General features: G+C 35.7%; 2 protein-coding genes across 3 annotated transcripts in view; one reads left to right on the top strand and one right to left on the bottom strand.

Annotated features, from left to right (window-relative positions):
* The window catches only part of LOC145678702 (uncharacterized), a 15,591-nt gene extending 505 nt beyond the window's left edge, over nucleotides 1-15,086 (bottom strand). Inside the window, exons 1-7 of the mRNA XM_081749131.1 lie at nucleotides 15,078-15,086; nucleotides 11,234-11,370; nucleotides 10,308-10,374; nucleotides 7,185-7,350; nucleotides 6,483-6,673; nucleotides 4,666-4,831; nucleotides 2,107-2,246 (exon numbers count right to left, since the gene is read on the bottom strand). Coding sequence (XP_081605257.1) covers nucleotides 2,107-2,246; nucleotides 4,666-4,831; nucleotides 6,483-6,673; nucleotides 7,185-7,350; nucleotides 10,308-10,374; nucleotides 11,234-11,370; nucleotides 15,078-15,086 — 876 coding nt within the window. The remainder of the gene's footprint in view (nucleotides 1-2,106; nucleotides 2,247-4,665; nucleotides 4,832-6,482; nucleotides 6,674-7,184; nucleotides 7,351-10,307; nucleotides 10,375-11,233; nucleotides 11,371-15,077) is intronic.
* Nucleotides 15,087-26,995: 11,909 nt separating this feature from the next.
* On the top strand, nucleotides 26,996-63,671 carry Sar1 (Secretion-associated Ras-related 1). 2 transcript variants are annotated; one of them, XM_081770189.1, is made up of 6 exons: nucleotides 26,996-27,131; nucleotides 30,731-30,779; nucleotides 37,887-38,006; nucleotides 49,078-49,143; nucleotides 51,723-51,958; nucleotides 62,675-63,671. In XM_081770189.1, exons 2-6 carry the CDS (start codon nucleotides 30,737-30,739, stop codon nucleotides 62,789-62,791), a joined length of 582 nt encoding a protein of 193 aa, XP_081626315.1. In that variant the 5' UTR covers nucleotides 26,996-27,131; nucleotides 30,731-30,736; the 3' UTR covers nucleotides 62,792-63,671. The 2 variants fall into 2 exon arrangements, with proteins under 2 accessions (XP_081626315.1, XP_081626324.1); XM_081770198.1 differs by lacking the exon at nucleotides 26,996-27,131 and adding an exon at nucleotides 27,336-27,357.
* Nucleotides 63,672-72,089: the final 8,418 nt, after the last annotated feature.

The following is a 72,089-nucleotide window of genomic DNA, read 5'->3' as shown; positions in this document are numbered from 1 at the left end:
GCATTCTTCTATACTAGAAATGTAATGTAATGAGGTCATAATTGACGCGAGTCACTTCTACGCGATATGAAATGTCTTGAAAACTAATATAGGTTAATATGACAGTATTTCGAATGTATTATTATACCCCTTGAGTTGTACATTTTTAATACCGTTCATTGTGTTTGTATTATCCGATGCAATTAAGAAAAGTTCTGGAAAAATTAAGTAAAGTTCCTTAGAGGAATCTACCTTTTAGTATAAGGTTTGAGAATAATCACAAAGAAAACAATCTGAATTATTGCACTTATAAACTTGACAGTAGTTACGTGAATAGATAACTGCGACATCAATAAAATTGTCCTAAGCTTACACTTAATGGTTTACATTTACAGTAATAAATATTTCAATTAAATGTGGCAAACTTGGAATCACATCCAGACATAAAGTAAGCACGGATATTTTAAAGATAAAATAAATTTAGATCCTGTACGTCAATGACCGCAATTCTTGACGTTACAAATCTCCAGGAAGAAGAAAGAAAAACCTTTGCGGAAATTTGAAAAGCAAGGATGCTACAATATCAATGAATTAGTTTTTAAAATAATGATCGCGAAAAGGTTGGTGCCGTTCCCCTACGTGCTGTTTAGTATTTTTATAAGATTGATATTACACACATATCATTACCTCGAGTATAAACACTTCTTACTTATTTATGCCATAAAATGAAGAAAGGAGTGCTATCATAGTTCCAATATTTGAAGGGTTGAATGAAGAACATTTTTAAAGACACTGGGAAAAAGCTGTTTTGAGCCAAGTAAACATTTTATCCATGACCATAAACATATTTAACCTCTACTTATGTTTCAGAAAGTTTACCTAGCATTCACCGAAAGTTTTACAGCATTTTTACGTTTACTATTGTTATTGGAATATAGGGTTTCATCACGGGAACTTCATAAGGCATAAACCTACAGTGGAACCGAAAATACGAATAACATCCTAAAATCCCCTCCCCCTTCCTCCCGGGAAATCGAACGCAGTCGCCCAACAAAGGAGATAAGTGTACTAGCAACGAAGGAGTAACTTTTAGGTCGGCCTTAAGTTCGTCACGTTTGAGGGATGTCGTCCCTCGGAGAGCACACAATCCGAGAGAGGGGAAGCAAGAAAGGAATGGATGGGGAAGGAAGCGGTCTGGGACCTGTGTGTTAGGTACCATCCCGGCATTTTTAGCATCATTCACTGTGTTTATATTAAAAAAAAAACTCACTCAACCCAGGAAAAAACACTCAGGATGATTGGCCTGAAAAAGCTGTTACACTTCTTTGATCGAGTGATCCCACCGGGAATCGAACCCAGAACCGCTCGCACCAAAGGCGAGGGCGTTAGCGACTAATAAATATTGTGTTTTCCTATTTTATGCATATTCCTTTCTATCTACACAACTTAGGTTCACGATATCTTCGTAAGATACAAATCGCGTCACATACACCGATACATGCTTTACTAATTGCATGAAGAAGAGTCATGTATATTGCAAAATATGGTTGATAGCTCACTCCACCAAGGGCGTGCTGTCCCGAGGGGGCCTTTTCTTAAACTTTTTTGTTTCCATGTACCACCAATATGATCCTCTTGATATGGTATGGTAATCATATCAATTGAGTGCACATCAAAGATGGAGCGGGTCAGTGGCTATGGATCACGTGGGGATAATTTTGAGTATACTTTAGTGGATCTTGGGTTACATTTACATGTTCCACTGTTACGTATGACTACCCTAACCAACAATAACAACTGACTCATTGTAGTCCTCAATATAACACATTCCACTTTGATCCACTCTCGACATATTCGGTCAGTAGGTCGAAGTAGATCAGTAGATCATGGTGACACGTGGTGAGTCAGAGTGGATCGTGGTTTGATGAAAATGGTGTTTGCTTACACAATATTTTTGTTTGAGCATAGCAGTTTTTCCAGAAAAGCTGATTTTTTTTGTTTGTTTGTTTGTTCGATAAGGTTTCGTGCAATGTTCTCCATTCTCCAATCACTAATTAAATGTTAATGACATATTTCGTGGTAATCAAGTGTAGATATTAATACATTATATTACATAATGGTACATACTCTGACATGAAAAAGGAATCCTTGCTGTGCCTCGTATTTGGAAGGTTTCCATAATCCACCTCCGTCTTTCCTTTTGATACACGTGGTCACAGATGGGAAATATCTTCCAAGAAGTATTAATATTACGACTGTTCTGGCATCTGGAAAAGAATGAAATATCAAGAACATTTGTAGGTAATTAATTTACGCTTATACAGCGAGGTCCGGAAGTGGGCGTACCTCTTAATTGGTGTTTTCTGACGGTTTTTGGTTTTACCTACATTTGTTTGGTAACACTGCTTGGCATTGTCTGGCAACATTGCTATCCATTTGTTTTCTGCTTGGTAACAGTTATCAGATCAGTTCCTGGCCGCTGGATTGGAAGAGGTTGTGCATCCAGCTCTTTGCCAGGCCTCCAAGAAGTCCCGATCTGACGATATCAGACAATGCTCCCTGGGCTTTCATGAAGCAACACGTAAGAAACACTCGATATCACACAACGCAGGAATTACGAGCAGCTGTGGAACACGCCTTCATCCTCGTTGACTCCGGAGTATCTCCGCAAAACATCTGCCAGAACTTTGTGCAGAATTCAGTTGTGTTATGACATGGATGGTGATCATACCTTTGTTTACGACTCTTACGACTTTAAGGTAGCTGTGTACAGACATTCTACCATAACTAACACTATACTGTTGAAACTAAAGGGGGGTACGCCCACTTTTGGACCACTTTATACTAATTTATTTGAATGTAAGTGCTAACTTTCTGACTGCATTCATTCTCATACCTGCAGAGGTTTGCTCTGTGATACGCAATGAATACTGTATATTACTTTAAGTCAATAATCAAAGAAAAAAGGAAATTACGTTTTGTAAGCAATGGACAGCAGTCTGAAAAAAAAACACACACAAAAAGTATCATCTTTTGTAACTACACCCAGATTCGGCAAAGGGATAATGCGATGTTTCTTATATGCAAATATTGGGTCCAAATAATGGTGAAAACTAATCTTAATACGATACTTATCTATCGCCTATAAGTACGTGTATAAAAGCTGTACATGAAGTATATTATTTCAAGAACCAAAGGTTAAAGTCAACGTATGTATTTCTCTTTGGGAAGTTGCAACAGATACGGATAAAAAGAGAGAAATTGAATAGCTTAATGAATCAAAATAGACAATTAACAACAAGTTAAAGACTATACGCTGCGGAAAAGTTCTTTCGTCACAAATTCTAAACATTAGTTTCATTCATTGCTACAAAAGGGATTTCATATCTGCTTATTAACCCTACTGAATCTATCTTCTTCATATACTGTTATTCAAGTAATTACTGATTTCAGGGATGTAAACTGGTCACTGAACTCAGTATTTCAGACTCTTTGGGAGATTAAACGAAAAATGTTCAATTACTACACAGCAGTTGAAATATTTCTCGTGATCTGAGCTCAATAATGAAACAAAAGAATAACAGAGCTTTTTTAAGTGCTCGATATGTTGTCGATTTACAATTATCATTTATTTTTCTTCTAGATTTTGATTTATTCTGCTCGGACTTACGACTAAAAGGAGACAAGGGAAAATTGCCGGAGCACCTGTAATTGATCTTTTCTTTGCTTACGGGAGTAGGCTGAACAGTGTTGCGTTTTAATAATTATAGTGAACAATACTTAATGAAATAATAAACAATGTGTACACCATTTCTCCACAGTCAAAACTTACTTCCATGCACTTCGATAAATTTTATTATAATTAGCAATTTTTAAAAAAGGGGGCAGGAAGGACTCGTAAACCTTATTCGCCTTCTGTGCAGATGGTATGGTAAAAATCAATACTGGATAATGAAAGTGTAAGTGTAAAGGCTAATATGGAACAGAGAAACAAAAGAGAACTTCTTCAGAAGGGAATTGGGAGGGGAGGGGATGAGAGTACAATGCTGTGACACTTAAAATGCGTCTTGATTTGTATACTTCAACAAACTTTTCTTATTAGATTACGCAATTTCTAGTTTCTTACTCCGATTATTCAAAGTATTCAAATGTTCTCGGAGGGAGTGACCGCCCCTCCCTTTAATCCGTCCGTGGTGTCATTCGTTTGGCTTTTCGCTACTAATTCAAAATGCTTTCCGAAACAAGTTGTCTTCTTGTGACAGCAGGGGGTGGAAGAAACAAACAAACCGTGAAAGGAAGAAAGAAGTGGTTTTGGGCTCTTCCAGTCCAGACCATTCTAACCACTGAGAAGTGAGAATCACAACGTGATTTTTCTGGTAAGAGCGTCCTTTTTAAAGCAGCTAACAAGCAAACAGATGGTCAGCCCTCTTCCCTCTGCAGCATACTTTTTATTCTCTGTTGCCAAACTTACTGAAGAATATATTGCAATTAATCTAACGCATGTAACGTAAATTGGAGACCGTGGTTGGATTTATATGGGTCTTGTCTATTTGTATTAAAAATTTCAAGTCATTACCTACAATACTTTGTTAGAAATTACCATATTAAAATTTACATGTTTTCAAATGGGAAGTTAGAAACATAAGCGAAGAGGTAGAAGATCTCCTTAATAAGAAAAATAATTACCTTCCCTGATGTTCTCCTGCAGCAAAAGTTCTACTAATGTGGCTCCGTCATTTGTTGTTTGTTTGGTCGTGGTAAGTATATGCTGAATCTTCTTTAAGTCTGCATTCCACGTTGAAAAAAATGTTATATCTTTCCCAGGATATAACTGGCCAAAATCAATGTCGATCTGAAAAGTAAAAGAAATTGTTGTCACATATACCTAACGCTGTTTGATGATATAATGTTCTATGCTTTCTTCTCTTTATACAAAAGTTTGGTAGTATAGTTTTCTTTGAAGTTCATTAAATAATCTTTGTTTCAACAGAGCGTTTTTAATCAAGTTATGAACATCAATGGCATTCACCCCACTATAGTATCCATTTTCAGAAAATACTATGTCTGATTGAAAAAGAAATCCCAAAGTAGGCATGTAAAAAACAATTACTTAGAGTGGAACTGATAAAATACACGCAAATATAAAACAAACTTCCAAGCGCTTTCGCATTTATGGAGTCGTCATACAGGGACGCAAAGACGAAAGTGGAATAAGAAATAGAGAAAGACACAAGGACCGCACCTATACCAACAATGATTTCTCCACAAGGTTCTCTACTTTCACGTATGAGTACTTGACAGCAGTCACGTGATCACATGACCACCATAGCACCTAGCAGAAATATGGCAAAATGAAATGAAATCTTTGAGTTTTACGTCTCACGGTTACGCCGGTTAGGCTAAAGGAGACGGTGATGATGAGAGATGAATGAAATGGTGGAATGAAGAAAGTGGGAGAACCCGAGAAAACCCACGAGCACGGTGTTTCTACACCACAAAGTCCACACGGCGGGAGCAGGGTTTGAACCCGGGACCCCAAGCACCGGAGGTGAACGCTCTACCACTGAGCCACCGCGCCCCCCCCCCCAGAAATATGGCGTAACTCGTCTTACTCTGTATCTTTCTTCTTCCACTTTCGTCTTTCTCTTCCTGCCTAACAAAGCCATAAAAGGTGAAAGCTCTTACAAGCTTTTTTTTCTTTCTTAAATCTTTGCGCGCATGTACTGCACGTGTATTTTATCTAATTTCTGGTAACTGTTTTATACATTGGTTGGTTTTTAATTACACAAAAACGCGTCTTTAACGTAAGCTTACATAATTCTGAACCTTCTGCCGCTGATGCTGGTATATTTGTAAATTAAAATAAACTATTAAATGTTTTCATAGGAACATTATCAACAAGAGTGAGGATGTGGGGCTGATCGGGGAGCGGGCTGGGTAGCGTAGAGGTTAACTTATTGGCATTGTACGTCGAAGACAAAAGATCTATTTTCGGCCCACTCGCACTTTTTCACTCTGATTTTTCATTATTTCTGAATCTATACAGGTTTTGGTGTACTGAAAATCCGGTTGATTTTCTCAGAATTACTAAACGTTCTACCTGCTACAAGATGCACCATCTCGTCCATCAGCTTACTCACAGGAAAAAATTAGAACCGAAAAACTCCGAAACATAGTGCAAGACAGGGTACAACTTCATACACCGAAAAACATTTATAAACTCTCTCGCCTCATGCTAGGTGCTTTTTTTGCAAAGAAAAACTGCCGTGTTCGCAATTTATATATAGCATCAACATAAGACCCTTATGTTCATGATTTTTTTTTAACTCATTAAATTTTGTTACTCGTTTTTTTTTTTTTTTCATTTTCCTTTAAGTACAGTTCGTTCTGTGATACGGAATTACACTTCTATAAAATAATATAAAGGTATTTTCTTTCTTCGGTTACATTCATAAAATAATAATAGAAAGATGTAAACTTCTTAGCAATATCACTACACTTACAAGTGTGTATCCAAGAGGCTGTTTTAAAGCAGGAAATTCCTTGAAGTAGGAGCTGATATCCTTCTTTGACTGAATGTAATTTGCTCTCCGATTTAATGTCGTTTGTTTCCACAGATCACACACTTTCTCCCATGGCTCTATATTATTTCTCAACCACGTGAGAGCTTCCTCGGCAAATTCATCAGTGGACTCTGAAAATAAAGGACACCATCTACATAATTCAGTGTGAAAGAAACGTACATACTCAGTATACGTAAATACATATGTATTAATTTCTAGGACAGAAGTACAAGAAATAATATTTCAATAAACATGTGAAACAGACAGTATTATACTTCTGAACACAATTGTCATATGAGGTGTTCGGAACATGTATTTACAAAACGTCCCGTTAATATATGAAAGCAGTGATAGAGTTTTACACACAGATGAACAGCAGATATACTGATTGCACAAATTCACGGAAATTTGTTGATTTATAATGAAGGTAGTGCCCTTGAACTGTGAATCTGTTGATTGACCATAATACGTGAATATGTGTAACCATGTAAAAAATCGGCACGCATCTCTTTTAGGAAGTTTTGTACCCTTGTCTGAATATAAGATAGCATAAAACACTATGCATCGTGATTTACTGATAAAATTATAATACAGAATTTATGAACATGAAAGCAAATAAATGAAAAAGAACTATGAACGTACCATCTAAATCGACTTCGGTAGAAGTTGTAGCTGCACACCGGTTTCTCAAAGGCAAAACACCACTTTGCCGCAAATACCTTCTTGTGTTGCAATATCTGTCCCAAAGTTTCCCTCTTGCCAAAACCTTCTTCCCTTGAGCAACTTTATAGGGGACGTAGTAAGTATGCTATTTGAAAAACAAATCACTGTTATAATATACAGTCCTGATATCCTATTGCACAACACAAAATTACAATTAAACTATATTATTTCCACAGAGAAACAAAATACATGGAAACCTGTTTAAAACGAAACTTATATAAACCGGAAATTTGCCGAAGATGAATAGTTTTTAGTCCCGGCAACTCTGTCTGATTTGCCATATGGTAAAGATTTTTCTCTTAACTGATTGCCAGCTCGAAACGTAGGGGCACTGTAGTCTGTCTGTCTCTGCGTTGGCGTTACTACTGAACTTCTGTTTTCAATAGTTAAGATCTTTCGGCCGTGAACAAGAATGGAGATAATGTTTCTGTTATTTAAGTTACCTGTTTCCTGTTTTTGTTGATACACACATAAGCACTTTTCTACTGTCAAAACTTTCTTTATAAATTAAAGACTTACTGCTTGCTACTCCGTCATTACACATGCATTTCCAAGAATTCGGTCATTTTTGAAAAAAAATGGTAGAAATTTAGACCAGTTGTTGAAAATTTCCATTGTTTCTGCTGCAGAAAATGTGGTTTCAGTGTGGCGTGTTTGTGTGCCCAGTGTTGTGTACAAATACGGCAAAAACAAATGTTATTGTTACTTTGGAGGACACAATACGATTATTGAAGAGAGAATAAGAGACAATGTTTGTAAAATATAAAGTTCATTTCAAATGTTGCAAACGCAAATTTCCAACACTGAAACCCAGAAAATGAAAACAATCCTTAAAAGGCGGTGAAAATGTAAAGAGGAATGTGAGAGGAAATACATAATAAAATAATACATACTTGTAGTTTCTACTTTAAGCGTCTGTCTTATTCAAATAAGTTCACTTTGTAAATTGAGTTTATGTTGTAAATACATTTTTGTGTTAATTAATCTTTCACCTCAACCATTTTAACCTAGGTATAGTACTACGAGATTATTTTTACCAGCAGTTATTGTTACAGAACTTAACTTTTCGAATTTGCACACAACGGAAAATTATTTTGTTCCTTGACGTTCCGTCTTATACAAGTTTCACTGTATATATATGCTGTAAATTAGACATATTGGAATTTCTTTTTTTTTTTCTGGATTCCTTTAGTACTTCAATAAAATGAGCATTGAAAAATGTATTCTGATAAGTTATGGAAAACGTTCACTTGTAAGTTAAATTGTAAATTTCTCCTTGTTCTGAAGACAATGATAAAATAAATATTAATACAATTAAGTCTAATTTTCAATGGGTGTTCAGAAACTATACCGGCGAAATCGGAAGATGATAGTTAATATAATTCTAAGCAAAAAAGCTTCTACACATATCCGATTCTCAGCGGCCTGACACCTACAGGTTGGTAACAATTCTGTACATTTTTCCAAAACAAAAATGTATTACTCATCCTGTATTTTTTCTAAAGGTCATCTATGATGCATTTGAATGGTGACAGAATGGCCTTTCCAAGGGTATATGGCACGTGACGATAGTTGCGTTGGAAGGAGCCTCATGAAGCTAATTTTCAGAACAAAATATCTTTCTTCCAAGAGCTTCAAGAAACACGGTTGCCAACACTGTCGCCAAATAGGAACGACAAAAAATTACGCATCAACTTCAATTTTTATGCTGAATAATGTCGCAAATTTATATTATATATATATATATATATATATAGGATGGTGCATTTAAAATTTGCCACCCCTATATCTTCGAAACGACTGCGAATATGAGAAAACGCTAAAACACGTCCATCATTATTTTAAGGGGCTTGAATTTTCAGCTATAAAAGATCCCCCTAAACACCCCATATAGCGGTATCTGGAGTCAACTTGAAAATTTTAAATAGCAAAGGGGGTCGAGTGATATATCGTTGGAAAGGTCTCGACAAGAGAAATATTCTACCTAGAGTTTCAAGTCCCTATGTTGACTCCATCTAAAATGGCTCGGGTTCACATTCTTTCCAACGATATATCACTCGACCCTCTTTGCTATTTAAAAATTTGAAGCTGACCCCATGTACCCCCATATGGGGGTACCTGGAGTGGACCGTTTATAGCTCAAGATTCAAGCTCCTTAAAATAGTGATGGACATGTTTTTGTGTTTTCTCATATTTACAGTCGTTTCGAAGATACACTGGGTGCCAACGGACTTTATGGACACAAAATGGGAACCCCCGCCATTTAGGATAGGGTCAACATTGGGACTTGAAACTTTTGGCAAAATATTTCTCTTGTCTAGACCTTTCCAACGATGTATCACTCGACCCCCTTTGCCATTTAAAATTTTCAAGTTGACCCACGTACCTCAATAGGGGGGTACCTGGGGTGGACTTTTTATAGCTCAAAATTCAAGCCCCTTAAAATAATGATAGACGTGTTTTTGCCTTTTCTCATATTCGCAGTCGTTTCAAAGATATAGAGGGTGGCAAATTTTAAATGCACCACCCTGTATATATATATATATATATATATATATATATATATATATATATATACTACAGTATCAGAAAGAAAAATAAAATTGTCCTTATACAATCGAACTACTTTTATTAAAATGAAGAAAGTTTTTTTCTTCCTCCACAACTTCCCTTCCAACTCCACTATCGTCATATATACATCAGTGGAAAGGTACTTCCATTGCCGTTCAAATACGCCATGCGTCATCTCTTTAAAGTACATACAGGATGAGTAATAAAATTTTGTCCTGAACAAATTTGTATAAAATATTTACCAACCTGTAACTATCAGACCGTTGAAAATTGAACATATTCTTATGGGATCATTTTTGCTTAGAAGTACATCAGCTATTATCTCCAAAAGTTGTCAGTATGGTTTCCGAACAATCTTCAAAGAATCATAAAATACTCCACGACTTTTAAATTTTTTCCAGTGAACGCAAAGAAAAACGAAAAATTAGCAATATACAAGAATTCCCTCACCTAACTGAATTTTACACAAACCTTGTTTTCAGACGGAAACAATCGTACAATCGCCTCACTTATTGAAATGAATGACTGTCTACTGATCCTGTAAGACAGAAAATGAAATTTCACAAAGCAATTCCCATAGAAGCTTGAATAAATATTAAGAGACGACGCTCCATTGGGGAGGAAAAAAAAAACACTTGTTTATAAATTTTAAACTGACACACAATCATAGTATTCGTCTTGCGAATAAAATCAGAAAAACACACTGCTGAACAAGACTGTACTTTTAATATAAAAATATATTTACACGTGACGTTTCGATCTTCTAGCCAAGATCCTCATCAGAGTGTACGTCTGATGAGGATCTTGGCTAGAAGATCGAAACGTCACGTGTAAATATGTTTTTATATTAAAAGTACAGTCTTGTTCAGCAGTGTGTTTTTCTGTTTCTTATAAATTTTGTAACACTGGCACTAAAGAAAGAAGTGAATGTTTAGTTTCATTAAGTCAGGCAAATAAATGAACTGTAATATTTAATACAACTCAACGTGTTCCAAGTTACTGTAAACAGTTATTAATCAATCCAAAGGGTGCTATGCAGTCATCAGAACACTTTCAAATTCCAACTGATCCATATTGTTGTGTACCACAATGAGCAACTAACGAATTAATGTGTTTGAACTTTTGCTTTGATAATTTCAATGCATTTTGAGACCAAATTAATCCTAAAAACACAACTACAAACATACTTGTAATATAGATCATAAGTGAAAAATACTGTCACGGTGATAAACGCAATCAATACCGTCGAATATGTGCCATGTGAAAACGAGATTCTACTCGGAATTCTTAGTGAAGACGATAAATGTATAGGACAGCAATTACTTAATATTTAAGACTATTGCATTTACATTATCTTTAACATACGATACCACAAAATTTAACGAAACGATCTGTACCTTTTATCTGCGCCAATATATCGAACGATGACATCTGTTAATAAACTGCGAGCTCTGCTATTAAGATGTCCCAAATTCTTGTGCGTAGATAATACTTCTTTTCCTTGCAGTGAACTATTCAGAATCTTCTGCAAGTCCTAGAACAAGGTACTTGTGATCATAGAATTTGAAATAAAACAAAACTTAAACAACAAAAGCAAAACTATAAAATAATTTGATATCACTTATGTTAAGATCACATAAACGTGAATACGTATAACCAGACGTATTTTATTTCAAAAATTTACAAAAAGAAACTCTTGTTTTCTACGAAAAACAAAAACGAGCATGAGCATGTATGTGTAAAAGTACACATATGTCCCAAATTTCGTCGAAATGGGTGCAGTATTTTTTTTTTTTTTTTTTTTTTTGATATCTGGTGATTACCTGAAAAAGAATTTCATTTTCAACGCATCACAACTTTGACAATTTTTCACATGGAAATTTTATTTTGATGTCACTTGCAATCTTTTCTACCAGAAAACAAATGTTTTAAATTTCATTCATATCTGTTTCGTAGTTGTTGTAAACGAACAACGCCGAAATGCCATTTTTTGTATTCTAGAAGCGTAAGCACTAGTCGATCTACTTTTTAAAGCCTTGCTTGCAGGGCGACCGTCCTGCCTGATAACGTAGAGTTGGTTTTTAGTTTAGCGTCCCTTTCAGCAGCGAGGCTATATGAGACGTGGACCTACTGATTAACGTGGATTCTGTATATTTTTCTCTGAAGGCTATATGTATGCCAAGTTTCAACTTTCCACGTCAACTGCCAGTTCCATTATTTTGTCAGTTAATGGCACGATGAAAAGTTTGAAACTTCCGGCTTTTATCCTAACTTAACGTACGCTCTAATGCAACGTGTGAACCAGATAATTGCTAAGGAGAAGTTCTAGAACACAGGTTCCCCATATAAATTAGCAAGGTTGGTTCCTTTCTGTACCAAAATTTAAATTTTATTTCACAGAATATTGCTAGCGAGCGTCAGCAAGTGAAAGCGGGTTAGAAGACCGCAGGATACGTTGTTTTCTGTTTTTATTACAGCTAAATGGGAAGTGGGACATGTGTTCTAGAACCTTGTAATTTCTATGACGTTTATATTTTCTTCTCGCTTATTACAAAGCTAAGGCATTACTGCCGCATCGCCGGACCAGTATTAGAATCGAAAAAAAGTACCAAAATGTACTGTATACGGATATATTTCGTTGGACTACATTAACTTACATTAGATTACCTCACATTAGGATAAGGGCATAAAAAACTACAGTGCAAAAAACACAAACCAACTTGTGCTAGGTGGCCACTAAGTGCACGAATGCTATCTAACCGAGCCAAGGTAGGGCGGAGCTAGCGGACCAGCGCGGTAGTGCCCCCGAAGGGAGCAGGCGCGTCAGCGACGATGTGTACACGCGTAAGCGAGGGTACTGAAAACATCTGGTTTCCGCAATCATATACATTTCAATAGCACTTGCCATACTCCTCTTCGCGCCACTACATCATAACAACTATATCTCTCCGCGAAATGGTCCATCCGCCTCCACATACAGTGTCGCTTACAACATCAAAAATAACCAATTTCTTCATTTTTACTATTCCCCTTACATGACTTTCACTCATTCTTGCTCATAAACAAACAAACAAACAAACAAAAAAAAAAAAAAAAAAATTAACTGACCCGGCAAATTTTCTAAAACTGTTCCGGTGATACACCAGTTAACCCCAAAGCTAAATAAGCTCCATTTCGTGGGAACAATCACATACAAAATTATTATGAATACTTGACTAATTTCAGTAAACTGTGAGATCAACTAAGCTTATATATTAGTTTCATTAGATCATGGTCCCTTGTACGAAGGTACTGAATGTTTAAACTTAGGTCAAGCTTCAGTACTGCTGAATGGGCTGACTGGTAAATAATTTGTGAACTACTGGTACATCATTTGAGGAATTAGTTGACCTCTGACCGAGTCTGATCGGGTTAGATCACTTCTTGAGGTCAAAACCGAGCACTCAATCCAATCAGCGCCCCACCTTTACTTAGTTTTAAATAGGGACTTTGTTTACTCCACTTTAATTTAACCTAAATATATTTAAAAAAATGAACTGGTTCAAACAAAATATCGGATTTAAAAAGAAAATGGTTTCTGCAAAACCTGTTATTTATGTGCTTTGAAGTTTGACATCACCATCATGAATTAAATTAAAAGTGCAAAGGTGGTGTCACTTAGTGTAACACAAAGAGAAAGGCCTTCTGTAATAATTTGAAAGCGACAGAAGCACACTTAAAAAGCATTAAATCGTAACCTATCGTGTTTTCTTTTTGCTACACATACCTAAACTAGCCTATATAACCATACTTTCGCTCGCTGTCGCTTGTTCAGCATTAATTAGTAAAAATTAAGGGTGAATTATTATTAAAATTCTTGATCCCATCTGTACTGTTTGTAGAAAGTAATAAGGGCACAAAGTATAACAATTAAGGGGTTAAATTCCAAAGTTGGACGTCCGTTTTCAGCAAAATTTTGAAACTTGCACGGAAGATACGTATAATTTGATCGTTTGTGTGCTTGATAATATATAAAGATAATACAACAACACTCTCTCTATTTGTTATATATAATTGGTTATAAACATGGGACTACTAAGCGAGCGAAGAGAACTACCTCGCGCAAGGTAACCGAATAGTTGCATTGTGGGAAAGTAACGAGCATTCATAATATCAATATTGCGGGTAATATACCGAATCGCTGTACGGGATGTGAACTGACAGTGTTGAATTTCGTGAAGCTCCCGTCGAAGGGTACTTCTATTATAGATCCTAACGTAACCTAACCTAACCTACACTTTCTCCCAACTCGCGAAATTGAAAAATTATACATTTTAATAGCTTTTACGCAATTTTGGTAGAAAAGTATCGGACGTCCAACTTCGGAATAAATGCCCAATTAAGTAAAACTCAACGTAGAAATATCAACATAGGACCACTATGATCCTCAAGCATCGAATCGTTCTGCAAAAGCTTAAGCCTCTTCCAAATAGTACGAACTCTCATATTAATAATAACCTTTCTCTTAACTTTTCACACAAACATCTTACAAGAAGTCTTAAATCATTATTATACCTTATATAATTTCATCTGTACATTTTCGGGCTTAAGTTTAGATTTGCCCCTCCAGTTTCCAACCTACGAAAATGCAGTTAAAACATTAAAAATTGTTAGGTTAGGTTAGATTAGGTTACCTGGTAAGACTTTAGTTAGACTAGAACCGTGACTGAAACAGGTTCTAATATCGTAATTCCGAGTAAAAACGGGCTAGAAACTCTAAACTTACCCTCAATTGCGTGAACACATCGTGTCTCTATTTTGAAGTATTTTGATTTGGTGATAATAAAAATAATATTTTGGAAGCGTCATAAATGCTTAATAATACACTATTTCGTACAAGGGACTTTCGTTGCTTGTGCGCAATACAATTCAAATAAACATTTACAAATACATATCTTCAATTTACATATTGAAACTTACTGACTATCCACTTACCTTGAAATTTCATTATTAGGGTTTCTAAACCCCACTCTTTTAAGATATTTTCGTAATTCATATTAACTATAGAATCCATTATGGCGGCTACATGACAACTCGTAAAAGGCGGGATTTCGCATAGTTGCCATAACAAGAGTTTTATATTGTAATAGCCATTCTAACCATAATGCTATCGCTATTTTAGCAATACTAAATAATCTGGTTATATAAACAATATGCATGATATTATTAACCATACTAATATTAGCAATATTTTTTTCTTACCACAGCCATACTAAAAAAATAGGTGTTGTATAAATAACAAATCAGTATTTATACATCAACTATACTATAGTCAATATTAATTTACCAATTAGCAATACTCATCAACAATGCTTTTATTGTCAATTCAGCTATACCATTTTTTAGAGTGTGGGGGGCCAACTTCAGGCACGTTATTTACTGCCGTCTGTCGTCTGTTGTTGTGTAAGTCACAAATGGAATTAGCCAATAATAATAATAATAATAATAATAATAATAATAATAATAATAATAATAATAATAATAATAATAATAATAATAATAATAATAACAATAATAATAATAATACTTTCAACTTTGGGTAAGATCGGAAACAGTAAACCAAAGATACAAGATTCGATGCGACAAACCAACTTCGCAATCGGAAAGAAGGTCTTCCTTTGTCTTTCTTTAAGTATAAGTTAATAATACATTTTAAAACATACATTAAAATACGCAATTATATACGAGGGTGAGTTGATAAGTTCTCGGCCCGACCCAGAAGGACTTGAGCTGCAGGCATGAAAGTATGAGGCTATTCAACATAGTCCCCTCGAAGGTCAACACACTTGGCACTTCGATGCTGCAACTTCTCCAACCCCTCAAAAAAAAAAAAAAAAAAAAAAAAAAAAAAAAAAAGATTTTTCAAGGTCTGTAAAAAACTTATCCGCAGCTGTTATCACCTCTTCATTACTGTGAAATTTCTGTCCTTTCAGTGCTGTTTTGAGTTTTGCAAACAGATAATAATCAGGAGGGGCAAGATCTGGCAAGTGAGGTGGATAGTCAATGCACTGAAACCCTAGGTCTTTCAGAAAATTCATTGTTCTGCCAGCCTTGTGGATGGGAGCATTGTCCTGCAAGAACACGACACCTCGTGTCAACTTTCCCCGGCGCTTTTCTTTAATAGCGTCCTTTACCTTAATCAGCAGACTACAGTAATACTCCGCAGTTATGGGTTGGCCCTTTGGAAGGTAGTCTGAGAGCAAAACATCATCATTATCCCAGAATATTGAGGCAAGCACCTTCCCTGCGGACTTTTGTGTTTTGAATTTTTTTGGGCCTTGGAGATCCTGAGTGGCACCACTCGCATGACTGCTGTTTGGTTTCCGAATCAAAGTAATGCAACCACGTTTCATCCTGGGTAACAAGCCGATTCAAAAAATCGTCCTTGGAGTTCGCAAAATGCCGTAAAATCACCTGCGATGATCTCACACGTTCGCGTTTCTGATCCGCGTTCAAACATTTCGGAATCCATTTCGCAGAAAGCTTGCGCATGTCCAAGTGATTATGGATTATTGACCCAACACATTCTTTGGACATGTGCGCTTTGTCAGCTATCTCCTGAAGCGAAATCCGTCTGTTGCTCAAAATCAGGTCTTGAATCTGGTCCACTTTTTCCGGAGTTGACACTGACACTGGCCTACCATACCTGTCACCATCTTCTGTTGAAAATTCACCACGCTTGAAGTTCGCACACCATTTCTTCACAGTGGAGTATGAAGGGCATTGTCTACCCAATGTGTCTAGCATGCAACCATGGATTTCCTTGGGCGACTTCTGTTGGAGGAAGAACTTCATTATACCTAGCAACTCCTCCTTGGTGAATATGACATCTGGCTCCGCCATGGTTCATTCAATTACCTGTAAAATAAAAACCGTTCATGGTAGAATCGTGAAATTTGGTATTTAAACATATAAAAGACCAACATTTCACCATGACATCAATTACATCAGGGTAGTACATTCGGAAGGGGTTCGGGGCGATAACTTATCAGCCGATCCTCGTAGTATTTCGAAACTATGTACACGGGTGACGAATGCTAGTTTTGTTACCTACGTTTTTACACATAAAAGAACATTTCCAATGAAATGAAAGTCAGTAACCTTAGTTCTCGCATCCATACTAGAATAAAAAAAGACAAAGGAGAAAAAACAATATTTGCTAAGTATATGAATGTCAATGATTTGCAAATTCAGATCTATTTCTTTAAAAGGAGGTCGGAAGAGTTGTTCATGTTAGCTCAATGGTAAAGCGCGAGAGTGGTAATCGTAAGGTCGTGAGTTCAATTTCTGATTGGGGATGCTTTTGTCTGAAATGATCATTTAACATGGCTGTACAATATTTATTCTTAAAATATATTATAAAAAGTAACGTCGTAACATTGCGATAACATACGAAACTTACTCCATGTAAGCAGAATCTTTAATATCACTTCACTAAAGGGTGGGGGCTTAAGCCGGATGAGCCCCCTGGCTTTGCCACTGTCTGAAGTGTGACTATTCATTTCAGCGGAAACTATAGATTTGACACTAATATTGATCGTATTGGATTACTTTTATATATCACCTCATTCCCACTTGCTAGAGTGTTAATGGACGCTGAACGTCACTATTCTAGTGATCCCGGAAACTATGAATTTGACACTAATATTAATCTTATTTCATTGACACATTTCCGTGTTTCTATATCAACTAGGGCGCTAGGGGACTTTCCCCCCAATTGGACATAGACTGAACTTGAAATTTAATGGCATCAGGAGTGCCACAAATAAACTATTGGTTCGACACTAATATCCGTCGTTATCGAGTATTTTACGTCACCTTTTCCTCCTCATGGATGGAAACTTGGACTTAAACGGCATCTAGATATCACGATTCATCTCATCAATCCCGAAAGCTATGAATTCGAGACAAATGTCGGTCATCTTTATGTCATCCTCTCGCACTTTCTTCTAGTGTGGTAGGGGATATCACCCTTACAGTATTTTTTTCAGATAATATAACAAGTTCGGCTAAAATTGCTCCAGGCGTTCCAGGGTTATGCTGTAATATACATACATACAAACACAAACATATATACATTTATATATATATATATATATATATATATATATATATATATATATATATATATATATATATATATATAAGTGGTATTTAAGTTATAGTCTGCTAGAACGGTTTCACATTATAAGTTGTTGTCACTATAATAAAATATTTCAGTTGAGAAACGACAATATATAAAACTTTCTTTATTTTATACTACAGTTTACGCAGAAACCATATTTTCCTTTACAATTAAAATTAATGTATATTATTACATGGCAACGTACTTCTAAAATTCGCTTGAAACAAACTTATTTGGTATTCATGTGATAGTCTACGAAATAAATAATGAAAAATATTTATTTAAAATAAGTAAGTATCATTTTCATACAGAATCAAAAGTTGCTTATGGTACCTAATGTTAATAATATCTTTAAAATAAGTATTTCAAATGGATAGAGATTTATAATATACTGTAATATATGCCAAGTAGAAGCAACTATTGCACAGTTAAATTCATTTGAGCATAATTGTACAGTGGAGCTGCGAGAGACAGTTTCTCCGCAACGTAATGTGACGTATCAGTAGTCCATCGGTGGTGTACACGATGAAAGGCAAATGATTCCTACAACGAACGAGGTTCCCCCTGCGATACACTAGTGCCTAGACGGAAGCATAGAGTAATTATATAATATAAGAGTTCTCAATTGCTCTTTCCGCTAAATCTGTGGAGACCGTGGCACAACCACTCAAGGAAGTTGGTTACCACCAGGGGTGTAGCCAGCAAGTTTGTGTAGGGGGGCCCGTCGTTTTTGAGAGGGGGCAGGTACAATGTACAAAGCCAAAAAAATGTGTTGCTGCTAGTGTTTTTGAGGCCTGAAAGAAAGGAAAATTTTGGTTTCCTTCTGGAAAACTAAAAACACTATTTTAGCTTCTTCTTCTTCTTCTTCTTCTTCTTCTTCTTCTTATTATTATTATTATTATTATTATTATTATTATTATTATTATTATTATTATTATTATTATTATTATTATCCATAAATTATATTCAAGATAGTTTTTATTATGCTTAATCAAGAACTACTGCCCGGGACCAAACACTATACTTTTGTCCATAACTATAAAGGTAACCAAGAAAGTTCTGTACCTTTTCGTGGAGGTCTGTGTTCAATTGGACCTCACACCGTGAGTTGAATGCGACTGGAGATAAGGCAAACGTCAGTTGTTGTTGTGGGTATATCCAACATACTACCTGGATGTGGCAATTCAGACACACCGTGAACTTGCGTAAAGACAAAGGGAACATGGGATATCCACAAAGCGTCATAAGAGCATGTATGCTGAACGAGATCAAATGGAGGTCAAACGCCGCTGTAGCGGGACAGAAGATATGCCAGGCCTTTGGTGAGGACGCGGACATTGCAGCGATGGTTTAACAAGTTTAAGGACGATGACGAAACACCCGACAACACCACGTGCCAGAAGATCAACACATGTACAAAGAGGAACTGGGACTACAATTCAGTGTGTGGAGAAACCATTCGGCAGCACATCCATCAACTTGTGAAGCACTACAAGTTGGATCGATGGGTCTCTCATATTTTGACTCCGGGCCAGAAGGCAACGCGGCAGTCGCCTGTGTTTATTTACTGTTTCGGAGCCATTTCTGGACAGGGCATTGACATGTGATAAAAAAGTGTGTCCTATACGAGCTCCACGGCGCCGTCATCATTGGTTAGTATCCCATGAACCGATTTCAAAACAGCCGAAACCAACACTGTACCAGAAGAAGGTCCTTTTGTGTGTTTGGTGCATCGTGCATCGGGAACTGCTACCAGCTGGTCAGAGTATCAATGCAACTATGTAGTGTCAGCAGTTGAGCTGTGCTCAACAAAAACTCAAAACTCTGGAGCCATCGCTTCTGAATTGCAAATGAGTCCTCGTTTACGGGACAACGCTAAGTCCCACGTGGCTAAGATGACTCAGGACACCATTTTCCGCCTTGGATGGGAAACAATATTGCAACCACTATATTCCCCGTGTATTACACCGTCCGATTGTCACCTGTTCCATTCTTTGGACAATCACATTAGAGGACGCCAGTTCAAATCCCTAGTAAAAGTCCAAAATGCATCTGATACTTTCTTCGTTTCACGGCCCACCAAGTTCTACCGCGATGGATTCCATGGCCTTCCAGAACGTTTTCAGAAGGTCGTCGACGCTGATTGAGACTGTTTTTGATCTTCCAGTTAGGTGACATATCGATGTTCGAAGGTGGTGGGTGAAAAAGCAACAAAACTTTTCTTGGTTAGCTTTATATTTAAATTTAAGACCTTGTATACAGAACCTATCTACACAAGATTGATTTTCTTTGAAATTTCACTTAATTTCTTTACGGTTTCCTGACAAATATATTTATTTATTATTCGTGACTAAGAAAACATAATTATTTTATTACACTGAGTAGAAATAAAAGAGAGAGCGAATGAAATACAAGTTGAATAAAAGCATTGTTTCTCACCAAATTTTCCATCCTCTATGTCTTTTAAAACACTTGTTAAAGCATATAAAAATATACTGTACTTACAAAGTTTAGTACTTTGTTTTATGGCTGTATTTGTAGTACCTTGTTAAAACGTTTGTCTTCAAACTGTCAAATATAAATCGCAGTAAATTGTGTAATCTGCTGTCACAAAAAAGTATCCTATTTTTTGATCGGTATAAGGAAGAGATACTATACTATTTTTCGATCAGTATGGAAAAACAATATTTCTCCATACTATTTTACCGTAAATTATTAATTGTCAATAAAGTTTGTTACTTTTAAATGAATGAGGCGAGATAATTTTACTATGATGTTTTAAAAGCTGGTCATTTGGGGGGGGGACAGGAAACCATTTGAGGGGGCCCGATGGCAACACCCCTGGTTACCACGAAGTACTAAAAGCAAGAACGAATCAAATCATTCAAAGCGCCTGAGTCTGATAGAATTAGCGAATTAGCTACTGCCAGTTGCAGACGATGCAGTTAGTTACAACTATAGCCGGTAGTGTCGCAGAATCACTTTCGTTGCATTGTGGGAAAAATAATTTCCATCAGTTATATAGGAAGTGATTCATCAGGGTAATCAGTGGACGGAAGGATCTCTTCAACGGTAGAGATAGTGTGGTGAATGTGTAAATATAAAAGCAATGAATAATCGATTGTTAGATTGTATTTGTTCCCGTATTCCTCCATCGCACGATTACAATGGGACATCTGCAATAATGTAGGAAGAGATTGCAAGTGATGATGCGAGTGGTATTCAGGGGTGAAAGTTGTACCATACTCTGTAGACTTGCAGATATTTGCGGAAATTTAGCATGTAAACACACTTACTATACATAACCACACCTTATATTCGGTTATTCGGACTAGAACAATACAACACATACTGCCGTCAATTCGGTGGTCGTTCTTTCTCAAAGAAACTAATCAGGTGTTGTCTTTTGGTCTCTTTGTTTCCTTCTACAATCTGCAGGACTTGTAGAAGCCTCCTTCGAATTGTTTCGTATGACATTTCTGGAATGACAAGGAAAAAACTGTCATTAGCCTAAATACTACTCGCAACAATATTACCTTACTCACATACAAATATGCCTTTCAAACCAGATCGGGCAAAGACGGGCAACTCTCGGTCTTTCTTTCTAACAGATAACAAACATCCCCTACTATCACATCCAGCATATAATAGAACTGAACTCGGTTGGACTCAAAACTCTACAGAAAATTCAATATCAAGTATACCAATTTTGGTTTTCGGTCTTTTTTTTTTTTTTTTTTTTTGTTTATCTACATATCGACTGGTATATGAAAGCATATTAGAGTTCTACGTATGTGTCACGAACGACGAATGGATAACAATGTTCTGTACAGTCATTGTTGGCGCCTAATAACAAAACATTATTTTGTTTTCACATCATGAACTTTACGTCCGCTACTGGGTTGGATACATAGCCTTCTCCTACGACTTTAATCTTTCACAATGGTACTAACTGTAGGCCCAACCTTTACGAACTGCATGAAATCCTACCTACAGTATTTCGGCACACCTTACGTCTTTCCTTATTAAATTTGTATGGTCTTTCATATATCTGATAATTTCGAATTTTGAGGCCAGGTTTGGAGGGTGTCTTTATCACTGTGCAATGTTACACTTTCTAAATTGACTGGGTTGTGGAAACTGAAAGACTGGTTGCAGAAATGTGTTACTTTGCTTGGTAACTATGTAGAAAATGACTAATCATATGTCTGCATTTGGCCCTTCTCCCTCGGCTCCTTCATAGTTAGGACAGAAACTTATTGACCGCTCCTCGTATGAAAGCATGTCTCGTCTCGAAAAGATGTGCTCGTCTCGTGTCGAATGGTTCTGTCTCGTATCGTTTACAAGACAGGCCGAGACGAGACACGAGAAATGTCTCGTTTCGTGGTAACACTAGGCCAACAAAAATTAACTTATGTCAAGTTGTTAAAATTACAACTGTTAACCAAGTTTGGTTTGGTTAACAGAGCACAGCACACAACACGACTACAACCTTCCAACAATGACTGCTTAGTTTCGACTAAACCAGTAACGAATATTACTACGACAGGAATATTTGTCAATACCGTCGGTACAGTCGAAAGGTAAATCTTCTCCACTTATTCTGAAATACTTTTTTCAGAACCTCTTGCGCCACTTCAACAAATAAGGAGGCCTATGTGACTTTCCGATTTCAAAAATGGCTTAGGTTCAAATAATATAAAACAATAATAAAAAAAACTAAATTTTATTGTGAAACCAGCATCCATTCAATACTCAGTACCGAAAAAGGCTCACAAATTTCTGTCTTTGTTCGAAACGAGAAAAACCATGAAACAATGGTTAGTTACTGATGCAATTGCCATTATGAGAACTTGTACTCCTATAACAGGATTTTTACATATAGACATCTCCACCAGCCTCCGGAATGAAATCTTCTGAAACACTGATCTCGATGAATGCTTTAACATTATACTTAGTCTGGAGCGCTATCAGAAAATAACTAAATTTCAATCGATTGAAAAATGGAAATGAAGGCTGTTTGTAAGCATCATTTAAAAAAATAGCTTTAGGTATTCCCTCTTCTTTGTAGGATAGTCCTCATTTGAAATAATAAACGCTGGCATACATTTCGAAAGCAAAAATTTATTCTGAATTAATAAATTTTTAAACAAATTCAAAAACTGTGTTTATATTTTCGAGACACGAGACGAGATGATACATCTCGTCTTGTCTCGTACCTCGCCTCAAGGAGTTCTGTCAAAGGGTTTACGAGACGAGAGACAACAATCATTAAGGTTCAAACTGTGACATTGTGTATCAGAGGCCATGGATCAACCGATCAGATTGCATCAATGATCTTAGACAATGACTTGTCCCTAAGGCTTGCTATAACGAAATATCTTAGGATTTATCTTCGGAAAAATGTTACGACATATTTCGTACGAAATACTATCCTTTTGTGCCACACACGTGAAGATTTTTCCTGTCTGACCTGATTACATGTTTAAGAAGTTCAACTTTTAATAATGCACTTTTCACGAAATATTAAATTCACAGGTGCAGCGGCCACATATTTGGATTTCTTGTGAAATGTTCTTTCAAAATTATATGACACATTTCTTCCGTAACTTCCACAAATTGGCGAGATCTAAAATAGGATAGCACCGGGATAACTACACCCATGTTTTTTTTTTCAATATCATGAGATAGTTCTATTTAATGAAAGTACAAAAATTCTATTTAATAAAAGTACAAAATTGGTGAATTCCTATGCTAACTATACTGCACATTCTACCGATATTGATACCAGGCACTATATTGTTATATTGTACACCTCTGAAAAGCATACTTTCTCTCACCTAATGTTGCTTAAATCGAAATTTTACGAATTTTCTTTCCGAAATAAAGCGTACTCTAAACAAGAGAAATCTCATAGGATGGTTCAGAACATAGGAAATGACATGCGATCTGAGGCCATACACGTTGAGATTTTGACCCTAGGAAAAATTGCAAGAGATTTCCTACGATTTATCCTTTAGTGTAGAGTGGCCTAAGTTTCAAAGTATTAAGACGGTTTATAAGGTCTAAATTCGCAACTTTAAAATTTAGGAATTTTTTACCAATGAAAGGACACAAGTGATACCATCTAAATTTACAAAATGTGTATACCCAAGTACTAAGGAACGAATTTTTATTTTTTGACAATTCCATTTTTTTTGGGGGGGGGGCAAATACCAAATACACACTTCCCGAAATTTAAGGTATCAGTGTCCAGTGAAAGACGATGGGACCCTATATTCATCCATATGATCATATGTTACAATAAAGCATTGCCTTAACACGTTCGGTAATGCTTTATCAAGGAGGTATAATAGGTGAAAAACTTTCGAAATTTGAATTTTTGATATTTTTACCCATAAAAGGGAACAAGCAGGATCAACCAAATTTACAAAAATACATATTTTGATCCTAGAGAACATTTACCAATATCTTTCTCTCTCTCTTTTAGCAATTTCCAAATTTAAGTGGTGAGCAATGTACTCTTCCCAAATTTTAAGATGAGTGTGGCAATGTAGCCATGTCTTGTGTGACCCCTATATTCAAATATATAACCATATAACGTGATAAAAGCTAGCAAAGAGGTTAATTAGATCAAAAACCTTTGAAATTTGAATTTTTAGCAGTTTTTATCCATGAAAGGGTACGAGATGGACTGCCCAAACTTATAAAGATACATATCCGGTCATACAGTGTTACATTGAATTTTTACATTTGGCAATTTCCAATATTTAAAGGAGGTGATCACATGTACCTTTCCTAAGATTTAGTGGTGGGCCAAGATTCCCCTTCTATAATCAAGATGGCATTGACCTCTACGACATGTCTCTCAGCCAATCAGCACCTAGTGAGCCATAAGCAGGACATACTGCAATGGAGAGATTGCCGTGCTGGAGATCGTCAGTTTTGTACTCGATCTCACTTTTGAAATAATTTCACTGCATTTACAATCTTGCTAGCCTGTTTGTGTGACATTCGATGCTTACTACTAAGCCGGCGCCGTCCATTACTAGTAAAACAAATATTAATATTCCAAGTCTAGTTACAGGAATAAGTTAAAATAATTACCACACTGAAATTCAGCACGCTATGATAGTACTATATGTAGGGTTGCCATATGTCCATATTTTGTACGGACTGTTTGTAGGCCTATTTTTGGGTCGGTGTCCATGTCCGTATCGTACAAAGCATGAAATCGGAAAATGTCCGTATTTGACAGCTTTTGGAGCTGCCCGAAAATTTCCGAGTCAGGAATCACTAAAACCTTGGGCGAAAAGAATTGTCTTTTCATCATATAACTTACATTTTAGTTACTATTAATAAAGTAGGTTATGTTTTTAACAAATGTATCATTTTTCCATTCCAGGGTTCTTTTGGTTAGATTTAATATACGTAATTTAATGACAAGATTTATTACATTTGTGTTAATGAAAGAAAATTGCAAAACATGTTTCCAATAGTGTTTTAAGAGTAGGGCTCGGGCCCCCCTCTGGCTCACGAAAATGAATACGTAATATAGCAAACCCCACGTAATTTAAATATCAGAAATACAAGACGTAATATAACAACCATGGAGATGGGCCCCTCCTAGAAAATTTTCTTCGGGAGCCCCTGTCTATCACGAAAGAAACAATGTAGAGAAAGGATTTTAAGTAAGATAGGTGTTCCAGCTTCTTTTGTCCAGAACTGTTGCTGGCTGCATTAATCTTCCGTCACTTGCCAATCGTTGACGATGATTGGCGACGTCTTCTTCGTGTTTGTTGTTTGATGTTTGTTTACAGCTAGCAGATGGTGTTGGGAGTACATGTAGAATTTTGCAGTATACCTAGTGATTGTCACGCTGGTGCCTAATGCTGCAACCATTGGTGTAGAGGTAAATGGCACAATCTAACAGCTGGCAACGAAAATATTTAAGGTTGTTATGGAACGAATCCTCAAGTGCCTTAGAAAGGACAAAATGCCACTAAATTGAACAATCTTACTTTTACTTTCATCTATTAAAGACTGGCTGTAATAGGTTCCAATGAGAAACGAGAGGACGGGACTTGCTACTGCGCATTCAAATTCCACCTGCCTTCCCAGCTGCTCCCGGGTCTAGATGAAATGCCCGCTCTTTGTATGGGGCATATAAGGTTTATGCATACTATTTGAAAGTAATGAAATGAGCGAAACAAATAACAAATAACGAGTGAAACAAATACCCTTTATGTTCTTCTGTTATGTGAGCCTGCTTAATTCTGTAATATCGGTTGCATACCAACAAGGTGTGCTTACTTTTAGATACAGCCACTCGGATCCCAATCCCAAGTTAAAAATGAAAAAGCAGCTTCGTACGCGATTAGATCTTGTGAAACTATCCTGTACAAAACTTGGTGCGTGTAGAAAAAGACACATACATTATTATTATTATTATTATTATTATTATTATTATTATTATTATTATTAGTAGTAGTAGTAGTAGTAGTAGTAGTAGTAGTAGTAGTAGTAGTAACATCAGTAGTAGTAGTCAGGGGCAGGTACTGGGGGTCCGGAACCCCAAATCCCTAATTTTCAGTAAATTTAGCCTAATTTCAGGGGTGATTTTACAAATTTTGATATAATTTATCCTTATATTGAATTTAGACCTCCCTGAAAATCTTTGGACTCCGAAATTAATTTCTGTGTACGTCTCTGGTAGTAGTAGTACTACTAGTAGCGCTCAATGGTAGTAACAGCGTACTTATATTTTTATTCAAGGTTAATTTTAAGACCAAAAAGATCAAGGTCTGAGATGGTGTGAAAACCTGAAAAATATACATAATCAAATATCAATATGTAATTATTTTTGTGCATTGTTTTGAGAAATAGATTGTTCAAATTATTATATTGCATTCTTCAGTGAACTTTAAAAACATATTCACAATCCAGGTAATCTATAATTATAAATAAATTTCCCAAGTCAATTTTCGCATGACGATGCTCAACTTTTGTTTCCACCCGGATATATGTGACGTCATTGCTTGCCAACTGTTAGAAGCTGACGAGCTTGTGCTGGGGAGAAGATAATTTGGGAGGTGTTAACATCTTTTTATCAGCAATATTATAGTTAGAAGGTTAGTTGTACATTAAAGGTGAAATTAATTCAGAAATACAGTTAGGATTGTCTTTCACACTACATAGAAGTACCTAACATGTGAGTGTCTGTGTGCAAGTCGACCATACGAGAGATTCAGCATGGTTGTTTTACATAAATTTTACAGTCGTTATAATTTTTATTATACATGTCCGGAGACCTCGTCCGAATTTGGTTCCATTATAGAACTGGTGTGATGCAAATAGGTTAGATAAAACAAACTAAAAAAAGCAATACAAGCAAATGAAACTGCCAGGACGGATGTAACGAAGTAGCTGAGTCATAGTAGTGTGTAATATGGTAAAACGTTTGTTTGACTCGTGCGTGTGTGAGAAATGCGCCTTGAAGGATTTAACATACGTAACAGCCAGGAATACTCACTTGATAAGAAAGCGAGTATTTTTTTCTTTCATACAAGTAACCGTTTTCATATACGAGGTGTCATTTCGTAGGACCTTTGCTCTTATCTATTGGTTTTAGTTTTCTGTGATTATATGGGGCTTTTCTCTGTGTATAAATGTTTTTGGTATTCCTGCAATGACTATGATGAAAGAAATGCACAAAAATTCATTATTGAATGTTACCGACATTCTAAAAATAACCCTACAAGTTGTCTGGTATATATCGCTTGTTTGATACAACATATACCGCTTATAAGTATAAACTTGTATGATCATTTTAGTTCATCACTGTGATTAGTGCATCAAAAAGTTCGTTACATAGGTCATTTCTGGTAGTTTATTTATATTCAGTCTGTTGTTCTAGTTTACGTAACCGTAGATGCTTCATGTGTTATGTGGTTCTTTCATTTGCGAAATTCACCCCTAGTAGCTTATGAAATATTTCTTTTGGGAATAGTTGCATTTTTAAGTGCACAATAACTTTAGGAGGCCTTAACCGTTATGAATACGGGCTGCAGACATATACATCAAAACGCGAGGTAATAGTATATATGAGAACCCCCTGATCTGCGTTTCTTCTGTGTTCTATTACCACTTCTACATGAAATACCATAAATTTTCTACGTAGTGCAATAGTAAGAAGTATCCATGTGCACAAGACATGCGATATGCATTAAATTCCACCACCCCCAAACAGTCTTAGATAAAGTACAAGGGCACTACACATGCAGATATAAGGTACAGGTACGTTCTTTTTTATTTTCGTATCAGTCGATAAGTAAATAAAAGTCGTTTTGTTACCTCCTTTGTAAGTTCGTACATACTCAATGAATAATCCCTAAAAGTATGAACGTCCTGCTCCTTCGGAAACTGATGCAGCTTCTTGTATACTACATCCGGGCAGAGCACTGGTTGGTAGGGCAGTTCGGGTGTTGCGTCCGTAGCGAACAAGTGATTCAATCTCTCTGAGTATGCGCATAAACGAAGATCAGGGAAACACATTGTGTTTCTATGTCTTAAATGTTGACTTAATACAGTGCATTCACGGAATTACTGCGAGTTGAAAAGTATTCACTTTACCTTAGGTTTTTGAACATTATAACAAATGTCACAGGAAAGATCCCTATGTATTTTGATTACTTATACATTCCTCTTCTGAAGCAACATTAGATATTTCTTCGTAAATTTTAAGAGTCGATAAAATAAAACAGCACCTTGTTCAGTTTGTTAATGAAAAAACTATATGACTTTAACATGCTGTTGTAATTTATAGTGGGTTGATAACTGCTTAACCAAGTAGGACAAGGAGTACTTATATTAGTTGTCAAGGAAAGTAAATTTTCACCCCGGAAGAAAGTGTATGCCTGCGTATCTAGTTCGCAAACTGGAAAGATGATTTATCTCATACGCTAAATACAAGGCAGTACCAAGCATACAGTGACTCACCACGTATGTGTATGCCGACGAATACTACTTGCCTAATTTTACAATTATTATACACTTGTACTTGTAGAACTGAATGTTCTCCCATTTAAGAAACGGAGAAAATAGCTCATGAAACCAGAGTAGCTCAGGTTAATATAGAACATTTTATACAAGAGAAGAAAAAAAATCTTTTACTCGACACCTAGAGGAACATGATAATGGAGGTGAAAATTCTAGAATAAATGTTAATGTTACTGCTTTTTTCTTTGGGGGGGGGGGGGGGCAGGAAGAATAATCCGTGTAGGGTAGATTTAGGGAATGTATCATGGATAATAGTATACCCTTAGCTATGTCTACGAATTTATCGGTTTGATTTTCGTCCTGTTTTATTTTAGCACTAAGGGATACGTCAAATCATCCATTTTTTTTCTTTTTCTTTCTTTTTCTTTTTTTTTTTTTTTTTTTTTTAAACCCACCATATCAACTTTTAATGAAACTTATGTCACTTGTTAGTAGTACAACGGTCATAACCTGTGTGAAGTTTTTCCTCCTCAGACCAAATAGTTTGGAGTTGGCAAAATATGTACTACATATGCCCATCTTCCGAGATTCTGCTTTGAGACTGCACTTTAAATTGAAAATATTATGGCTCAAGTTGTAAAAAGCATAGCTACTTAAATTTTCTCAGCAACAAAGTTAGTAGATTTTAGAAAAAAATATTTCAAGATAGATAGATTTCATCAACTCCTATCCTTGTTTTAAAAACTAGGGTGAATTGATTTAAATCAAATTCCGAAATAAATTAATTTAAAGTGAAATAAGTAAAATCCCGTTTCTGTTCTGTTATTTCGATTATGGAATATAATAAATCATAATGCAATGAGACTCAAATGTATGTACAGCACGGGTTAAGTTCCAAAGTTGGACGTCCATTTCCAGAAAAATTTATAAAATTTACAGGGGAAATATGGATAACTTGATCGTTTGTGTTCCCGATAATATATAAGAATCTCGAGAAATCTCTCTATTTGTTATAAACATGGGACTATTCGGCAAGCGGAGGAAACTACTTAGCGCAAGGTAACGGATATTACATTAAGTGAAACAGTTGCAAACATCATATCCCGTTGGTTGCAGCATTAAGAGCTGCCCGTGGGGGTGTAAAAAAAAGACTAAAGTGTCATAAAGATTGTAGTGTTAACAATTTTCTTCATTTACTTTCAATAATTTACCTACCGTTTAGCGATAAACTTTGCACAAAGCGTGTGATGATAAAAAAAATATGCATTAAATCTAATTTCTAGATTATAAGGTCCCTCAATGTATAAAAATCAGTGTTTTCATATCATGTTCATATATGTACTACAGTACCACAACTTGAACATTAGAGAACTATTAAAAGATGAGTTGAACAGTGTGACCAACGAGGTGTATAAAATAGGGCTGGAATTAACAATATAACAGTTTTTTTCAAAGTTTTTTTGTGACAGGCTGTATATGCGCTTTGAAACTAGTACGTATGGAATATATGGCGATAATACAGGAAAATAAATACAAATGAGGATTACTTATTTAAAAAAAATAAAAAAAAAAAAAAAAGTTGAGTAAAGCATCCACCTGGCAGTCGAGTATTTGTATTCTTTTTCCGCATCAGTTCAATGGTCAGATTTTTCTGTATTATTCTACCTTATATTTTGCTTTGTGCATTGCATTGTATTCAAAATCACGTGTATTTATTTCCTTTTTCTTTCAGAAAACAATGTTTCTGTGGGACTGGTTCACAGGTGTCTTAGGATATTTGGGTGAGTTGGTGTAACTAGAGTTGATTTAGAATACAAAGGGGAACGAGAATGTCTAAATTATATATACTTAAATGAGGGACATTTATGTTCAGTGTAGTTGGTTTCTAAACGTGATCTATTTTAACGTCGCGATAGTTTTAAAACATAAGATGGTTTTCTTTTCAACAATATTTTTAATTAGCCATAGCTACAAATTCTGAAGACAAGATGGTAAAAAAAGTGAGTCAGCCTCGTTTTTTTTTAATTAATTCGTTTCAGTACTATTTTAAAAGTGGTTATGTGGATCTGCCGTGTTTATTGCGTCTGTAAAGGTTTTCCTGAACGGTTTGTCATTTATAGTGTGACCTTTGTCAGCAGGTGAAGTCACTTACATGAAGATCAAATCTGTTGATGAAAAATTTTGTTCTTTAAATGCAACAGTTCTGAAATCGAAAATTGAATAATTGACCTCTTGGTAAAACTTGTAATTTTGTACTAAATAATTTTTTGGAGAAATCTCTTCCTTGAAAGACGATGGAAGTTTTATAGATCTTCCAAAAGCACGAACGATGTTTGTCTCCCATGTGTAAGGAATCTGCAAGAATTCTTTTCTACAAAAACAAGCCAACTTTTAAGAAGAGCTCAAGAGGTCAACTTTCAGTTACAGAACCGTTGCACCTAAAGAGCAAGACGTTTTCATAAAATGACTCGATCTTCACGTGAGTAACTTCACCTGTCAAGGAAGGTCACAATATAAGTGAATAAAACCGTTCAGGAAAACTCTTGGACGCAATAAATAAGATAAATCCATACTACCACATTTGAGATAATATTAAAAATGGATCAGTTTCATTGTATAAATGAACATTCATTTTTAACGTGGTGTTGAAACAGTACTATTTCAAGTAGAAAATAATACAGGAAGATCTTTGTTTTGTTGCTCATTACAGGTTGTTTCTGGTTTTAAATAATTAATATTTTTAGTTAAAGTGATGTCACGCAATTATATCTGCCTAGACTGTTGGAGATGTAATAACGATGTGCAACTGTCAACATCTTTGCTTTGAAACAGTTGCAAGCACGGAGGGTCAGAAAATAGTGAAAGAGTTAAAAAAAAAAAGTGAGATAAGAGAAAAAATCTCCTCAACTAATATTTTGGGATTCACTTCTAACTCCTTTTGTGTCTTTTATATGACACTGGATTATAGAGTTTGGTATTTTATATTTAACTGTGATCCTTGGTGAAATACCAGACACCTTTAGACTATTGCATTGAGGACATTCTGTAAGTCGTCTGTATTGGATTATGGAGGCTTTTTTAAATTTTGTACCATTTTCTTGTATAACATTATTAAATTAGTTGAAATGAAGTAAATATATTATTAAAAGTGCAAACATTAGGTTTCAGGTGTGTGTGTATTTCCACACTTGTTTACAAAGACAGTAGTTGCCCTTGTTCTGAATTTTGCGGTACACGTAACCCATGTGGGGAAAATACTGGGGATTATAACACAACTTTGGCTAGGATCACAATAATGTGAGAATACGTACACAGCACCAGTCCATTCTATAAACTTTACTACTAATGATAAATCATTGATTTAGTTGCATGTAACAGAAATAGCAAATTTTATTGTTCGACAGACGGACTCTCGTTGAGTATAAATATTAAGAATTTCGAGTAATTGTTTAAGGATATTAATTGATACATGTTTAAAATAAAATAGTTCAAGAAAAGATTCTGAAAAGTAAGATGGATTGCCAGTGAGTTGCCTCATCTGCCCTGGAAGATGTCTGGAAACACAAAACAGTGCAGTTGAAAGCTTATTAAGTGTTAGATGCAATAAATGAAGAAGTACATTTTACAAATTATAATAAGAATTTTAAATTAAACTCTTTCATTGTTAGAAGAATAAATCTTCTGTGAAGTTACAAAGAGAATGACAATAATGTAATTGTAATTGGGAGATGAGATACTGTCAGTGATCTTCAGCTTCTAATATTTTCTTTTTTATAAATTCTGGTCATTTAATAGCTGTGTGGACCAGTACACTTATACAGAAACATGGTCAGTATTTTTTAAATTACAAATAAAGGAAGGGATACAGAAACATTATTAATTATATAGAAATACTTGAAAACTTCAAAAGTCTTCTTAAGAGTAATAAAACTACATGTAAAAATTAACGCCTCTAAGGTAAATTATCTAAATTTTCTTCTGCATAGCAAACTTTACATCTGTAGATTCAAGACGTAATTTCGCTTTATGTGTAGCACTTGAAACACCTGCTTCTACTTCATCGTGAGCATTAGACTGTTTTTTTAAATTTATTTTGCATTAAGAATGGAAGGTCTATCATAGATATATTAGATGGCATTGCAATTATCTACATGATGAAACATATATTTTTTAAAGTTTCTAACCGATCCTTGAAAATCCTGTATCAATTACTCTTTGGTCAGTAATGAAACGATCGGCTTTCTGGACTGTTGTTAGTGCCGAAAAATATGATTCCATAAGCAGAAGATATGAAACAGTAAAGATTCTAACTAGAACACTGTTTGGGATTTGATCTTTGCCATTTTCTAAGTATTTAGTTGGTAAGATATTTGGAATAGTAATGACTTGTTGCTCACATTGTAAATTTATTTTTATGGTACAAGGGCTGGAGAAACGCAGAGGCCATTTTGCTTTTCTCGGATTAGAGAAGTCAGGAAAAACAACACTGATACAACAACTTTTGGATGAAAATTACATCTCTCCAATACCTTATAGTTGTAAGTGGAGTGCGAATACTGGAGTTTGAAACGTGTGTTACTTGCTTGGAAACTATACGAAAGTGGAGGAGATCTGTTCAACTAACATCCTCAAGACACTTAACACGCCCAATTTTTAACAAGAAATTGCACTAGTATGGCGTCCTTTTATTTTCTTTTTTCAGAATGAATTTTATAAATAATAAAAATTGCAAATTATGATTCTTCCTTTTCTCTCAATGTACCTTCTTGAGAAGTTGCATATAAATCAATATCAACAGGTTGATAGTCCTTTTGCTGGAAGTACTTTGTTTTGTGTACCTCAAACATCCCATTTTAAATGAATAAAGAGTTATGTGGGGAATAGTATGAAAGAGGAAATGAACCCTGTGTTTAATTTTCAAGAGTTGCAAATAGGATATGGTTTGCTTTGTGTCTAATAGCTATTTTTAAAGTTAAGAGTGGGCTAGAAAAGATAAAGTTGGTTGTAGCGTACGACTAGCTCGTACATAAGAGAACAGTTTGTTGCATATGAATACATGAAGCACGGCACCGCAGGGTGTGTAATTGAATGCTGGAAATTATTGTGTAATACTCGAAGAATGTGAAAATTCCTTTTGAGAATCAAGATACCAACCCTATCATCGGGGTTGTAAGTGTTAATAGGGCTAACTGGCCAACCATTGAAAAGCTAGTAGTTCGAGAAAGAGAGTGGATGGTGTTTATAAAATATTATCTTTCAACTTGTTTTTTTTATATAGTTTGTACTCATTTAATGTTTGTGAGGTGTCAAGATAGTAGCACATCTAAATATGTAAGCATAAACATTGAACATATTACTCTTTGACACTTGTTATTAATTGGTCTTCTACTTAACAGTGTTTCTGTACCAAATGTAATACGAATGAAAAAATCAGTCTGTTTGTAATACGGTGAAGTAGGTGACGAAAGAGTTGGCAATGAGGGGTGAGCGTAGGCCAACATATATATATACACACACACACACACTTAAAAAAAAAGATTTGGCAGGCATTCTGGGAGAAATAATGACCAGAAACACTTACTCTTCTGGTAGTTTTTCTTACGTCGATTTTAACCCACTAATTCCTGATCATTTTTTAAAATTACAATATTGTAGAAGACTTTGCTTTTTAAACGTATTTTACAGGCTGTTAAATATCATAGCTTACAATCGTATGTGGCACTTAATTTTTAGTTCACGTAGTATACTAGAAATTTTTGTAGCAGGACGCTGGGAATATCAGTCAGCTCCAGTGGACTTAGATGAGTTCATACCTAAATATTTTTTTTACTTTGGATCGTGATATCATTTTCTGCATAACATTGTTTTATGATGATTATTACAAGGATGAATAGTAAGTTTTTGCAATATTCTGGTACACAATATACGTGTATTTATTACAGTACAATGAAAACAGGTCAATATTAAAGATATAGCTCTTCGAGTTGGACTGTCTGCAGGTACCTTCCTGTCAGTTCTTCGATTGCACGACGATACCATCTTGTCTTTAGAGGCAGCGAAATCAGTCACTGCTATTTCCATCTCCTACTAGATGGTGGAGCATCATGATTTCAGGAAGTGCATGGACCAAAATAAGAACTAATAAGGAGTAACTATGCTGCCGGGTGTGGCATCAGTTCGAGGCCATTAAGTTCCTGATTTTTTGTTGCGTTTTTCGGGCCGAATGATGATGTGCGTTTTGTAATTGTAGTAGGACGTGCTTTCGGTACACCAACGCAAGATATTTTTGGCGTAGTGCTCCATACATCCGCTTCAACTCTTCGGAATAAAGGTCAGCATTGATGGTACGACGATTAGAAAGGAAATCAAAGTGAATTACACCTTCCTCGTAGTTCCTTTACATATAGAACATGACTTTATTCTCGAAGTGACCCTGTTTGACGACCGGTTCTGGAAGTTGGCCCTTGTTCAACGACTGTTTTTGCGCATTTGGATTTTGGAGAAACATCCACTTTTTATCGCAAGTGATAATCTGTTTCACGTTTCTATATCACGCGGATTTTGCAGCAGTTGTCGGCACACATCCGCTCCTTTGGGCCTGAGCTGAAGTCAACTCATGTGGCACAATGCGGCAGATTCGAATGTTTTTTTCTGGAGTTCGTTAAGGTGATACCTAGAGGAGGTTGTGCTGGTGGTTGTCGAAATTCCTGGAAATTCCAACTAGGACATGTCGAGTGCTGGTGGTTGGAATTTCCTCAATGACGTGTCATATGACCTCAGAATCTGTTACCCTGAGGAGACGTGACCTTGGTTGATATTTGAATTTTATTAACTTTCACTAAATTTCTGGAAACTGTTTGTGCTATGGTTCACTACACCTTTCCCTTTCGCATGACAAATGTTTTAGGTTGCAGCCGCAGCATTATGCCCGAGTTCGAACTCGTACAGTAAGTTCACGTATCAGTCGTTGTTGAGCTTTCATCACTGCCACTAAAAATTAACTGAAGATATTGACGGAGTGGCGGCCCCCATGTGAGATAGTCCAATTGCCACACTAGCTCTTCGGCCAGTTTGACCTTGTAATTACGGTCGATTATGGCTTGCTTATTGGGTGTGCAAGACTTGAGAGAGGAGAAAAATCAGTTATTTTGTGTTTCTATTCGTAGAGGGTTTTTATGTATTAGAATAACATACAGATTAAATATATGCTCAAAGGCGTATGCATGGACATCCGCAAGGAGTGGCAAGAAGGGCCGTGGCACTTCCGTGGAACTGAATCAATAATTTGAATTCTTTCCGAGCATGAGCCTTTATGCTAGAAGGCCATTAAAAAAAAGGAGGGAAAAAACTCCCTTATGTGAAAATTCTGTGGACACCCTTGAACAAGTGTATATATCAAAATCTTATATCGTACGTAACAGAACGTATTTAAAAGTGCGTAACGAAGTTTCTTCCAAAATACATTTCAAAACTTTTCAAAAATTGCTATGTTAAAAAACTATATATAGAGCGTATCAAAAGTCCGGAGCCATACGTCAACTCCATTGTAAGCAAAGAAATAATGGAGAGGAAAACTGCTGGAAATAGATCGTTTTTAATTTAAAATGCTAGAATTTTTCCAGTCGCACCAGCCTTTTGGACTCCATATTTGTATGAACACCCTATTTAAATGAAAAAGTAACGTTGCCAGGCCCTCACTATACCAATAATACAGCATTGTTGGGAAACTGATTCGAAGTGGTCTCAGTTCCTTCACATATCAATGCCATTCTTTCGTCCCCCTTACATTCCGTGCGAATAGCCTGGTGAACTGGAAATGTTGCGTTTTCATTAAAATAGGGCACCTTATCAGTGTGGAGACCAAACGGTTAATGGATTCGAAAAATTCCATCATTTTAGATTAAAAAACATCTATTTCCAACATTTTGTGTGTGTGTGTGTGTGTGTGTGTGTGTGTGTGTGTGTGTGTGTGTGTGTGTGTGTGTGTGTGTGTGTGTGTGTGTGTGAGAGAGAGAGAGAGAGAGAGAGAGAGAGAGAGTGACACTTTACGGAGTTAGCCCTGGACTTTTGATACACGCGGTATATGTTTACTTATTTTTAATTATAAGGTTTTTTTTTCTAATAACGTAAAACAATCACTTTACTTCTTTAACATGCAATGGCGAATATACCAAATACAAGATTGTATTAAAAATATCATTAATGGTTGACTATGCGTGTCATTTCAACATTTTTTTTTTTTTTTAACATGGTCTCATGAGTCAGAGGCAGATATTGATCATAAAGTAGAAAATTTTCTTTTTAATAAGATAGCAACAATAGGTTTTCATACGCTATGCTGCAAGCATTAGATGTAAGTGTACTGGTTTATAGAGTTTACGTATTTCGGTTAAGAATTAAATGCCCATATTTTGGTGGCTGGAAGGGAACTAGTTTAGCTACAGCAGAACAAAAAGACGAGGTGCAATATAGTGATTAAAGAAAAAAAAGTCTTAAAATATAATAATAATACATGGTTTGGCAATAATTATTTAAGTTCTTCATTGTGTGTGTACTCGATTTAGTTCTATTTTCGTTATCCTTTCATCCTGAAAGACACTTCAATGAGGCCAGTTAAAAATTTGAGACTCATATTTTTTCATTCCAGATAGCTAATTTTATTTCTTTTCTGTGGAGTGCAGTCACATGCATAAAGTTTTGATTTAGATTCTTGCGAGTTGAACGAAGTGTGTCATTTTGTTCCATTCATCTAATATTTTCAGTGTGACAGTATACTATGTTTTTGTCTTTGTATTGTTTTAAAAAATAAAAAGCTCTTCTTCTATTAATATAGATGTAGAAAATTGCATGTATTAACCCGTTGCATGATACGTTTTTATTTTCCACAGGACTATGGAAAAAATCGGGCAAACTGCTTTTCCTAGGACTGGATAATGCTGGTAAAACTACTCTCCTCCACATGCTTAAAGATGATCGTTTAGCTCAGCATGTGCCAACTTTGCATCCAAGTAAGAACTTGTTCGTTACCTAATAAACTAAATCTGTTTAAACTGTAAATTTAATACAATTAATTAATTGAAAGTAAAAAATAAAGAATAATATAGAACGAAGAATTAGTTTATTAATGGTTTTAGTTTAGACAACTATGGAGCGAGTTGGTAAAATTCCTGCATTTAGGATGATGTATCTGGCGGTTTACTTATAAAATTCGAGTATTTTAAATTAATTTCTTGTGTTACATATCGTTGCTGAGGTCTATTCTCTTCAGAGGATGTATGCAAGCTATTGTTATTATTATCATTTGTACTACAGTACATAAAGCACATGCGTAAATATTTTAAGAAGTAAAGTATTTACATTGATTCATGAGTCTAACTAGTGAGGCGGCACAAAATATAGTGTTTATGATTGTATTCGGAAATACGGATACGAATCCAGCGTTAGTACTTCTGACTAAAATCTTTTTCAGGTTTTGAAGGTTATTTTTTAATAGTTGAACATCTGGCGATTATGCACCGAGGCTAAGGAAGACTGTGATGATAATGAGATGGACGATGATTGTAGAATGACGAAAGTATGAGGAAACGGGAGAACCCCGAGAAAATCAACACAACACTTCGTTCGTTCTTCACAAAACCCATTTGGCGTGAGCTGGGATCGTACCAGGGACTCTATGCGCCAGAGGAAGTTTCAAAAAGTGATTACTGATTTCGTATCTTGAAACTTCAGAATGCTTCATTTCGTCATTCCTCAATCTGCAAACAAGCAAGCGAAGTTCATATGACATGCCTATTTATTAAATATATAATCTTTTAGAACGTATTTTGAGAATCTTATTTATTTGGTTTGCTAGTGGTAATATTTAGTAGAGAAAATGTGTGAAGTAGAATCTTTGTAGTAATATTGTCTTAAAGAAGCAATTGGCTGGATATCTGTTGACGTTCTGGTTGGTATCAAAGGTGTCCAAACTCATGAGGTCGGCGCTCACGAGTTCGGAACTCACGCTCACTCGACCTCAGTCTCACGAAGTGAGCGTGAGGTTAGGCTGGTTATGTGAGCGTGAGGTCAGACATGATGTGAGCGTGAGGTCGAGTGAGGTGAGGTTAGACTGATGTGAGCGTGAGGTTGTATCAAAGTAAGCACCTGGTTCTTCCAATAGCAGGGATAAGTATATTGTAATTCGAAAAGACTGTAGATTTTTTGTTCTCTACACAAAAGCTTCTTTTTCTCTATCTGAAGATAACACCTGCTGTGAAACGACCATAGGTAAGCAGGGAGTATCTTTGGTCCGCTACCTTTTTTTTTCATTGGCCAACTTGGGATAGAAGTTTTAGTTTCTTTGTCATCAGGTATTTCTTAGAAGCAGGTAGAAAATAATCATGGAATGTCTTGATCTTTTGTAAGGCACATTGGTGCCGCACAGTGGAGTGTTTGCCTCGAAATCCGGTCAAGAATATTTATCATTTAGCATCATAAAATAACCGATTAAATTAAATTGTTTTGTATTTACCTACATTTTTAAAGATACATTACCGCCATTTTTAAAGATACATTACCATATTATTTGGTTTGAATATTTTCCTTTGTCCCTTTAACTATAGTTTTCTCTTGTGATTTCGCTTCCCATTGTTTAATAGGGATTTTGTAGGCTAAGTCAGTGTTTTATTTATGAATTTTCTAGAGGGGAGGGAAATCTTGAATCGTGGGCTAGCAGTTAACCACATAAGAATTGCAGCCCTCCCCCGCCCTCAGCCGAGGAAAGCCCATCTTTCCAACTACTTGGGCGAAATTTCCCCCCGAATATACTATTCGCCCCCCCCCCAAACAGAGTGCTTAAATTCTTAGCGAGATTCCCCCTCCCCAATGATTTTCCACACTGGTTTGCATGTCGAATACATTGCAGGCTACATCACTTAGTAGCCCATGTCCATTCTTCCTAAACAGGATCAGTCTATACAGTATTTTGTTCTACCTTCCGTCATAATTTTATTCGTTCAAGCCACAGAGAATGCATTCATTCGCCTTCACAGTTGCCGTTGTTAAAAGGAAAATTATAGTATAATTAAAAGTGCGATTCTGTCATTTTGAAAGAAAATATGCCCTCCCCTCCAAAGAAAAGTCAAACGGGTGCAACCAACGCCCTAAAACCAGCCTGTGGGCACCCCTGCCTGCTCCAAATAGAAAATAGACTTTACATATTTTCTGGGCGAGTATTTGAGAGACATTATTACATCTTGATAAGTATATAGAATTTCATATACACCGACTATTAACTTGGAAATAAAATTGATATAGTTAGCAAGTAATTGTTTTTGTATAAATATAACTACGCAGAACAGCCATAAATAAATGTTTTGTATTACTAGGGTAAATGTGCCAGTCCTCAACCACTTAACTCATTTTTATAATCCTTAATCGTTGTTCAGAAAGCGAAACAACTTAAGAGGATGCAGCTAGCTCACATGTATTCCTAAAGCTATATTTTATCCAAAAAGGAAATAACTTGTACCATTTATGTAATATTAGTTGGACACACACCGATGATTGATTTATTTTCAGTTTCGATCCAGGGCCGGATTTAATGTTTTGCCGCCCCTAGGCCCAAAAGCGATTGGCACTCCCCTCCCCTCCCCTGTCGATGCACAAAATTTTAACAATACAAAATAATCGTATAGAAAAACTTATTTTATAAATATCTTCGTTTTTGTACAATTTTTAATGCGTTTTCACTTTGTATCCTGTAAAGAAAGATTTGAATTGTTACAAATACATTTTTTAAGTAAATTTACAGGGAATGATTAATTTGAGTTTTACAATACGAGCTAGTTCAATAATACAAGAAATTCGTTTTGAATTTTCGACTTACGTAATAGTTTTAATATTGAAACTACCGAGAGTATCTCTAAAATGCCCAGATTAACTGTTTGGACTGTTGAAATTTATCTAGATAGAGATTGGTAAGGTGGCAGATGTCAAGGGTCACATGCGAAAGAGAACTTACGGAAGGGGGCGAAGCGCATCATACAGACCGGCCTCTGTGCAAATGTTTACTGCAAGATAAGGTTAAAATTTCACTTAACTTCGACCAATGATTCAAGCCATAGATTTGCAAAATCAATTATTTCTTGGAGAGCTTCATTTTTACTTTATTATTATTATTATTATTATTATTATTATTATTGGACTTTGACATTTTTGGGAGCCGCGGTGGCTCAGTGGTAGTGTGTTCACCTCTGGTGCGTAGGGACCCGGGTTCGATCCCAGCCCCCGCCAAGTGAACCGTGTGTGTGGGTTTTCTCGGGGTTCTCCCGTTTCCTCTCATTTTCTTCATTCCACTATTTCATCATCACCGTCTCCTTTGGAATAACCGGCGTAACCGTTGGACGTAAAACTCAAAAGATTTCATTTAGAATGAAGGGTTACGAGAGATAACTATTCTTAGATGCCTAACCAGATTCCAAAACCTACTTCTCGCCAGTTCTTACCTTTTTTGCAATATGTATTGAATCCGCAAGTTGTAATGTACTTCTATCATTTCCGATTTCGGTTGAAAGATAAGGATGGTAACTAAAGGTATTCTTGGGATGTTTTATTAATTGAAAAAAAAAAAAACCTCTTATTTCTATTACAGTTTTTGCTTTATAGTTATCAACGTTAGAACCGGACGTGGTTGATTTCCGCTATTTTCAGTTTGAATAGAAGGTTAAGAGTGAATGTGAGAACTTTTCTTAGAAAACTAAATCGATTCTTAAAAATAAAACTCACTTTTTGTTTGTTTGTATAGTTTTTGATCTATGTAGATCAATACTGAGACTGAAAGTTGTAGTAAACTTACATCACTTCCGATTTTGGTACATTGTTAAAGATGGAGATGAAAGGTCTTCTTGGGACGCTGGATTCATTGCAAGAAACCATGTCTCGCTATATGTTACTGTTTTTGCTCTGTAGTAATCAATGTTAAACCGAAAATGGGTAAATCATCTTCATTAACGAACTATTCGAAATAATTATTTTAGCTATCGATCCTAGGAGACGGAATTCAATAATTCACCTGTGTTTAGTAGTTCGCGTATGAATCAAAAGTCATACGGGCGTACGAACTAATATTACAATATTGTAAATCCCACTTGGGTGATCTGATAAATCGACGTGTTTTTGTCATATTTGGTTGTATTAGGTAGTAATCCTGTGGAACAGAGAACGTTGAAGTATTGAAAGTCTAGGTCGTGTTACATGAATAGTTTCGTTATGTTGAGAAAGTGGTATCGGTATACCGTGATATTGAAAACAAAAAAACATCGAAAAATCCCGACATTTCAAACTATCGATCGATACATCGAAATATTGCAAGTCCTACCCACGACCCTGTGCACCAAAGGTGCGCGTACTAGCCAATAGGCTAGCGGGAAGAGCTGTGCCCAAACTCGCGAAATCGGCGCTCACGAGTTCGGAACTCACGCTCACTCGACCTCAACCTCACGAAGTTGAGCGTGAGGTTGAGTGAGTGAGGTCAGACTAGTGAGGTGAGCGTGAGGTTGAGTAAGTGTGAGGTCAGGCTGGTGATGTGAGCGTGAGGTCAGACCGGTGAGGTGAACGTGAGGTCAGACTGGTTATGAGCGTTTGGTTGAAATCAGTTTATGAACGTGAGGTTGAGAGAGGTTAGGTCAAAGTGGTTTACCTCTAGTCAGAGGCGGATTGGGAGTACAAGGGCCCACCCGAAAGATACTTAAGGGTCTTGATGAATACAGAGTGGGTCTGATGTCTGGACTGCCCTTTTAGGAATGAACCCTTAGTTGGAGATTTGGATGGCTAAATCCTCATAAAGATGTGTATGCTTATATATAACCAAGTATTATTTTTGCATTCTTTATTTTCTACAGTCTGAAACTCTTTGCAATGAATCGTGCATGTGCCTTTATAACAACGACTGTTTATATTGAAAGAAATTTGAATATGATACGATTCCATCTTCTAAATTATGAGGGATTTAATTTTCGTGAATAGTACATGCAAGTGAGTGAATAAATTATAATAAACTTAATTTTATTGCGTTATATTATAGTCTGTCTTTGTAGATTTGTTTACTGAGCAATCATCCAATTATGGAGGTGAGAAAAAAGAAATAACTTTTGAAAACAGAAAGTTCAGAGAAACGGTTTTAAAACATTTCTGATAAAGCACACTGAGTTTGATAAGAAATAATTTCATGTTGACTTCTTAAACACTAATTGAATTGGAACATTACATATATTAGCATTACAGCCTAAAATATTTTTTCTACTAACGGCAGTTAGGAATCATCCTACCAAAATCAAGAAAAACGGAACGAACAGCACGAACCTTCGATGTAAAAATTCGCATACTTATTGACTACACAGAGGTGATAATGCATTTGTCAGTCATGTTCTTGATGGTTTTGCAATTTTTACAAAATACGCGAGTAATGAAAGACATAAGATGATTTCCCAATTTCATTGATAATTTCTCGTTAGAGATTTTTTGCAGAACATCCCTTTCAATGGCCATAAGCATAAATGATTCCAGAATATGATTTGACAAAGAACGCGTACGAGTTTTAATTAATTTAAAATAACTGAATGCTCGCTCACACGATACTTGAGTAGCTGAAAGAATTATCAAATATTTGTATACAGTAAACAGTGTTTGGAAGGTGGAAACATGCACGTTTTCTTAGTAGCAACCTGTAGCAACACAAGTATCACTGCTTTCACGGAAGATTTTCGTTGCACATATTATAAGACTGGCCATCTGAAAAAGAGACAATGCATTCCTCAGGTTCACTTTCGCCCTTCGAGGCACTACATTCAGTGGAACTGTCGCATTCTGCAACATCTACGTCGGGTTCTATGTCAGTAGAGTCTTTATTATTTGCTTTATTACAGCAGTCTGGCAGTTATTAAAAAAAAATTAGCAAAATATAACAATTCAAATTTAAAATACATGCTTAACATTTTCCAGCTATCTACTGCAAAGCACCTTCTGGAATACCCTTACTTAGTAAATCAGTAAATCGGCGAGAATCAAGACAAGAAGCATCAAAGATTAAGTTTTTGTTGATTGTGAATCTATCATTTAATCTACCCTGGATTTCATCTAGCAAAGGTCGAAATATACCAACACGGAAACTAAAGACCCATATGACGTATGTAATCCATACATTTCCGTAGGATGAATTATTCCACGTAGACGCATAAATACAATTCAAATTACATTATTTTTAATGTCTCAATTAATAGCGTAACTAAGATCGCGTGCCCCCAACCTTTCGCAATGTTTCAAAATGAGCCCCGTCAATGTTCGTGCACTATTATTAGATATACCGAATTAGAAACCCTATCTTGCTATCCCCCTTCCTCTTTATCAACTCGAACTTTAAAAAAACTGTGATTACATCAGCAGTGGAGATCTCCTTCTACTCGAGTTTTGAAAACAAGTATAAATATAAAATAAAAATCATAAGTTAAAAAATAAAGATTTAAGCAAAGGGGTTTCCATTGGGGTTCACTATTTCCCGTGTACTTTATATATACGATGAAAAGAAATTTTCCCAATCTAATACCTTAATTCCAAAACATGAGAGCCTTCTCTCACACCACTACCAAAAGGGCAACCCACCCTTTGTTAGACTGGAGGTTGGTGGTTGTTGCCAGATGTCTGATGTCAATTGGTAGAAGAGATTTGACATAGCATTATTGTTGTAATTATTATTATTATTCAGGGGTGTCCACAGGCGGGTTTTAGGTGCTGGTTGCATCCATGAGATTATTATTTTATTTTTTGAAAGACAAAATATTTCATTGAAAATAGCACAATCAAGTTTTTACTATACCTTCGTGATGCCTTTAAGAACGTTACCTATCAAGAAGAACTTATGAATAGCATTTTAAAATAATTAATTGTCATAGCCAAGAATGCATTCTCTTTTAATTGAAAGAGCAAAATTGTGGAAGGAGGCATAAGCAAATCTAGATTGATTTTGTATAGATAGAAATTGGCACTGGCTCCTGTTATTTGGGATGCAAATTAGTATTGGTACTCTCTTTATTTTTCTCTTTTCTGGCGGGGGGGGGGGGGGAATCTTCTACTACTTATTTTGGGAGTAACGATAAATTTGGGGAATGATTGCGCCAAAGCACTTGGGGGATGGGTACCAATGTTGTTATTAGTATTAGTGACTGGAAGTTACTAAAAGTAACACTAAACTCCATGGGAAACAGCCTATGAATGTGTATGGCCAGCCAGCAACTTTTAGTGGGTGATGTCAGTACATGACTTCCATCGCCTTTATCTCTGGATCTCTAGACCAGGCTCACTATCTTTTAGTTTAAAAAAAAAAAAAAAAAAAAAGTTTCAAAATATGAAGTCAATAACGAAAATTGTGCCTGGAAATCGAAGCCAGAACCACGAAAATGATAAGCATGTGGAATAACCATTTTACTGTTACTAGTATTGACGCTACTACTTTTACTATTACTAACAATAATAATTATTATTATTTCAACATTAATATATGTATGATCAAAATGTAATAAACTCTTACCTTGTTTATGAGGTACCATCATCACTCTCATCTTCTGAAGAATCTGTTACTTGTACACAGATTTCAATCCTTTCATCAAAAATGGATTAAAAGTTTTCGTATTCTTGTTCAATGCTTTCTACATGTTTGATATAATTTATCCACTTTTCGGGCAGGACTCCTTAAGAAGCTGCATTATTTCTCCCAGTTTTTTTTTCCCTTAAATTTTAAGACGAAACCCTACCCTTCAGCTTTGACCACCGATGGAATTGGGAACACAATGGTAGGGTGCTAACGTAGTATATGCCCATATTTTGCAGCTAATTCGTCCACCGCATTTTTTTTTTTTCTTTCTTTCTTTCAGTCGGTAACAGAAGTGTCCTCTTTTATAAATTAACAGACAAATTCTGACCAAAGCATATATTAACTAATAAATAATAGCGTTACAGTTTCGGCAAGTAGAATGAGTGGTATTGAAGTCTTCTCTTCTATAACTTCAAGGAGAATGGGAACTATAGGAACAGGATTAGGAATAGGGATGTTATGCAAAGTCATATAATTAAGAATTTAACTTTTCTTCCCGGAAGAGGTTGGTTTTGGGTTGAGAACACCACTGTGATACGGGGCATTATCCATAACAATTACAGATGGTACCTCAAGGCGTAGTTTCTTCTCAAACCAATTCTCAAAGATACCTGCATTCATGCTACCATGGTAATCTGCTGAAGCATCAGCCTGTGCGCCCCGCGCAATGTAGAATAACAATTTGTATAATCTTTATTCCCAGGACTCGTTACACACAATTGTCCGAATCGTCTGTCCAGTTCTTCATCCAACGAGTTACTTTCAAACCACGTTTCATCGTGGTACAAATCTGGATAATCCTGAGCACGAAGATTATTGATACGATGCAGATATCAGTATCAACAGTTACATATGGTGATTCACTAAGAATACATTTTTTTTATTTTTTATTTTTTGTTTATTTTTATTTTTATTTATTTATTTATTTATTTATTTATTTTTTTTTTTTTTTACCGAGGATTTATATTTAAAACCCATACTTCGTAGCAGGCGATAAACTGTAGTGCGTTGGTATGGAAACTTGTAGTCGGTGTCAGCTGTCTTAAGTCTCATTGCCTCAATTAGCGCTTCCGTTGTGGGAGATTTGCCTTCCTTATAAAATCCAAAAACTTCGTCGCAACAAGTCACGAGTGAAATCTCCAATTTTGTCGAATTGAAGCTTTTGTTTTACAATTTTGTTTTTAGTTGTTGGTGTCGAATAGTTTTTTACATCAATTTTCCCATAAATTATTTTTATTGTACTAATGGTAACACCAGTAGCCTGCGTTAATAACTTATTTAAGTTTTTGGAACTTAAGACACCACCCGTTTGCTTACGCAACTTAGTTTTTCTCCCAACTACATTATTTTCTTTCGTCGGAGTTCTTGGCGAAGAAGGCCCGGGCTCCGGATTTTCATCCAAATATTGCTCATTACGAGTGTTATTGTTGAACCAAGGTCGGAAAAACGTTGACATTGTAGCGAATTATAACCGAACACACCAACACAAAGAGTGATTCAAGACTGAAAGAAATCTGGAGAAAAGAGGACATTTGGCAATCTCTTTTTCTGTTTCTAACCGAGGGTCGCCTCTTGTTTCCTTAGATTTATGACCAGTTGACAAGGGTCAGAGCCATGTGGGTGATCTGTGAATTCCTGGAACCAGGGTTCTCTTGATCTGAAACCTTGTATAATTACCACAGCTTTGCAATGTCTTCGTTACTCTTGGATAAGAACATGGAGAATATTCCACGAAAATCCTCCTACAGTAAGGAAACTGTGTTAGACAGGGAGTTAGAAACGCGAGTTGTGGCGTTGGAAAGAACCGGGTCCCCTGAACCCAGCCGTGATGTTAGAAATCAGTTCCGTGGCCCGAAACCCAGGAATTCGGGCCCCACATGTTTCGGCTCAGGTTCCTTCTATTCGATATTAAATATATTGCTTTATCCCTTACTGACATGCATCATTACAGTATTGTCTTGTAATATTCGGTTTAATAACATTCAGGCAGGATAATAAGGAAACGTACTTTTATGAGCAAAAAGCCTGGAGAATATGGCATGAACTTCTTTGGGGCCCGATTTCTTGGGCTTCGGGCTCCCAGGCCAGATTTATGACATCACCAGTATGCTCAGGGGAAACGGCCCTTTTCAATGCAACTACCCACGTCTAAATACTCCATGCATCATTGGTAAATACAGTAGAGGGACCCGACCCTATACTTTCAGGGCCCTATATCTGGGGAGATCAGGCCCCGGGCTCGATTTGTGGCATCACCGCTGTGCTCAGAGGACCACGACTTTTTCATTGCCACTTCCCACGTCCAAGAACTACATATTTCATTGGTGAATAGAAGGGAGCCAAGCTCGGAACTTCGGGGGCCGATTTCTGGGACTTCGAACCCGTTTTCTGACATCACCGCTTTGCTCAGGGGGCCATTATTTATCGCCACCACTAGCGTCCAACAACTCCATGTCTAATGTGGTTTCCTTACCGTAGGGGAATCAGCTCCATGCTCTTTATATGTTATTGATTGCACCATCACATTATTGAATACATAAATTATGGACGAAATTACATTTTTGAGACTTTTTTACTATCTTATTGATTTTTCAACAAATAAGGCTACGGGTAGGGCAGGGGCTCCCTTTCCCTAATGCCCTTCCTCCCTCGCTAGCACTGCAGGCTCTTTAGTTATGCCACTAGTTACTATAAACGAGAACGGAGTTTTGAATTAGTTATAACTAATCGAGCAATATGTTAAGTGATTTTGCAAGGGGCAGGGCCTACCCGGAAATTTCCGGATATCCGGCCGGCCCAGTCCGCCTCTGCTTCTGGTTGGTATTATTGGTTTCGTGCACAACCAATTTTACGAAATTCGTTCTGAAAACAAAAGGATAAAATAGCATGGATATTATAAGATTAGTGGGAGCAAAGGAGAATAGCGTTGCAACTGATGCATCCATTAAAACCCCAGTCAATCAGTTCTATATGTTGTAATATACATGTTTCGGACTTAAGCAGTTATTGAGAGAGAGAGTGTTGTATTGTCTAAGTGAATACTGAAGAATGTTCTAATGCATATAAAGATTGAGAATATTTTGTAACAAGATAAAACCTAAATTAGATTCTTTTTCTAACGTACCTAAGTCGAAACTCATTCCAAAGGTGATATAGCTCCACTACCGCAATTTTAAGCTAGCATGTTCAAACAAGCAAATATATGCTTTCGTAGTATTTTTAAGATGTGTCCCATGCCTTAAAAGCAAAGAGTGTGTCAGTAGTTGTAGTTTTGTAATTAGGAGACAAAGCATAAAGAAAAAAGGAAAAGGCAAGAAAACGCAGATATTCAATCGAGGTGAAAGTGGGAAGAGTTGAGGGCAGGATTAGGATTTTATTTTCATTAGTTTATAATTAAGTAATAATTTATAAGGTATTATCTCTATTTAATACTTTTCATATTTCTTCCATTTCAGCATCTGAAGAATTATCAATAGGAAATATGAGGTTCACAACTTTTGATTTAGGTGGCCATCATCAAGGTATGTGTTGTGTGTTGTCGTCATATATATTTCGAGCTACCTGTTTCGCTTTAGAGATGAGAATTATTTAAATTGAAATTACAGTGTCAGAACATTCGAAATAAGACATAGAATCGAACATTAATTTTTACTAGTATTTCTCAAATCCATACAACCATTTCAGTTATGATTCGTGTAAGTAATTTGGATTTTCGTATATAAAGACTAAGTGCTGCTTGCCTTATTTTAGATTAAAAGGAAAAGATAGATATTTACGGTATTTTCATTCAGTCTGTGAGAGATCCCTGTAATAGATGTGGAAATTAAAACTAAGTTGAACGTTGAAGTAAATAATAGTTTACCAAAAAAATTAGCTCCGTGTTCAAGTTTTCAGTGTTCAAGAGAGTTTTGTACTTAAAGATTTGACTAAGGCAGATAACTAACCCGTTTTTATGAATATTAAAACTTACTGGTCAGTGCCTGAAGAATTAAATTTTCTTCCGACGGTTAATTTCGAGAATATGAGGTGTCAAATTAACAACTACATATTCTGAAAGCGTTGGTATACTAATAGGGTATTGTAAGTTCAGCACAAAAATCGTCATATGAATTTTCATCCGCTATCTGAAACTCACGCATAGAAATCTGTATTTAAAAACTTAATGGCATAATGGTGATGGTATTAAAACACAACTCACTATATTCAAAATTTACGTATTGGACATATTGTATACTGTGTCATGTCGAACTGCAAGATATGCACTAGTACAGTGTTGTGCATTTTTGTAGGTGCAGGTCTAAAAAGAGGTAAGTACGAAATCTCATTGGGAAAAGGAAACAATGAAGCTTCTATTATTTTATATACGTTAAAATTGTTATTAATAAAATCCCACTCCTTACCTAAGTTCAATGAAAGATTTTTGGTTGCTACATAAGACGATTTGAATACGTTTGTTTCAGCGGCAAGTCTCTCTTCACGTTAGCATAAATACCTTTCATTTTGTGTTTAGAAATATTTCTTTTTGTCATAAGTAAGTAAATCATCACATTCACATTTAACCTGAGTTCATCAATAAATAACACACATCCAGTAGGAATAGTGAAATTTTCGAAACTAATCGTGCGGAGAAATTATATTTCTCAGGTACTTACGTGTAAGTTTTAACATTTGTTAATATGTGCCTATTGCACTATATTATTATGTTGAATTTTGATAGAATAGTGCTCAGGAAATTGTCTCACTCGTGCGAGTAGGTCTTGTGTGCTCCCTGAGGGGAAATAATGGTTAATACATCCAATGAAATGCAGTACAATATAGAATTCCTTAAGCTTGCCATATTCTGAACTGACAGTGAGAAAAATCCACATATTACAAACTTAATTTTAAACATTCGGTCCCCAGGCTTTAATAATTATGTAGGAAGTTGAATTAACAATCTTCAGAAGTAAAAATACAAGATACATGAAACATAATCTAGCCTTTAACAATAGTGATATTTCGTTTAGGTTCCGTTTGGGCAAATACAATTAAAAAAAAAAAAAAGTTATTTTGTATATTATAAACTTGCTTGCTGTTCGGCGGAAAATTACGAATTGATATACATGCCGTTCATTTGTGGTTGTCAGATTCATGTGTGGCTGTGAAAAGTAAAATAATAAGAATTATGATTTAAATAGATCTCAAGATCTAGAATAAGAAGTTAGTCAGGATGGTATTATTTAGATTAAAGGCAAGGTAATTATGAAGTAAGATCAGAATATAGTGTAAAAGCCACTAAAGAAAGAGTATCAAATAAGTTTTGATCACAAAGTAGTGTATATGTTAAAACAACAACATTTTAAGAGAGCATAGAACTTCCATATATCGCTTATAAGATTCTGACTATTAGATTTTGATAACTCACATTTTTAAAAGTAATACTTGTCGATAAGTACTTGTAAGATTGTGTGTTCAATCGTCATATCCTATCATTAAGTATTATTAGCGGAGAAATGGAACTCTAGTAATTTTCGGAAAATATACCGGAGTTACACAAAATTGTATTAGTATCAAAGGAGCAGACATTGTAGAGAATACAAAAGTAAGAACATTTATTTATTTAATTCATTCTCTATATGCTGCCAGACTAAACTAAGGAAATAGTGGTATCATCTTCGTAATCAATTCAACCATTGTTCTTCGTTCACTGTGTGGAGTGAACTTCAAATAGTTTGTAGTGTATGAAGGTAGTACTAAATTAGCAATGGTATAAACGAAAGGTAGAGGAATTTTATTACTGCAAAGACTTGATTAAAGCTTGTTCATTAAATATTGACTTGGACTACCGTGATACAACTTACTATTCGTTATGCTGCGTTAGTTTAGTTTCTAAAGTTGTTGAGCCATTAAACTTTCTGAAATTGATAAATATATTTCATTCAGTAAGCATGTTTCAGATTAAGTAAAGCATCTTCATTTGATAGTAAAAATTTATCTTCTATGTACATAGAACTGTAACTGAAATTACTTTTCATAGTAGTTTTTGTTAACAGTGAGATATCAATTTATTTGATACGAAATTCGTGCTTTTCACTTCACTTTTTTTATAATATTTTTCCAGCACGACGTGTTTGGAAGGATTACTTCCCAGCAGTGGATGCAATTGTGTTCCTTATCGACGCGTGTGATCGTAACCGATTTGTTGAAAGTAAAGCTGAGCTGGATTCCCTGTTGACAGATGAACAACTGAGCAACTGCCCGGTGCTAATTCTTGGTAACAAAATAGATCGTCCAGGGGCAGCATCAGAAGATGAACTTCGAAATGTTTTTGCTTTATATGGACAGACTACTGGCAAGGTATTGATTTTAAGTCTTGAAAGCCTAGCAAAATTAGTAGCATTTTTGTTTGTTTATTTTAATGACATTTACTTCTCAAGACAGATATTCCTTGTTAACATGCATGCAAACGGAAGACAAAGATCATATTAGTACTATCATCTTGGCGTAATAACTGCGTAGTAATGCTAAGATTATAATAACTACATGAAATACATTGATTCAGGTTTTTTCCTTTTTTTTTTTTTTTTTTTTCTGTGCTTCATGGTACTTTGCAAGTATTAGATCATTACTAAGCCAAGATGGGAGTTTCACTATTCTTCGATCATTTTGGAGACTAGAAAACGAAATAATGATTTTATGGAATGACACCAGCGTGTGAATGAATACTGCGTGGCATGGGATCTGTTCCTGATGAGGGCACAGAATTTCCGGTGTTCACCCAATATCATGAGGCAGTCACTTAAGGAACTACTTGAATTCAGAAAGTCATTCCAGAGCCGATGCCTAATCGCGCATTACCTTGTTGTATGCTCATCTAACTAACTTTCATGGGATGTGGCACACTACTATTCAGTTAATAGCCTGCGTAAAGATACGACAAAATAAAATAATGGTATACTTACAAATCACTTACTTTCCCGGTTGTTATCAATTACCACATTTTCCTTTTTTTCTTCTGAAGTAGAATTGATTTTTGAGAATGTACGCTGATTCTGGTCTGCTAGTATGGCATTTTAACCATCCCGGATTCACACTGAAATTCTGTAATTGATCTTCCTTACTTTCCCTGAATTTTTACGATTAAGTAAGTTAATTTCTCGTGATCCGGGATACCCTGAACTATCATTTATAGTTAGGTTTAGGGGGAAAAAAATGAAAAATCAGTCTCCATTATCCCCATGACCGTCCAACGCTTTCTATTCTTATTTCTTAAATACAGTATAAGCTTAATTTCTCACTGTAAATGCTTATTACGAGTCAGACTGCCTGTATTTGGAATACAATAAAACTAGTACCAAGTAATTAACTACATTAACCGTATCTTTAATATCTAACCATTCTGAATACACTCTTTTTAACATAAAACAAGTAAACATATATCATAATTCGACCTACCTATTTGATCTATAACCAACAATCCAGACTTGTTTTTTCTTTTGTACCATTTGAATTTTTGATTTATTAATACCGTTCAGCCCTTCTTAAGCTTATTTCTAGAAAGATAACTTCCTTTTTCTGAGCTGCTTCTTACTATCATCTGTTTGAATCTGTCTTGAATGCTTGAGGTGTTCTTGATATCTTCAGTGAGCGGCTAGAAAATAAAAAGTTCTGACTCTTCTGTGGAAGAAGGTAGATTTGCCTGAGTTCCAAGATCAGAATAAGCCCTGCATTTTTGTATATAGAGAGTGAATAGTCATTCGGTCAGTATAATAATATGGTAAAAATGACGATTTTTTTTTTTCAGTTAATCTGGCATAAGAAAGATAAGTAAGTTGTTATCGATACATTCAAGAGGTACTTACTTATTCTACATGAACATTATTCTACAAGGCCCTGAATCATTTAGGAATAGACAAATACAATATAAAAGAGGTACTGAAACCAAATGGGCATATGGGTTCAAGTTTGTAAATAAAAATTAAAAACAGTTTCGTTTAATACATTAACTATCGTGTAGTGTGAGTAGCTAATTGCTCTCAAAGGAAATAAAGCTACGGAAGAATTTTTCCCTCTCTTCGTATTTTTATACTTGCGAGAGAAGAAAATATCGTGAAGAAAATCGTGAAGAAAATCGAATTCGAGATTTCAAGTGATTTTTCGCTGTCTGTCCATCTATTCGTTTTGATGCATACTATTCTGATTTTCACGAAGCTTTGCACTCTTTGTAAACAATGCAGAAATGTTGCCAATTAATTAAACAAAAAAAAGTTATATGTAATTTTGTGCTAAGAAATGAATAAATAAACTGAAGTGGGAAAACAGATTAAAAATGAAATGCCATGGGCTTGTGATAGGAGAATCAGGAACCATTTTCTGTAGTTTGCAGTGGCATACGCACTGCTCTCCTGAATCTTCGAACTACTATGTAAACGCAGACACGCACCAGGAGGAAGAAGGGCAGAACGTTAAATTTCTTCTACCAGAGTAAATTACAACTAAAACCTTACTATCCCAACTCCTAAAGTTTCCTCTAGATGAAAATTATCTAAAATAGTGGAATTCAGAGCTACTATTACATGATGACTTAGTGACCCTACTAGCAGATCTATGGTTGGATGGATGGATTAAAGTTTATCATCCCCTTCAACAACAAGGCTCTATGAGAGGTGGACCTACATCCTAACGAGCGATCCGAACTACATGAACTCCCTCCGGAAATTGAACGCGGGTCTCCCGTCCAATGATGCGTACGCAAATCACATACCCACAAAGGAGTTAATTATCGGATCTAGAAACATGTGCAATTGTACTCACCACTTCTATTCAAAATTGAGCTCTTGGGGAGCCGCGGTGGCTCAGTGGTAGAACGTTCACCTCTGGCCCACAGAGTCCCTGGTTCGATCCCAGCTTGTGCCAAGTGAACTTTGTGGTGGACAAACACCGTGTGCGTGAGTTTTCTCCGGGTTCTTCAGTTTCCTCCCACTTTCTTCATTCCACCATTTCATTCATTTTTTCATCATCACCGTCTCCTTTAGCCCTGCCGGCATAATCGTGGGACGTAAAACTCAAAAAGATTTCATTTCATTTGATTTCATAATTGAGCTCCTTGAATGTTTGCATTAGAGGCGAGCGAGTGTTTGAAACAAGCAATTGTTCATTCTTCAAGAACTTGAAAACTGCTGAGTTTACTTATTTATTGAATCGAGAATTTATTATTTTCTTTCCTTTGTTTTATGTAATAAAATACCTACAAAATATATTTTGAATCCTCGTGTCTTATCCTTTCATTTGATATGTAACCGAAAAGTTACGCCATAAACAAATTTCAGTCATGAGATTATGCAGACTAACTTTTTTAGATTCTACATAGGAATAAAGACACATTATTTAACATGCATATAGTGCCTTCTCTTAATTTCGCTGCAGCCAGAATAAAAAATAGGACTCAAAAGTTATGAACATTCCTATTAAAAATTATAAAATCCTTAAATGTTGAAGATTTCTTTGTATATTTTGTCAATTCTGGCACCAAATATTCAGTTTTTGTATCTCTTAAATGGTCATAATATAATATAATCGGATCGCATTTTAAAAAGGCGATATACAAATTATAACTAAAAAAATATCCTCATATTACTTCGTAATGAATCAATAAATATTATCCTTTTTAACTTTTCTCTATCCCTCCCTCCCTCCCTCTCTCTCTCTCTCTCTCTCTCTCTCTGTTTTTCTTGTTTTAATTGACTATTTCCTCATCTATTATGAAAGGTCAAACTATGATCTGAAATACTATAAGGAACTTAATATCTTCAATAAGAACAGCCAGTACATTTGATTTCTTTTTCTTAGCCCATTTTCATGAAATGACACAACTGTTTGACAACGATTCTTTGTGAAAAACTGAAAAATAACTATAAGTTAGCAACACTGAAAATGAGACTAATAACAGTTGATTCTTCCATAAGCAAATAGTACTCAACAAATGCAATATATTATGGTGATTAATGTATTGTTAAGGCATAGTAAGAACATTTAGGATCCGACTCAAAGTGTGTATCTATATGGTATCGAAATCTATATGGGATCGAGTTATTCTGTTAAACATAAACAAGGCAAACCCGTAAGTGCAGAAGAAAAGCAAATAGTTTATCAAACGATATCAACGTTGTTCAATTCACTTGAAGAAAATTAAGACTTTAAGTAGCTAATTTTCATGTTCTCATAAAATAGTATATATACATTATTTATTTACTTACTTTGTAGTACTGAAGTTACTATTTGTATGTTCGCATGCTATAGTAAGAAAGCACATCAGGAAATTGAACTTAAGGAGGAAAAGTACCATCTGTTTTCATGGATATGCGGCGTAATGATTTAGGTAATAGATGAAAAAGAAATAATCTCCCATGATGATAAATATGCTTGCTGTTACAATTTGGACAAAAATAACAATGTTCAGTTGTTCTTAAAGGAGGGAGGATTATATAGTATTGAGTATTTTGCCCCATATCGCTGCAATTGTGTGAGAGTGAGACGAGTTATGCACATCGCAGTGGCAGAAATATATGCACGTGCTGCAGCAGAAATATTGCGGGAAACAGACCAAACAATTTCCTCTTCACCAATGAGCAAATAGTCTTGCGCGCAGTGATATAACGTCGAGTTACGTGGTTTGTTTTTAAAGGGTGCAAAGGACTGTGAAAAACGCTTTAGCTTAGAAGCCGTATCACATTCAACGTATTGAGACCAAATTTTAAACTTTTTTTTTCTTTCTTTTTAATCTTCTTCCTATTTCCAAGAGTAATGGTAGTTTACTTAAGGGTGAAAATAAAATATTTTCTTGAAAGCGACACGATTTTGTTCATTTTCCTTAAATCGGCATTCCATTAACAACCATATATTATTATATAACTAGTTTCTCGGAGAAAAACCCAAAAGGGATAGTTTACTCTTGGGAGTGAGATTTTCCTGAATGATTTTGCGGATAACGCCTCAGGCAGTTCTCTTAATACGTCGTAAATAAATGTTACTTTAAGAAATCTACCGTATAGCAGAAACCATTCTCTATTAGAAAATTCAGAAGAGGCAAATTTATCTTTGGGGCGAGTTCTTTTTTTATTTATTTCATAAATAAATGCTACTTTAAGAAATCATAATATCATATAAATTACTTTTCATTAGAAAATTCAGTAGTAGTTTATTCTTGGGGTGAGTTTTTCCGGGATGCTTGTTGGTTTGAATTTGGTCCTGAATTTTGTTGGTTTCTCATAAATAAATGTTCCATCAATGTACCTACATTGTGGTATAGATTATTTTTCATTAAAAAATTTACAAGTAGTTTACTGTTGGGGTTGTTTTCTTCGATACAGTTTTCCGAAAGCGCCTATTATAATTTTGTTTATATTTCGTAAATAAGTGGTTCCATATTAGCTAATGTATTTTAATTCAAGAACTTGTAACGTACCGGTTTACCGGTGTCTGTTCTATTGTTTGATGGCACCCGTATAGTTAATCTGTGCAGTGTTGATACAGTTAATATGTTATAACAGTAATATTTGTTGTTAGTTGATTTTTCATTAATTTTTCCTTTGATTAACTGTATTTACCTTCGTGTTGTCATTCTTGACCTAAGCTATAGGTAACTGTTAACGTACTATTGATTGTGTGAAACTAAACAAGCCAATCTGCGTTATGCCATTTTTGTAAACTTCCATATAAGATTACCGTGACAATACTGATCTCGGCAAGTTATATTAAATTTGAACACCAAAATAACGTAAATTAGCAATTAAGACCAAAATAAGATAAAATAATTAATTCGTAGATTTAATTACGTGCCCTGTGAAGTTTTATAATATTCTAATGCGGATAAGAATTTTCGGTTGCAAATACATGCTATGAGTGTGTATTTTTCTTCTTATTGGCGATGGTCGGAACTGACGGTAGCCGTTATTCAATTGTTAAGTTTATTAAGAAGTAATATGCTATTCTTTTGTTTTAAAAAGAAAGTTAGGTTTGCTGTTACCTGACCCAAATAAGCGAATGAGAGGAAACTGTTTCGAAAGTCTTTAGAAAGTTCGAATTTTGAGCAGAAAGGTAATTATCCCAATTTAAACAATAATATTAAGATATACATGCTTGAAATAATGAATAATTTATAGGCGTTTCAAAATAATCATCATAAACAATCATCGTGTGCGAGTAGTTATATTAGATATAGAAGAAGAAAAGTTACAATTAGCAGACGGCCGGTGGCAGGAGCCTCCTGTAATTTGAAAACTAAAGCGAAAATTTGCTTTATTGGAAAGTAAACCTGTGACTAAATTAAGATTCAGGCCTAACCTTTGCTGTGTTTAGTGTTTGAGGAGGTCTCTAGCAAAATTTATCTAAACTATTTTCGGCTGCCACCGAGGAAACATTGTGTCTTATAGTCCGCCATGTTAATGCGGACAAAGACTAAATAGTGGTAAAAGTCCGGATAGGAGGAGGGTCCGGAGTTGAATTTGTAACATCCAGAGTTGGAATCTCATTGTGTCCGGAATCATACACCTGTTCTTAAATTTACTACAATCCAGGTAATCCTAGAAATTTTAAGTTTTACTAGCCAGGAGTTGAAATTGTCATTCCAATATGGCGTCGATGAAGCTACCACCATAACGTTACCATGGTGATATAGTGTATGAGCATTAACTGTGACGATAAAGCCAGTTCAATTAAATATGCAAATGTCAGCTAAATTAGTGTTGCATCACGCATCTTATGCATTTCCTATACAGGTCTCTACTTCGCTATTCTTTTCTAAGGAATTAAATCTGAAATCTGATAATACTTGGTATTAATACAATGTCAACTTCCAACAAATTTCGTTTCGTTGTCAGTGTTCTTATTAGCTAGGATTACTATAAATTATATTACCGTCACGTTGGGAAACAGTCCTTATTATATAAACATCTAGAGAAATTGTAGCCTTATGTATTCAATTAAGGGAGTTCAGCTTCAGTTTGCTGCCCTTCGTATAATAAGAGTGACTCGTTATTCTGATTAGATTAATTGATGGTGCTGATCAAAAATATAAACATTGTGGCTCTTAGCTGTAGGTTGTGATAAGCAGTTGCTAAAATGCGTCCTCTTGTGATGTCAATATTCAGTCACTTAGGATTTTTTTTTTTTTTTTTTTAAAGTTGCATGTCATTTGTATGTAGCTCATGAATCATCATCAAGAAGTAGTTATAGTGTATGGCTAGGTGCTTAGTATGTGCTACTGCTTTGAAACTAATTTATAAAGATGGCAGTTTGTAGCAATGCGTACCTCCAATATACTTAATGCATAATTGACTAGTGGTTAGGTTTCGGTTGTATTCACTCATTATTTTGAGACGCATATTATAACAATTAGGGAGTCATTGGATCAGCCGATATCAATTTCATGGTTTATATATGTATAATGTGTTTAGTCAGTCTTAGTAAGATTCCGTAGATGGCTATCTATCATACTATAACAAACAAAAACTTATATGTGAACGATCTAGCTAAAAAATGAAAGCAAAATATTGTACTGTTTCTAAATGTATTGATTTGTAATTAATCCAATCGAGTGATACATTCAGAATTTAAATAAGGACAGAAATATTATAAGAGCATAGACATGTATGAGCTGAAGTCTTCAATACAGTTGTAATTATTTCTGATGAAGTTACTACAATTCTTCTTTGTCTTGAATGTATGAAATGATACAGTTCATGGCTTGTAACATTAATATTATCTGAAAGCAATAAAAGCAATTTGTTTAAATTAAATTTATATCTCGAATGAGCATGTTACTGAGTTAATGCATACTTGCATACATACATACATACATACATACATACATAGTATATTTGCAGATATAGAAATATAAAGAAAATATTAATAATTTCTTTTACGGATCTTACGGCTGGTATACTATTCTAGAAAGAACCTGTAAAATTTTTTGTTTCTTTCATAAGTTAATTTGCGCGTTCTGGGTTAAACAATCTTTGGCATATTATTTTTTTTCGTTCCTTTCAAAAGCATAACATGAATGGCTTAAAGAGAATATAATATAAAGTGACGAATACATCCAAGATTTTTGAAACACACAAAGTATAATATAAAGTGGCTTAATTCAGCCAGGAAATTTCAAGTCTTCTTTCTCCTTTTTGTAAGGAGGGAGAGGCATATCAAACTGAGAGCGAGAAAGTTTATTGCAGTAGTCCGTACCGTACCCTTTATTCATTTCGAAAGCATTCTCTCTCAGTTAGATGTAACTTTCATTTTCTCTTAGTGTGAATTCATGAATTTGTTGGGAGGACTGACTAGTACTATTTCATTTTTTATTAATTTATTTATATATTTGTATCGATTGTTGAGGACTTAATTCGGTAGGGCACCTATTATAAATGGTGCTACTGAACTGAAAACAATCTTGCTTATTAATTTCCTTTTGGTATGTCTCATTCTGCTATATTAAATAATAATAATAATAATAAAACATCGACCTCACAACTACCTTTCGAAATTTGGAGGTTTCAAATACCGCATTTCAGGAGAAAGAATCAGTCTGCCAGACTATCGATTGAGCATTTCGTGCGATTAAAACCCATTCGATCTCCTGTGGAAGATTAAGAATTCTATTACCAAAGTACTATTATTATTTAAAATATAATTTTGATATTAAATCACGTGAATCGTGCTGACAAATCTTGTCTGTTTAGTCTAGATATTGTGTGGGAAATATTGAAAATAATAGATAAAACTAAAGTGCATATAAAGTAAATTACCATGAAACTGCCGGAAGCTGATTTTTGCATTGTTAATCTTCGTTAATTATAGACATAGTGAATTTTCAGACTGTTAAAGTGGAATTTAATACATACTCTTAACGTATACTTAAGAAGGGGACCTGTTCATACATGTGATTAATCCATAGGATTCTTCATTATAATTAATAGTTGTTTTCCCCAAGCCTTCGGCTCGTTTGCAAAGCAGCTGCACACTAGCGACATATCTTGGCATCAGATAGGATGCAGTGCAGCTAGCGACAACTATTAGTCTGATTAAACTATTAGGAATTAGCATGACTTGCATTTATAATAAGGAATATCCAAATATTTTGACTTAGATGTTTATGCAACCCGTTTGGTCTAGCGTTACTCAGTCAGATATGTTTGTACATTCTAATGAGAATGAGCTGTAAGTATTATTTTGTGATTTTTATTGTGAGTTTGCTATGATATTCCTAATATATTTATGTAAAATAGTAAGTAGTGCTATGCAAAGTTTTGTTTAAAATTCGATATAATTGTATTTGTAGGAAAATGTTCGAAAATCAGAGCTAATTGGTCGTCCAATTGAAGTATTTATGTGCTCCATTTTGAAGAGACAAGGTTACGGTGAAGGGCTACGTTGGCTGGCTCGAAATATTGATTAAGCAAATTTAGTGTAAAAACGTCAACAAAATATTTAAAAATTAAATTGCAATTTCATATTGATGTTTTATTTGTCACTATAGGTTAAGTCTGTTCTAATGACAATTCAGAAATATCGGTTAATGACTTACGTGTAGAAGTTGTCAAAAACATTTATTCAGCTTCTCTGTTTGAATGTTAATGGAGGGGAAAAGAAAATAATGGTCAACTTACCTTGCATTGTCTATTTGCAAAGTATTTGCTATAGTTGTTTCATTTCCAATGATACGAGAGAGAGAAATAAACTCTGCTAAAGGTACTAGATAGTAAAGAAGATAACGAGGGATCTACCTGTGTGGGATATGGATGGCTACTGTTCAGGTCACCGTTACTCGTGAAGATGTTAACGGATTGACTCTAATAACGAAATTCGTTTTCGTTCAAAAGATAATCGTGTAAAGTAATGGACGGACGTACTAGCACATCACTGCATAAGTCCCACCAACGTGATCTTACTAAGCAGATGCTGAAGAAATGTAAAGATCCGCGATTCAAAAGCCAAGGACTTGATTTAGAAATATGTTTATAAATCGCTGAAGCAATATGTTTCAGGAAATAAATGAACAAGATGTGTTGAAAATTCGAAAGGTTTCTTTATACTAATTTTTAGTTGTGTAAAGAAAAAAAAGTAGAGATAGTAAATTTGTGTGCTGCTCAAAACTTATAGAAGTTTGACACAAAATAACATTGGTACCATGGTTGTATAAAGACAAAATTTCTAAGAAGACTTTAAAATTAGCGAACTGTTTCTCCGCATAAAATAGATAATTTGTATAAACTATCTTAAACTTGGGTATATTTTAAGGATATAGAACGTATTAATCGATAATAATAATAATACAGATCATAATATGGGATACAATCGGTTCAGTTAAAATTGATTAGGCTGGGTAGAGGAAATTAAATGAAGACTACCACAATAGAAAAGAAAAATGGAACGTTTTATAAATAGTCCTTCTCGCGATATAAGAAGTCTTTGCAATCATTGAACTTTATTTTAGTGATTCTATCGGAAATAACTTAACAATTTTGGGGCCTCTGTGTGATGAAAAAAGATTATATGTTTTCAGAAGTGGAATTTTTATGGATTAATTTAATTTGTGAGAGAGATTTCAAGATAGATCACTATGATCTAGAAAGCTAGTTGTTCTAGGTCTGACAGTTAATGAACATATGTGTAAATCATGTATGCACTTGAAGTCGAAAATAAAAAATTTTCCAGAATGTTCTTAAAAATCTAGAACTGGTTAAAATTCCAGTTTTGACATTTAAGAGGTAGCATTGAGCAAACATACATCAGTTTTTAACAAAGCAGTTTGTGTTGTACTTAAGATCTTTATCGTGTCCAGATACTGTCGCATATCTCTGTAATAAAATAACATTATCAATTGAAGAAGGGAAGGATTTTTTGGGTAGAAGTCTGACAAAGTTGTAAGTTAAAGATATCATCCAAGATTCTCTTGGTGGAACTGAGGATCCCTATAAAATTGTCAGAATAGCCGACGTGGGATTCAAACCCATCACCGCCGGATATTATTTTTATTATTATTTAAGTATTACCTTTGTACTAACAATTATTGTATTTTAGGGCAAGGTACCGAGGTCGGAACTGCCAGGTCGTCCACTTGAGCTGTTCATGTGCTCCGTATTGAAGAGACAAGGTTATGGCGAGGGCTTCCGGTGGCTAGCTCAATACATCGATTGATCAAACATTGGTGTAACTTGAGAAAATCCAGCTTTTGATGCAGCAGCCACGGTTGGCGTTGCGGTGTGTAAGATGCTACAAACTGAATGTAGTGATGGCTGCTGAGTGATTGATTTCTTTTTTTCAACTAAGTATGGAAACATTGTGATGTTTCATCGTGTGACTGAGTATTTACACAAATAACAGATTTTTTCAATGGAGGAACTAAAGTGATAACGAAGATTGCTGTGTCAAAAGCTGTTTCTATTTTTAATTTAAGTATAAACGAAAAGAAGTGAACCCAACTCTTTCTCTGGCTGTTGAGTACATTTTTACTTTTGGACTGTTGATTTCTGGTCAAGGTTTCCAAAATAAATTCGTAAATAGCGTGAAAGTTGCAGTTAGTGAACGAAAAACATTTTTCAGATTTAAAAAGTAATATTGATTTAAAAAGACAAAAATAACTTAGTGTCCAGTTTGTGTGGTTTTGCGTTTACAAGACCTATATTTACTGAGTATTAGCGGTCGTGTACATTCTCCTATTAAAAAATTACATCAGGGCTAAACATTTTCGTAGATTTGAAGCAATCCATTCAGAAAGGAAATTCTAGAATAGAATTGTATTTATAGTGGATGACATGTGACTGATTTTCAAGTTGTACGTAATCCATGCACACACTAAGACTAATATAAGGTTAGAGTGAGTGAAGTTTGTAATTTAATGATTTGTATTGCCTGAGAGAAAAAAATGTTGTGTACAGTATGCCTTATCAAGCAAATATATTTCTTTCATTGTATGTCTCTTCATTCTGACTCAATTCACAATACCAAACAGATAAATGTTTGCTATGGTTTTGTTTTGTAATGGGCTAATAAAAATGGTTATTATATATGTTACTAATTTTGTGTCTTAATATTTTACAATTGTAAGGAGGACCTATTTTTTCTCTCTTCCATCACCACTTCTTGCTTTCGAGGGACATATATTATCGAAGAATATTAGGTCATTTTATAATGATGGTGCCCTATTCCCTTTAGAAGTGCAACATTTACTAAGTTCAATGAAAACAGGAAATAGAACGCAATAACATTCTAAAATTTTTCGATTTCCGGAAGTAGGAAATAGGGCAAAATAAGATCCTAAGATTTTTCGATTTCTGAAAGCAGGAAATGGAACAAAAAAAATATCGTAAGCGTTTCCGATTTCTGAAAATAGATGATGAAGCAAAATGACATCCTAAGATTTTTCGAAGTTTATCTATCTATTTTCTGAGCCTCAGATTTCTGAAAAGTTAACAAACAAACAAACAAACACAAAAAAAAAAATGGTTTGGAGAGAAAAGAGATTCTGCAAATCGAGATGTAGCCGGCTGATGTTAAAAGACTAAGTCTAGGTTCTATACGTTACGGTATAGTATCTCACCGTATTCTCTCACCTCAGCTCAGCGTAAAGCCCAACTTCAATTGTGTGGTTGCAACTTAAGATTACGAAATTAAAATAAAACTAAAGCATATACTCTTGATAAAGGTGTTAATAAAAAGTCAGATTTGGTGTATGACATAATACACCCTCCATTCCAAAAGAAACCGAACTTTTGAAAACAAATAGTACCACTAGTGCCATCTGTTGTAATATTTTACCGGTAGATGGCGTAGTCCCTCATTGACAACTGGTATAAATGTCATGACATTTGGATGCACGGCAACAAAGTTATTGCGTTTCAACTGTCAGTGTGTTGTGTACATCGGTCGGAAAATGAGTTTCAAACAACGAGCTGCAATTGAGTTTTGTGTTAAACTGGGTAAAACTTTTAGTGAAACGCACCAAATGCTACAAAATGCATATGGTGATGAGTGTCTATCCCGTACGCAAGTTTACGAGTGGTTCAGGCGATTCAAATCGGGTAGAGAGACGCTGGATGATGAAAGATCAGGCCGTCCCAGAACCGGATTATCGGAAGAAAACATCGAAAAAGTGCGTGAATTCATCAAACATAACAAAAAATCGTCGGTGAAAGTTATTGAAATGGAATTAGGCATTCCTCAAACAACCGCATACCGCATTTTGACCGAAGTTTTGGGCCTTAAGAAGGTTAATTCGCGGTTTGTACCACACAAACTCACCGAAGACCAAAAAGTTGATCGAATTGCGCATTGCAAAGACATCGTTAAAAGTGCTCGGCAGGATCGAAACTTCTTGAAATCGATTGTAACTGGTGATGAGACGTGGTGTTTTGAATATGAGCCCGAAACAAAGCGGCAAAGTGCTGAATGGAGAGCGCCGGATGAAGGAACACCCAAAAAAAGTCGCTTGGTGAAGTCAAAAGTTAAGGTGATGCTGATTTGTTTTTACGATTCAAAAGGAATTATCCACAAAGAATTTGTTCAGCCCGGCCAGACAGTCACTGGAGAGTTTTACTTGGGAGTCATGAAGCGTTAGCTGGTAAGAATTCGTCGTATTCGGCCCGAATATCGCGAAATCGGCAGTTGGACTCTTTTGGACGATAATGCACCATCACATCGTTCGCGACTTGTAACTGAATTTTTGGTCAAAAATCACATTATTCGGTTGCATCATCCGCCCTATTCACCAGATCTCGCTCCGTGCGATTTCTACCTGTTCCCGAAACTGCATTTGGCAATGAAAGGAAAGTGGCACGCATCGATTGATGCCATTGAGAAGGTGACGACCGCCGTCCTAAAGACCATTCCAATAAAGGACATGGAGAAGTCGTTTGACAACTTGTTGGAGCGTGCAAATATGTGTATCGATGCAGAAGGGGAATACATTGATTAATAAAAATGATTTGTTCCAAAATGTACATTGCTTTTTTGTTTTTTTAAAACGTTCGGTTTCTTTTGGAATGGAGGGTGTATGTGTTTCCTCCGATCTTAGTTAACAACTTCCTTGGTGTTGAAGAAAAATTTAGTGAAATATTCTATATTGTTAATGACATACAATTGTAATGTCATTTACAATGTTGTGTAGACATTTTCCTGTTCATTTACGAGAGTACAAAATTGCAGTTTCTAGTAGTAGCTTAATACAACTTTAGTTGTTAGACATTGGTCTTAAGTAATATCGTAACTCGAATACGAAGCTGAAAATCAATTTCACTGTAAAATATTAAATTTGATCGCATAAACACAGGATGCACTTTCATTTGGCTAAAGTATTGATTAATTTTTGTTCGTGCTACCAGAAACCATTACAAGAAATGGCGATTGTGTTTTCTTCTTCTTGATAAAGTTTGTACTTCTGGGCGCCGATTATATTACAACATGATAAATTGTTCTTGCTGTGAAAGGTGCTTTTATTCTCATACTCAGGAGATATTACTATATGAGTATATGCGTATTCAGTCAATTTGGAATTGATTAAAGTGTAATTAAGTTGACCTTTCAAATAATTTGCTAGGTCGGTTTTTATGCAGTTTCTTCTAAAAATAGTTTTGTGAGAAAACACACTTAAAAAACGCAATCATTCCGTCAATACCTATAATTTACAATCTTAATTGAATTACAACTTTATTCTTGTATCAATGAAATAGAAAAAAAAAAATAAAGCAACATTTTTCTTTGAAACTTGAAATTGATTATAAAATTATACATTTTCTTAAAATAATAAGTTCTCTCTCAAAAGTTCTAGCGCAAGGATTCCAGTTTTAAAATTTTGTAAACATCTACCGAAACTTCGTAGAAATGCATATGCTGGTCAATATCACTACTTACACAATGATTTTTAACATCAGTTTATAAAAATATACATACACTTAAAAATTTTAATATTGATGTCTTTAAAAATTATCATCATCAGATAAAAGCAGGATAAACTAAATTATTGTAAAGACATTTCCTTACACCTAAAAGCGCCAGAAAACTTTGTTCTAAACTAACGTAAATGTGAACTGTATTTGGGAATGATGGTGTAGTGCGGAGGAACCATCTCCGACAGATATACCGGTAATTGCCTGAGTGTTATTTTCTATAAAGGTAACCAAGAAAGTTCTGTTGCTTTTTCACCCACCACCTTCCAACAACGATATATCACCTAAGACGTACCTGGAAGATCAAAAATAGTCCCCATCAGCACCGACGACCTGCCAACGTTCTGGAAGGCCATGGATTCCATCGCGGTAGAACTTGGTGGGTCGTGAAGCGAAGAAGGTATCAAGTGCATTTTGCATCTTTACTAGGGATTTGAACTGGTGTCCTCTAAGGTGATTGTCCAAGGAATAGAACAGGTGATAATCAGACGGTGTAATGTCTGGGAAGTATGGCGGATGCAATAGTTTCCCATCCAAGGCGTAGAATGGTGTCCTGGGTCATCCTAGTCACATGGGGCTTAGCGTCGTCCTGTAACAGGAAGACCGCTTTACGATTCAAAAGTGCTAGCTCCAGAGTGTTGAGGTTTTTTTGAACACGGCTCAATTACTGACAGTACACAGTTGCATTGATACTCTGACCAACTGATAGCAGTTCCTGATACACGATGCCGCGAGCAGTCCACCAAACACACAGGAGGACCTTCTTCTGTTGCAGTACTGGTTTCGGCTGTTTTGGAACCGGTTCATGGGATGCTAACCAATGATGACGGCGTCGTGGACCTTCGTATAGGACCCACTTCTCATCACATGTCAACACCCTGTCCAGAAATGGCTCTTTCTTCATACGAGACAGCAAAGAAACACAGGTGGCTGCTCTTACTAGAAGATCTAAACGGGCATGTAGGATGATCAAGATATGAAAGAATACGATCTTGCTACCCTGAATACCTTCTATAAGAAGAAATAACACACTATAACATACTAAGAATGACACCTCAAGGTCCCAAATTGACTTAATCTTGTAGAGATAAAACCTGCGGGATGCAAAGAAATGCAAATACTGGGTGAGAGTCTAACGGGGCAACACCACCTCGTAGTAGTCAATATCTTCCATCAAGGAAAAAGTTGGAAGACGTCAAAATATTCCTGTTCGAACAAAGTTATGGAGACAGATGGGACAAGTGCTTCAAAGATTTGAAAGGAAATTATCACATCACAAGTACTGCAACTGACGAAAGAAAAGATGCATGTGGAAGAGGAGAGGACCAGAGTATCAGTAGCACTCAGGGGAACAGCAAGGAAAGTTGTGGAAGAAATAAAACGATACAAAAATAGCAGAACCCTGGCAATCAACAAGGCCGAAATAACAGAACAAACTTGGTTTAATGCCTGGACAGTAGACAACAGATGCACTTAGGGTGCTAATGGAAAAGTAGAGAATACTAGGGGACTTCCATACTGTTTTCATCGACCTAGAGAAAGCGTATGATAAGAGTGCCACAGGATCTTATTTGGTGCGCACTGAAGAAAAGGTGTGTTTCAAACACACACACTGTATAATTCAAGTTATGTATGATGGATTAAGGATATGAATGAGGAGCTTGTGTGGAATAACAGAAGAGTTCACAGTTGAAGTTGGACTTCATCAGGGATCTATGCCCATACCTTTTTGCATTTATGATGGTCGAGCTTACAAAGTATATTCAAGAGTTAGCACTTTGTAATATGATATTAGTGGACGACATCGTGCTAGTGTAATGAAACTATGACATGAGTTGAAAAAAAAATTAACATTGTTTTTTTAGTAATTATATGTAAAAAAAAATGTGGATGTGTACTTAAATTAGGTTAAATTTTTTTTTTTTTTTTGGATAAACAGTCACACTTATCGCGGACTAATGAGGTTCTCCGGCAGTCAAGTAGCGTAAAAAGTAGTTAAGTGAACAAACAAGGCTGTTATGGAAAACCTCAGGGTCTAACTAACAAAATTTATACAATATAGAAAGGTAAGGGAGAGGACCAAGTGTCATCTCAACAACCAACCAGCATCTCGTCGAGTAATCGACCAGCATCTACACAACATGGGTGGTAAATTAACATTTATATCGTAAGTTGTATTTTTCATTTGTACCAACTCGCTGTTATTTATATAAGGCTCCAAGCTTGTCGGATTGGTCTCCTGCGAAAGAGCATAATCTAAATTTGTATTTTGGTCTTTAACACGTTCGCTGCTGAGAACGCCCATCGGCGTCCAGTACTGAATTTGGCATATGCGCCGGACGCCTCTCGGCGCTTGTCCCTGCAGCTGATTCACTTGCACCTGCACCTTGCACCAATACCTGCACTAGCGCTGGCGGGAAAGTGAATCAGCTGCAGGGAACAAGCGCCGAGAGGCGTCCGGCGCATATGCCAAATTCAGTACTGGACGCCGATGGGCGTCCTCAGCAGCGAACGTGTTAATTCGTGTAAAATAAAGTCTTGCTTGTTGTAGAAGGAAATTATTAATCTGTTAATTAACATCTAACAGGCAAGAGATCCCTAACTACCTCAATATTTAAACACTAGTGAGTGAGACCAAAGCAGCACTGTAAGAGAAATTAGATACCTGGAGTGGAAAGAAGACAAATCTACGTTTCCATTCAGTAAAAATGTAACCCAAAATACAAGAATACGACTGAACAAAGAAGAATTGATAATGACGAAAAAATGCAAGTACGTGAGATCAATACTAGAAGAAAATGCAGAAGTAGGAATTGTAAACACCAGAATTAGCAGCGACTGGACAAAATGGAGAGAAATGGTAGGAGTATTGTGTGACCGTAGGGTACCAATTCACCTTAAAGGGTAAGTTTACAAAACAGTAATGAGACCTGGAATATTATACGGAATGGAATGTTCCACGATGAAGAGTTGAGTTGATTTTGAGTTTAACGTCCCTTTCAGCAGCGAGGCTATGTGAGACAGGACCTACTGATTAACGTGAAATCCGAACCGCATGAACTCCCTCCGGGAATCGAACCCATGCCTCCCATGTCAAAGGCGCGTAAACTAACCACTTAGCCACAACAAAAGCTCTCGACGATGAAGAACAGAAAGGAAAAGAAATTGCATGTTGCGAAGATAAAGATGCTGCGGTAAATATGTGGAATGATGCGGAAAGGCAAAATTAAGAATGAAGCGATCTTAGGAACGGTAAAGATGAGACCAGTAGTAGAAAAACTGTAAGAAAGTAAACTTTGATGGTTTGGATACGTAAGAAAACCACCTTCGGAATATGTAGCTGACCGAGTGAATGCTATAGAACTGAATGAAAAACAAGCGCGCGGTCGACCAAAGTGGATAGATTGTGTGGCATATAACATGCACATTTTATATAATTACTTTTATAATTATATACGTGTACATTTTATAATAATTAAAGCCCGGAATTAATGGCAAAATGCCATAAGTGCCATTATTGCAATTTTCATGATATTTTCAGGAAAAGTGCAATTTCACAATTTAGAAGCAATTTGTTTCCATTGTCACAGGTTTTCTCTTCCACTACTCTTTATTTACTCATGAATGACAGCATGCCACAGATCTGAGTCGCTCTTATCTAGCCAAGCGATCTCGGTGTCTGATGATAACTGCTCTATTCCCATTGGAATGTGACAAGTGGAGGGGCGGGGATGCTAGTGCGTATTCAGTTCTTGGAATTTTGAAGCAGTGTTCAGAAATATTCACAAAAGCCTCGGACAATGACTGATAACTTAGCACGACCTCAGCAAAAGAAAATGGACATGAGATTTGGAACTTGGAATATTAGAAGTCTTTATAGGGCAGGCGCGTTAAAATCCGTAACGAGTGAGTTAGAGAAATACAGGATGGAGCTAGTAGAAGTTCAGGAAGTTAGGTGGGAAGGAAATGGATCTGTGAATTCCGGAAATTTTACGTTCTTTTACGGGAAAGAAATAAAAATCACCAGTTAGGAACAGGGTTTTTCGTTCACAAACGAATATTACCAGCAATTAAACGGGTTGAATTTGTTACTGACAGACTTTCTTTTATTACTCTTAAGGGACGGTGGTGTGATATTATTGTTTTAGATGTACATGCCCCAACTGAAGATAAGGATGACAATATAAAAGACAGTTTTTACGAAGAAGTGGAACGGATATTTGACCTACTCCCGCGATACCATATGAAAATTCTATTAGGGTATTTCAATCAGAAAGTAGGACCAGAGGATATTTTCAAACCGATTATAGGGAACGAAAGTCTGCATAAGGAAAGTAATGACAACGGTATTAGACTCGTGAACTTTGCAACATCCAAAAACCTAATCGTGAACAGTACAAAATTCCCACATCGCGACGTACATAAATACACTTGGACATCACCAGACGGAAAAACACATAATCAAATTGATCACGCTTTAGTAGATAGAAAAAATGAAATGAAATCTTTAAGTTTTACGTCCCACGGTTATGCCGGTTAGGCTAAAGGAGACGGTGATGATGAGAGATGAGTGAAATGGTGGAATGAAGAAAGTGGGAGGAAACGGGAGAACCCCGAGAAAACCCACGAGCACGGTGTTTGTCCACCACAAAGTTCACTTGGCGGAGGCTGGGATCGAACCCGGGACCCCAAGCACCAGAGGTGAACGCTCTACCACTGAGCCACCGCGCCCCCCTTTAGTAGATAGAAGAAGGCAATCTAGCATAATTGATGTCCGGTCGTTTAGAGGGACTGATTGTGACACTGATCACTACCTGGTAGCAGCGATAATACGAGAGAGATTATCGTTGAATAAAGATAATATTCATTGTCCGAAAACGGAGAGATTCAATTTAAAGAAATTAGAAATGAGCCAGGTAAGAGAGGAATGCCAGATTGAAGTTTCGAATCGATTCTCGGTTTTAAAAGATTCGCAGTGCACTAGTGTTGAGGATATCTGGATTGAAATTAGAGATAGCATTAAAATTTCAGGAAAAAAAAAAATGGAACACGCGGAAATACGTAGGAACAAACCATGGTTCGGCCAGGAATGCATTAAACTAGCAGAGAAAAGAAAACAGGTAAAATTACGGTGGCTACAAAATCCGCATGAAATAACTGCACAAAATTTCGCAGATACCAGGCGGGAAACTTCCAAAAGTTTTAGAACAAAGAAACGCGATTTTTTGAAAGCTGAAATTAAGGAACTTGAAGATAATAGAAAAAATAAAAACATCCGGGACATGTATAAGGGGATCAGCAAATTTAAGAAAGGCTATCAACCTCGTGCTTATATATTAAAGAAATCTGACGGTACAGTTTTCACTGATACAGATAGCATCTGAAATAGATGGAAAGATTTCTTTGACGATTTGCTTAACACGCAGCCAAAAACTAGTGTGCGTGGAGAAAAGAAGATACACACCACAGAACCGTATATTCCAGAACCCAACTGAATTGAAGTAGAAGCCGCTATAAAGAAATTAAAGAAACACAAATCTCCGGGTGTAGAT

The sequence above is a fragment of the Thermobia domestica genome, chromosome 1 (assembly GCF_964235325.1).
Source record: "Thermobia domestica chromosome 1, izTheDome1.hap1.1, whole genome shotgun sequence".
In the NCBI taxonomy this organism is placed as follows: Eukaryota; Metazoa; Arthropoda; class Insecta; order Zygentoma; family Lepismatidae; genus Thermobia; species Thermobia domestica.
Note: the sequence above shows the minus strand (reverse complement) of the source record. Positions and strands in the feature narration are given on the sequence as shown.

Coding starts and splice junctions, on each gene's coding strand:
- Sar1 (XM_081770189.1), top strand. CDS start 30,737: ATGTTTCTGTGGGACTGGTTCACAGGTGTCTTAGGATATTTGG. Junction 38,007..49,077: donor TGTGCCAACTTTGCATCCAA/GTAAGAACTTGT, acceptor CTTCCATTTCAG/CATCTGAAGAATTATCAATA. Junction 51,959..62,674: donor ATGGACAGACTACTGGCAAG/GTATTGATTTTA, acceptor ATTGTATTTTAG/GGCAAGGTACCGAGGTCGGA.